The following is a 71,381-nucleotide window of genomic DNA, read 5'->3' on the forward strand; positions in this document are numbered from 1 at the left end:
TCATAGGTCTCATTGCTAAATGCCTTCCCCCTATGAAAACGGAACTTGGGATATTAGGGGTCTTTGACCTAATACTAAGCTGAGTAGCCTATAATAATAAAGCTTGAAAATCCTTGTCTTTTTTTTAAACATAATTTTAGTTCCCCATTAAACTCAAGAATGTGGGATAGGCTTAAATTACAAAGGATGTCTTCATGATTCAGCTACTGCTTTGTAAGGAAGGGGAGAATGAAGCTCAGTATTCAGGATGTGGAACCTCTGCTAATGACCCTTTTGATATGTCCATCCCTGTAAGCCATCATTGTGAAGGCAATTGTGACTACTGTAATAACCTTTCAGAAAGACTTTTCTCATACCTTGAGAAAAATCTCAGATACTGCATTCTAGCTGAAACACACACACACACACACACACACACACACACACACACACACACACACACACACACACACACACACACACACATAACTTTTTTTCACTCTCTTACCTAGCAGGTTAGGTGGTATCGAAGAGGATTTCTTAGGATTTTGAATCAGACTGAATTATACCATGAGTAGGACATATGCAAAGCTGGGAGACACTGATTTATTTGTGATACATGTTGAATTCACAGCTCAGAGAATCCAGGAGTAAAATGCTTAAGATAAAGTGAATTCTGTCAGATATGGGTGAGCCTCCCTCTTCAGGCATTAATACCAATATAATCTTGGGCAGGTTGTTTTAATCTTTCTGAGATGCTTAAACTCTCTAAGTTACATGGCCAAATTTATATTATGAGATCACTCTAGCAACTGTGAAGAATGGATTGAAGGGGACTAGAGAGCAGCTAAGAAAGTAGAGCTTATACAAGAATTTTTCTTTGCAATAATTTTAGATGTACAGAAAAGCTGAAAAATAGTAGAGTTTCATGTGTATCATTCAATCAGGCTCCTCTAACAATATCTCACATACTGATGATGCAATTGTCAAAATTAAAAATTGGTACACCATTATTAGTTCAACTACAACTTTATATTTCAACAGTTTTTTTTTTTTCCTCACTAGTTTCCTTTTTTTTTTTTTTTTTTCTGATCTAAGATCCAACTCAGGATATCATATTGCATTTAATAACACTGCTTTTACTTTTAAAATTTTATTTTCTTCCATATACCAGCCTAGACTTGGTGGTAGCAGTGAAGATTGAAATAAGTAGATGTGAAATATATGCTGAAGATAGAAACAATGGGTGAAGTTACTAACAGATATAAATCATGAGCAAAGGAAAGAATCAAAGATGTTTTATACCTTCTGGCTAGAAGAACTGAGTAGATGGTGGTGACTTTTACTGAGACAGGGGACTAGAGGGAAGAAGGGATTGAAAACATGTCTAGAATGAAAATCATGAGTTTCATGTTAGACTTGTTAAGATATATTAGCAATAATGTACATAAAACTTTTAGATCAATGGCTGTCCCACAGTATGTGTCCAGTAAATGATGGCTACTACACAATTTTGATGATGATCACCACTATCATCATTATCATTACTGTCATCAGAAAGTAGTTTTGATATTGCTTCAGACTGCAAAGAAATTTTCTATCAGATGCCAGTTAGAGGCGTTCCTGTTTGGTTCTATACTTTTCTCTGTAGAGTGTATTCAGATACCTATCCAAGGTAAGTGTAATCTCAAAATGCCAGGCCTTGTTCATTGCCACAGAAGGATATGCATATTAACATTCCCTAATTAAGGACCCTATAGTACAAGGGCTCCACTGTAAAATCCCAAGTTGAGAGTAACTGCACAACTTGAACAAAGCCACAGGGGTATAAAAGGGAACAAAATGTTATGATAACTGAAGAGTTTTGGTGAGTTGAAAGGAATAAAGATGAAACTGGTAAGGCAGACTGGGGAAATACTGAGAAGGGCTTAAATGCAAACTAAGGAGTGTGGAATTTATGGTGCCCGATCACTGGGTCAGGAAGATCCCCTGGAGAAGGCAGTGGCAACCCACTCCAATCTTCTTTGCCTGGGAAATTCCATGAATAGAGGAGCCTGGTGGACTACAGTCCATGGGGTTGCAAACAGTCAGATATGACCGAGTGACTAACACTTTCATTTTCAGAGGGGAGAGAATATAATTTTTTAATATAAATATCCTTCTCCATGGGAAAACTACTACATCAATGTAATAACGGAATTCAAAGTGAAAAAAAAAATCCTTATAAGGAACATGATTTCCTGTATTCAGTCCAACCTAGATAACATATTGAAAAGCAGAGACATTACTTTGCCAACAAAGGTCCGTCAAGGCCATGGTTTTTCCAGTGGTCATGTATGGATGTGAGAGTTGGACTGTGAAAAAAGCTGAGTGCCAAAGAATTGATGCTTTTGAACTGTGGTGTTGAAGAAGACTCTTGAGAGTCCCTTGGACTGCAAGGAGGTCCAACAAGTCCATTCTAAAGGAGATCAGCCCTGGGTGTCCTTTGGAAGGAATGATACTGAAACTGAAACTCCAGTACTTTGGCCACCTCATGCGAAGAGTTGACTCACTGGAAAAGACTCTGATGCTGGGAGGGATTAGGGGCAGGAGGAGAAGGGGTCGACAGAGGATGAGATGGCTGGATGGCATCACTGACTCGATGGATGTGAGTTTGAGTGAACTCTGGGAGTTGGTGATGGACAGGGAGGCCTGGCATGCTGTGATTCATGGGGTCACAAAGAGTCAGACACGACTGAGCGACTGAACTGAACTGAACTGAAGGAGTTTGGAATTTATCGTGTCTCAGATGGTAAAGAATCTGCCTACAGTGCAGGAGACCCGATCCCTGGATCAGGAAGATCCCCTGGAGAAGGCAGTGGCAACCCACTCCAACATTCTTTGTCTGGGAAATCCCATGAATAGAGGAGCCTGGTGGGCTACAGTCCATGGGGTTGCAAACAGTCAGATATGACCGAGTGACTAACACTTTCACTTTCAGAGGGGAGAGTATATAATTTTTTAATATCAATATCCTTCTCAGTGGGAAAACTACTACATCAATGTAATAATGGAATTCAAAGTGAAAAAAAAATCCTTATAAGGAACATGATTTCCTGTATTCAGTCCATCACTAATCATATAGTGCTTTTCAGAGCAGTAAGAAAGGATATTTTGAGGATAAGAATGGTGTATTTAGCCAAAGGAGTCACATCTGATTTTGATAGAAATATTTAGTAGATTCCTACACTGTAAAAAGCCCAGGGCTGCTGGAAATGTTCAATTATGATGTTCCTTTCCTCTGTCCATCTGAAATCATTCTCAAGTCAGAGAGTGAGAAGACTAATGTGCCAAAAATGAGGGATTGCTCTTAATCTTCTCTGAAGGAAGGTAAAATATTTTAAATCCTGGCATAAGTTTTATCCAGTGTCAAGAAGTAAATTCTGGCTGAGCCAAGAAATGAGTCATCTCCAGGGTAAGAAAGGGCAGTATGTCTTCATGATGCTATAGGATACTTCCTTTGTGCTGTGCATAACCAAAATACCCAGAATTTGCTGACTACCTGATTTTAAAAGCATCATGTACCTAGACTCCATGCTAATTATAATGTAGTCTTATTGGAATTGTATGTTATATTTAATCTTGTGGCAAGTGCATTATACATGTGACTTGAACACTGAAGAGGGACAAAAGGGTAGCCTCAAAATACTACTGAATGTTAAAATAGGAAATGAGTTGTATACATACTAAACTACTAACAATTAAGAGTTATTCTACCATTCATTAGATGGAAGGTGGGCACATGTAAGTTGGTAGAATTAAAAAGCAAAGGAGCAAAGATTGCTTCTTAACTATGAATAATCTTTCAAACTCTAGTCATATTTCCCCTGTGCTGGCATTATTGGGCATCAGAAACATTTCCTAGAATTATTTTATTGTGTTGACATAGGTCCTGAGACTCAGATTCTTCAGTGTGAACAGTACAGAAAGGACTGGAGCTGAACTTCACTTATCCTTCCACTTATCCTTTTGCTCTGTTTATCCTTCTGTTTATAGCTTATGTTTGTACTTTTCTATCTGTTTATATTTTATTCTCTGAGCACACATACATGCTAAACAGTAGAGAATAATAAGGTTTAAAGCATTCACAAACAAGGGAATGTTATTAAGAAAATGAATATTTTTACTTAGAGTTAGCATGGTAGAATCCAGGCCATGAATCCCATTAGTTGATTTAGTCTTTTAATGCAGCCCGTGGGGATAGATAAAATGCCAAAAAAGATTGACTTCACATACATATATGAAGGATGAGAGTGTGAATGTTTAAAAACATTCCCACTTCTTCCTCATCCAAAGGGTTATTTAATCTTACTGGTGTTTCAGGAATAATGGTCTCAACTCTCTCCTTTGCTTTTCCTATGCAGACACAGCCACTATAGTGCTGAGCGGAGAACCTGTTTTCATAATTTAAGTATTGTTAGAATGAAAATAGGAGATGAGCCTTCAATAATGCACGTACTATTTTAAAATATCTTTGAAGGTTCTCTAAATGATATTTTATAGGTTTCTTTCTTAAAGTAAGAGATGTCATTTTTAAAGGCTTAATTCTGAATGACTTTATCATTGCTGTCTGTGATACTGGTTTCTGATCTTAGTTTCACTTAGTCCAGTTTCTGAACCAGTAATCCTCCCCTCTATCTTGTTTTGAGTGAAGAATTTAATTATATCAGTTTAAATTTTAAACCTGCCATAAAACAGGCAACAGTGGCAGGGGTTTTGTGACTAAAATATACAACATGATGCTTCTTAAATGATGTTTAAAAATGTGACTTTCAAGTATCTTAGGAACAATGCAAAGTTACTTATCAAGAAGTATGTGAGGTACTGACAAGGATATATAGCTCCATAATAGGGCTACTGAACATCTGCTTGAAGGCAAGTCACTATGAATACAAAACTGTATCTCAAGGAAATGACTGACTAGTTTTTGGAGAAGTCATCTACACATGCAAAATTATTTAAAGGTTTAAAAACTACTGCTATAGATAAAACAGTATAGGAAATAAGAAAGAGTTAATTACTATTTGATACTGTTTGATACCTTGATATTTAATCTAATGTCCAACACCAAGGTCAGCCCTTGGCAAGAACCTTTTGAAATTTAAAGAATATAGCCATAGCTCCCTGTTCACAGCTCGTTTTTGTTTCAGTTTGTATTAGCTTGAATCAACTATTAAGTGTATAAAACGCAAAGTCTGTAAATTATTTGAAGGAAAAAATTAACCATGGCTTGACGCTTATAAGCCCTGAGGTGCAAGTCACTTAATGATACAGTTATAATTATTCAAACTACTAGATATTATTAAAGTGTTCTAAATAGATTTAGAAAAATGCTGACTTGTTCAAACAACTGCATCTGAAATCATTACACTCCTTTTGCAAGAAAAAAAAAAAGAATCTCATATCATCATGTTTTAAAATATTCATTTAAGCATATTTTATGGAAATAAACTCCAGCTCCCTGAATTTTGGTTGTCTTGCCATCTTTATCTCTGAACTGATTCATAATCATTGTGTCCATGCAGCCTTCAGTGAATGGTAGAAAAGGACTCAGAGTGCTATGAAAGAATGGCTGAAGTTACAGTGGTTGTACAGTTGGGAATCAGGTCAGGTTTTTCCAAAATCTTCTAGGTTGCCATGACTGCACTCACCACTATGCACATTTCAAGAAATAATTATTGATCTATGCAATAAATCTATAGGAGTCAGCAATATTCTACTCCTTAGAACTTAAAAAGAGGCTCTTAAAGTAAAAATCATAAGCATAATGGAATCATTCATAATGAAAAATGTTATCCATCTGCAGAATAACTTAGGCAGTTATTTCTGTTGTGAGTTTCTTATATAATCATATTTGGTCAGAATGATTTAAGTGTAGTCTCAGGAATCCATGGCAGGAAAAAAACAGCCTATTGATTTTTATATCCTCAATATTTCTGGAATTGTTTTCATCTACCACTAGAAAACCATTCTTTAAGCCATCATAATTTATTCCTAAACTAAGCAATAGCTGATTATTTCTAACAGTTTTCACTCTTGACCCTACCCAGATAAATACTTGATAGCAGTAGCAGTCAAACTGATAATTTTAAAATGCAATTCTAACTAGTTTCTTCCTTGTTTAAAAACTCTTCAACAACTTCTTAGAAAGTCCAAAATCTGTAATACATTTAGGAATGCCCTGCTTGGTCTCCACTTCCCAAATCCTCACCTCTGCCCTTCATTATTAATCACTCTTTCTTTCATTCACTAAGCTTCCGTATGTCTACTCTCTGTTAATTACTTAAAATAGCCAAGTTATTTTCCACCTGGGGACCTTGCTCTGTGTCCCCACTGCCTAAAAGTCTCTTCCTCTACTTCTTTGTTATTTCCATGCTATAAAACCTAAAATGAAAGTCACTCAGTCGTGTCAGACTTTTTGTCACCCCACAGACTGTGTTCATGGAATTCTCCAGGCCAGAATACTGGAGTTGGTACCTTTCCCTTCTCCAGGGGATCTTCCCAACCCAGGGATCAAACCCAGGTCTCCTGCAGTGCAGGCAGATTCTTTACCAGCTGAGCCACAAGGGAAGCCTACCTTAAAAATCTCTTCCACAGGAAAGTCTCCTCTGACTTCCCACAGAAAACTGGGTCCTCTGTTTCACAACCTCTCAACACCACTCACTTTTTCTTCAGAGTAATGAAGGCAGCTGTAAATCATTTTCTTGTGCTTACTTCTTTAGTAACTGACTCCATCACTAAACTGTAAGTTCAGTTAGGACAGAAACTATGTCTGTCTTGTTAATATGGTGTCATCATGATTTACTCAGTGCTTAGCACATAGTCTGTGTTGAATAAATATCTTTACATGAATTAGTCAATGAATAAATGGAAACAAAAACCTAATCAAGTTAGAGGAATAACTACTAAAACCAAATACTAACTAAAACAAGTCAGTGAATAAGAACTTAACCACTACTTCACTGACACTGTGTCAGGAATGTAGGTGCCTCCTGAGGAAACACCAAGGTTAAGTGTCCTGCTGTGGATAAGAATGAATTATCCATTAAGATTATCCAGCTACTATTCTTGCTTGATCCTATGCCCATCAAACAACACTCTTTTCAATTTTTTCTTACCTTGCTATTTTTTTCAGAAAGAAATGCCGCTGTGAGACATGGAAATATCCTGATTTCTATGACACAGTTCTCACTGTAAATAAAATATATTAATATTTAATTTATACATGATTCCTTATAATTGATTAATATGACTCAGTCTCTCAAATCCAGATACTTTTCCCCTCATGGACAGAATGGAGGAGAGCTAAGAAGACAAGATTTTGAAGGAAGCAACCTCACTCACAGCTGAAAGTGAAAGTGAAAGTGAAGTCGCTCAGTCTTGTCCGACTCTTTGTGACCCCGTGAACTGTAGCCCACCAGGCTCCTCTGTCCATGGGACTCACCAGGCAAGAATACTGGAGAGGGTTGCCATTTCCTTCTCCAGGGGATCTTCCCAACCCAGCGATTGAACCCAGGTCTCCTGCATTGCAGGCAGACGTTTTAACCTGAGTCACCAGGGAAGCCCACTCACAGCTGAAGTGGGCCTTAAATCAAAGGCATACGCACAATCTGTGCCAGTAAAACAAAAAGAAAAAGTTAAATGTCTAGAAGGGACTTCAAATATATAGAATAGAAACTATTACAAATGCAGGATATGGAGCTAAGAATTCAACAGTCAAAGCAATAAAAATGAGAGGAGGTTGAGTAAAACTAGAGTGGTCTGGGAAATTTGTATGCCAAAAACACCGTTCTTCATAGCAGAATAACAGAAGTACTACGTTGTGGCTGCTTGGTCATCTGCATTTAAAGAACAGCACACTTGAGCGACACTGAAGACTGGACATAAATGAAGCAACACAAATGCAGTATCACAGGATAGGATCACAAGAAATCTAAAAGTACGCCAGTTGAAAACCAGTCAATCTCTCTAGGGAGGCAGGAGGTGGAGTCACAGGATGCTTGAGTAAGAGATGGGATCTAGAGTTAGAATGCCTAGTACTGAGTCCCAGACCTCCACTAACAGCTATGTGGCCTTCAACAAGTGACTTTACATTGTTAAACATTAGTTTCTTATTTTATAAAATGGTGATAATAATAATGATAGTGTCAACTTGTGAAAATTTGATGGAAGTTTATGTATACACTGCTTTTTAGCATGGTTCATGGGACAAAATAATGTTTGTAATTGTAATGGTTCCCTAAATAAAATAACCTACTATCTTCAGAACACTGTAATAACCATTCACAGGAGGAGGTAACGGAGGGTGAAGGAAGATAAATTTGGAGATAAATAAGACTGGGCTCCTATCATATATTTACAATTTAATAAGAGACTATCTGGTTAAAATGAAACAAGAGCTTGTCCTGTCACTGTTTGACCAGGACAAATTCTTTTAGCAGATGGACTTAGTTATACAAGAAGGAGAAAAGATGAAGTACAGAGATTAACTTGTTAGATTTATTTAACCTTTTGGTATAACTGAATTAATAACACTTAGTAGAAGACAATTAGCAAAGTCATCTAGGGACATGAAAATTTAAATTTCTGTCTAAACAGAAATACTATTTCATACTAAAATTAAGCCTGGATGCAAAAGCTCACTTAAATAACAGTAGTGTGTTTTTTGACTTATTAATGTGTATAATTACACAATAACAAATAAAAATGATGCTGACCTCCTTTGAAAAATTCTGAGCAATATTTATGGGCTGTTTATGTAATAGGGGCTTCCCTGGTGGCTCAGATGGTAAAAGCATCTGCCTGCAATGCTGGAGATCCAGGTTCGATCCCAGGGTCAGGAAGATCCCCTGGAGAAGAAAATGGCAACCCACTCCAGTACTCTTGCCTGGAAAAGTCCATGGATGGAGGAGCCTGGTGGGCTACAATCCATGGGGCCACAGAGTCAGACACGACTGAGCAGCTTCACTTTCTCTTTCTTTTACGTAATAGAGAAATTGAAGATTTCAAAAACTAGACACAGCATCAGAGGAAAGAGAAGGAACACTATGAAGAAAATAAGAAAATTGTTTGGTTCGGATGCTCTTACACATATATTTTAGGTAGGTGGTCAACCATTTGGGACAAACTATATCAGTATCTACTGAAATAGTAAATCATAAGAGGAAGGTTATCAAGTTAGTATTTTACAAGTAAAGCATAAAATAATGGCTTGGTAATAGGAAGAAATCTTGAGCGCTTTAAAAATACTTTGAAATAGCAAGTGTTACAGGCAAAGCTGGATTTAGAAAAGGCAGAGGAATCAGATCAAATTGCCAACATTCACTGGATCATAGAAAAAGCAAGACAGTTCCAGAAAAACATTGATTTCTGCTTTATTGATTACACTAAAGCCTCTGAATATTTGGATCATAACAAACTGTGGAAAATTCTAAAAGACATGGGAATATCAGATCACCTTAGCTGTCTCCTGCAGAACCTGTATGAAGGTCAGGAAGCAACAGTTAGAACCGGACATGGAACAACAGACTGGCTCAAAATTGGGAAAGGAGTACGTCAAGACTGTATATTGTCATCCTGCTTATTTAACTTACATGCAGAGGACATCATGTGAAATGCTGGCCTGGATGAGCACAAGCTGGAACCAAGACTTTCGGGAAAAAAAAAAAAAAAAAAAAAAAAAAACCAGTAACATTAAACTCTGATATGCAGATGACACCACCCTTATGGCAGAAAGCAGAGTAACTAAAGAGCCTCTTGATGAAAGTAAAAGAGGAGAGTGAAAAAGTTGGCTTAAAACTCAACATTAAAAAGCTAAGATTATGGTATCTGGTCCCATCACTTCGTGGCAAATAGATGGAGAAACAATGGAAACAGTGAGAGACTTTATTTTTTTGTGCTCCAAAATCACTGCAGATGGTGACTACAGCCATGAAATTAAAAGATTCATGCTCCTTGGAAGAAAAGCTGTGAAAAACCTAGACAGCAAATTAAAAAGCAGAGATATCATTTTGCTGACAAAGTTCCATATAGTCAAAGCTATGGTTTTTCCAGTAGTCATGTATGGATGTTAGAGTTGTACCGTAAAGAAGGCTGAGCGCTGAATAGCTGATGCTTTTGAACTATGGTGTTGGAGAAAACTCGTGAGAGTCTCTTGAACAGCAAGGAAATCAAACTAGTCAGTCCTAAAGGAAATCAACCCTGAATATTCATTGGAAGGTCTGATGCTGAAGCTGAAGTTCCAACACTTGGCCATCTCATATGAAGAGCCAACTCATTGGAAAAGACTCTGATGCTGGAAAAGATTGAGGGCAGGAGGAGAAGCGGGTGACGGTGGACAGTGAATGAGATGGCTGGATGGCATCATTGACTCAATGGACCTGAGTTTGAGAGAACTTTGGGAGACAGTGAAAGACAAGGAATCCTGATGTGCTGCAGTCCACAAGGTTGCAAGGAGTCGGACACAACTTCGGGACTGAACAGCAACAAGCAATGCAGTAAGTCATCATGGTATGAAGCATGTATAAGCGAGCCAAACATTGGTTTTCAGTTTTTGGTTGAAACCACCTACTGATGACTCAATAACAGGACTGAAAAGTAAGAATGATAAAGTATAAAAGAATACGCCTGCAGGTTAGGAAAGTGTGTGTGTGTGTGTGTGTGTGTGTGTGTGTGCGTGTGTGTGCGTGTGTGTGTGAAATAAAAAAGCATATATGACTGAAAATTCAACTGTCTAATAAGAATAAACCAAGGATAGACAAAATAAAAAATGATGTAAGGAACATGGCCTTGACCACATAAAGTGACACGACAAGTCTGATAAGTTTTCCACTTCCCAAACCTGCTACAAATAATAGATTATTTACCTCATTTACCAAGGGATCTCATTTACCAAGATCCAAGACTTAGAATATAGCATGAATTTCAATTTAGCAAAACTAAACAGACCTAGCAGCAAATTTACCGATTAAAGAAATGCCGAACAGTGCCTACGCGTTACCAGTTATTCATGTGTTTTGATCAAGATGTTATAAGTTCAAAACATAGTCCCTTAAACTATATATAGAGTCCTTGAGAAGTAAAATTCTCTTACTTCTGAGCACCTTTCTATATTCTGAGCAGTAGTTCATGGTAATAATGAAATCTGTTTGAGTGATAGGTGTTTGTATGTGTGAGAATACTGGTACCAAGTTCAAACTACAACATTTGAATTCCACATAATTATTCTGCTCTAAATTTGTCTAAGGGATTACCTTAATATATTTGCCTTTTTGTCAAAAGCATTTATTTTGCTTAATATTTTTAAACTTGTGAATCATTATGGTACATTTTATCAACTGAGGTTTTATCTTCCAAGCTTTCTATAGATGTATGTGTTTAAAATTTTTTTTAAATACGGACTCATTATGTTTTTAATTTCATTTTTTAGTTTATTATAGGTTGCACTGAAACCTCTACAAAGTTTCATTTTATTTGTTTTTAATGTAACTTGCCTTTAAACACTTATTTCAAATGAATAATAGAAGGCAATTCCATTTACCCCAAACAAGCACTAAGTCAAATAAAGTCTTTTTTTCCAAGAAAAATCTATGGCAAAATTAGATGCTGGAGAAGAGACAGATACCCTGTGTATGAAAGCAAAGACCCATTCTAGTAAGACAGCAACAAGTAAAGATTTTGCCTTTCACAAAAAACAATTTTAATACCATTTTCAGAAGGTCATATTCAGCAATCAGTTTCACAGAATTCTGCTCTTATTATTTAAAATGGGATTTCAGAAGTTCATGGGAGAGCAAAATCTACCCCTTAAGATATATGCTCATCAATGTTTCATTGAAGGAAAAAAAATACAAAATGTAGTTCTGACAAAACCTATTTATACAAATAACCTTTTACATGATTCGGAATGTTCTGAACTTTCAAAAAGAATTGTTTTTCTTAAAGTCAAGATTTTTAAGAAACTGACCCTAATTATTCAGCCTTAGTAGAAAAGAGCTTCAAAACTATGGCTTCTTAAAACTGTGTTTTATCATCTTAGCCATTTATGAAATATTATGTTATGGGTTAGAAAGGGAGATATGGAATCATGAATTCTTTGAAAACATGTGTCCTACTTGTTTTAAGATTGAAATACACATGGTATGATCATTTTATGTATAATTTTAAAGCACAGAGAGATGAATACTGTTCTCCATCTAAGAAATTTCTCCTAAGGGGTAGAAAAGGTAGTGGGAAAGTATATTTATTTGTACTTGTCTTTAATACTTCATCACTAAACATGTTAGTATGTTATCCATGTGTTTAAAGGGGAAACTTCTATTTTTATACAAGTGCCTAATATAGATTCAGGAAATCTGCTAACAGTGCACTGTCTGGATATAAAAAGAAAATTTATATCAGCACATTTTTATTCCTAAACTAAATGAAAAGTATATGAACTACTATTCTCTAGCATAACTAAAGAGAGCAAAAATTTATAAAAGTGATTCACTCTGGTACTCAAGAAAAGGGTAGTACACCCTGTATAAGGCTGGATTTTGAGGGTTCATATTGGTGGGCTTGCTATGTTAAGCCTCAGAATATATCCTAACTAGCTGGGCTGGTCTTGTTTTTACAAATGTGCTATACAGATTGAATGCTATTATCTTTCCCAAACTCATATATATTAAATCTTAATGCCCAATGTGATGGTATTAGGTGATGGGTCCTTTGGAGAGTGATTAGATTATAAGGGTAGAACCCTCATGAATGGGATTTGTGCCCTCAGAAAGGGAACCCAGAGAGCTCCCTTGCTCTTTCTACCTTTTGAGAACTCAGAGAAAAGACTATGGTCTAAGAGTTAGAAAATGGGATCTTACCAGACATGAATCTGTCAGTGCCATGATTTTGGACTTCCCAGCATTCAGAACTGTAAGAAATAAACTTCCATTTTTTATAGGCTACTTAGTCTATAATATTTTCATAGCAACCCAAATGGACTACAACAGAATGACTAGGATTGATATGAAATATGCATATTTTGTATCATTCCATTAAATAATGATTTAATAATTTCTGCTTGAGCCAGGCTTCAGGAATGAGAAGAAAGTCCAGAAGAACAGACCAAAAATAGATTATCAGGCTATATAGGGTTGTATGTGTCAGTCTTAACAGACTAAGGTTTTCCTAAAAGTGAAAAAACACAGTCTGGATGTCCTTTTCTGTCTCCATCTATTTCTTGCTGTTTTGTCAAGGTTTGCTTGCAACTTTCAGAGCTTACACAGATAAGGATAAGACATCACTGACTCGATGTCCATCAGGAGAAGCCTGGCGTGCTACAGTCCATGGGGTAGCCAAGAATCAGACATGATTGAGGACTGAACTGAAGACATTACAGACTTTAATATTCCTGGGAAATTACCATTTTGGTGGGACAATTTATCTCCATTGGCTGTAAAATTCATGTTACTTTTTTACCACCATAAAGATTGTGAGAATGTATGATTATAAAGTGTTTTTTTTTTTTTTTTCAGGGTTGCATATAAGGTAAGACACATGTGAACTTAGTTGGTTTTTTCTTTTTTCAGTTGGGTAGGATTCCAGAGATTTGGACAGGTTAAACTAAGGTTTAGAAGATGCTGGGATATGACAATAAGCTTTTGTTAGACCAGAGACAGGAAGAGCTTTCCCCAGACCATAAAAAAAGATATTATATTAGCAGGATTAGACTAAAGTGAAAATCAGAATTGAGAGTGTTTAAAATAATGCCTGAATGGGATGAGATAACTGATAATCTCAAAGGAGAACTGAGATGAGATAGGACTTTAGAATTGGGTAGTTATTCTTTTTGTAGGTTATTTCCATAAATTGATGCTTAAATGTTAGTGATTGGGATAAGAGAAAGATTGGAGTTAACCTATATCATGCTTTCTGTTTCAACCCTTAAGTCTTTAAATCTGTATTCATGATAGTGTAATAGTCTGTAAACATATGTCACATCATAAATTTGTGTTGGAATGCAACAGGATAAATACTTTACTTGAAAATACATTATTTGAATTTAATGCACTTCTTTCAATTTCAGGGAGTAGAAATTGACATATTACTGTCAATTCATTATAAAATTTTTTAGCACTAAAAGTTACTAAAAGCCATTTAAACTCACTAATTGGACTCTAACTTTTCAAGCATCCACTGATGGTATAATAGATGATTTATATTATTTCATACCTAAAAACAGAGGCATAAGTGTTCTAGGTTAGAAGGAGGTAGGTTACATTCCAGATTATAATGTAAACATCATAACACCCAGTCACAAAGAAATAAACTCTTATAGTCAGTGCCTGAGGTTAGTAAAGGTACAAGCACACCTTCACTAAACATGTGCTGTGAATAATTTTGAAAGACATAAAACAAGAAGAAGGGACGCATTCCAAAGGTTTTAGAGAGAAATGGATTGCGAATTGTTTTAAAAAACTGAGTATAAAATTGGAGTTATTGATATGCCTGCTCTAAACCAGGCATAGATATGCCAGATCTAAATTCTAGGAAGGAATCAGTGGGGAAAATCAGAAGTGAAATGGTCCTTGTAGTTCAGGTGTCCCAAATAGGGCCTGCATTCTATCTCCTTCAACTTGAGCTAAAAAAAATTCTCCTATTAAAATAATACCTTTTCCCACTTGACTGTAACTTCTTCCTAGTCAGAGGCTGTGCACATCTTTGTACCTAGCAGAGTTTCTGGTATATAACACACTGAAAAAATGGTGTGTTCTTGTTATTCCCAGTAGCAATTTTCTATAAAGGTTATGGGAACACTGAGTTAGTAAATATTGAACTTTTGCTTCTAGGAGAAATACATATATATGTATGCATACATGCATACAATGCACACACATATCATGTATAGAGTATAATACTAAATCCTAAAAACAATTCATTCTGGTAAATTCTAGTTTATTTTGCAAAAAAGAAAATGATGTTGAGAAATCACTCAACAAAGTCATTTTCCTGAGGCTGCCCCATTAATACGTGCCAGAGTCCATATCCAGATCTCACCCAGCTGGCCCCAAGTCTAGAGCATTTTGCAGTATACTGCACTGCACTCTACTCTCTCTGTCTCCTGGTCATCTCTGAACAAAAATTGAATCTAGGCAGTGTGCTGCCATGTTCGATCTCAGCTGAATATATGTACGTTTGTAGGTGCTCTAAGCGTGTCCAGCAATTACCCTAGAAACTGCCTCAAGTATTACCCTTGAGGTTACAAATAAATTTCAGTAAGAAGGTGAATTCACTAACAGAACTCATGAATAACAAGGATATGCTATGATTGAATTGATAACATATCATTGTTATTTTATCTTTTCCTCTGCTTTTAAGTACACTAATCCTATCAAGAGAAGTCCCTTCCTCATGACCTCATCTAAATGTCATTTTCTCTCAAAGCCTCTACCTCTAAATACACCATTGGAGGGGTTAGAGCTTTCAAGATATGAATTTGGAGAGGAGGTATAGTCAACAACATATTCTAAATAGTATTTGCATTCCGACTATTTTCATTAATTAGAGAAATAGTAAAAATTTAATCTTCAAGGTGAAATGCAATTTTTAATGGGTTATACATAAGATGATTACAGAGATAAAGTGCCATGTTTATCAAGCATATACATACTCAACATGATTTATGACCGTTGATATTTAACTTGATCCCTTGGCTGAAGTACTGTAAGGTTTCTCTACTGTAAAATTACTGTTTATTTCTTCCTTTCCATACTGTACATTTTGTGCAGCATACTCCTTTAGGGCAAATTTCTGTATAATTTATTTGAAATTCTTCTACATGAGGGATTTATCTTTTCCTCCAAGTGTTAACTTAGTCAATCATTTCAGTATGGAATCATATGTATTTATTTTAAACTTCTGGTTATAATTCAATACTAACTTATTTTCAATCTTTCACTTAACTCCTTTGTCCCTTTAATACATTTCAGTTCAATTCAGTTCAGTCGCTCAGTCGTGTCTGACTCATTGTGACCCCATGAATCGCAGCACACCAGGCCTCCCTGTCCATCACCAACTCCCAGAGTTCACTCAAACTCATGTCCATCGAGTCGGTGATGCCATCCAGGCATGTCATCCTCGGTCGTCCCCTTCTCCTCCTGCCCTCAATCCCTCCCACCATCAGCGTGTTTCCCTTTGAGTCACCTCTTCGCATGAGGTGGCCAAAGTATTGGGATTTCAGCTATAACATCAGTCTTTCCAATGAACACCCAGGACTGATCTCCCCTAGAATGGACTGGTTGGATCTCCTTGCAAGGGACTCTCAAGAGTCTCAAGTCTCTTCACAGTCCAACTCTCACATCCATACGTGACCACTGGAAAAACCATAGCCTTGACTAGACGGACCTTTGTTGGAAAAGTAATGTCTCTGCTTTTCAACGTGCTATCTAGGTTGGTCATAACTTTCCTTCCAAGGAGTATGCGTCTTTTAATTTCATGGCTGCAGTCACCATCTGCATTGATTTTGGAGCCCAGAAAAATAAAATCTGACACTGTTTCCACTGTTTCCCCATCTATTTCCCATGAAGTGATGGGACCAGATGCCATGATCTTCGTTTTCTGAATGTTGAGCTTTAAGCCAACTTTTTCACTCTCCTCTTTCACTTTCATCAAGAGGCTTTTTAGTTCCTATTCACTTTCTGCCATAAGGGTGGTGTCATCTGCATATCTGAGGTTATTGATATTTCTCCTGGCCATCTTGATTCCAGCTTGTGTTTCTTCCAGCCCAGCGTTTCTCATGATGTACTCTGCATGTAAGTTAAATAAGCAGGGTGACAGTATACAGCCTTGATGTTCTCCTTTTCCTATTTGAAACCAGTCTGTTGTTCCAGAATTTGGCATAGTCAATAAAGCACAAATAGATGTTTTTCTGGAACTCTCTTGCTTTCGATGATCGAGTGGATGTTGGCAATTTGATCTCTGGTTCCTTTAACTCAGTGAAAGTAAGCCATGCCCTATGGGGCCACCCAAGATGGGCGGGTCATAGTGGGGAGGTCTGACAGAATGTGGTCCACTGGAAAAGGGACTGGCAAACCACTTCAGTATTCTTGCCTTGAGAACCCTATGAACTGTATTGATACATTTATGTCCCCATTAATGTGATATTTTAGCACTTCCTTAACTTTCTAAGATGCTCTTGCTTGAGGCTCATCTTAATTATATCCTGTCACAATCATTTCTAAAAGAAACCCTGTTTCCTTTTAGTGGTGAATGATATCATAAACCAAGATCTAGGTTCCAGTCATGCTCATTACTAGTGGGATGCCTTTACTTTAAAACCCTCTCAAATGATAAAGAAAATAAATGTATCTTTATACACGAATGTATATATGCACACCTATGAATATTTCTGTATTTAACCATCAGTGAACTCAGTTAAACATGAGTTCTGATTACTCTTCAGTTTCGTTCAGTTGCTCAGTTGTGTCTGACTCTTTGTGACCCCATGAACCGCAGCACCCCAGGCCTCCCTGTCCATCTCCATCTCCCGGAGTTCAGCCAAATCCATGTCCATTGTGTTGGTGATGCCATCAAACCATCTCATCCTCTGTGGTCCCCTTCTCCTACCTGCAATATTTCCCAGCATCAGAGTCTTTTCCAATGAGTCAGCTCTTTGCATCAAGTAGCCAAAGTATTGGAGTTTCAGCTTCAACATCAGTCCTTCCAATGAACACCCAGGACTGATCTCCTTTAGGATGGACTGGTTGGATCTCCTTGCAATCCAAGGGACTCTCCAAAAAGGGAAGTCCAAGAGTCTTCTCCAATACCACAGTTCAAAAGCATCTATTCTTCAGCGCTCAGCTTTCTTTATAGTCCAACTCTCACATCCATACATGACCACTGGAAAAACCATAGCCTTGACTAGATGGACCTTGGTTGGTGAAGTAATGTCTCTGCTTTTTAATATGCTGTCTAAGTTGTTTATAACTTTTCTTCCAAGGAGTAAGTATCTTTTAATTTCATGGCTGCAAGCACCATCTGCAGTGATTTTGGAGCCCAGAAAAATAAAGTCAGCCACTGTTTCCACTGTTTCTCCATCTATTTGCCATGAAGTGATGGGACCAGATGCCATGATCTTAGTTTTCTGAATGCTAATTACTCTTACCCCATGAATAATCTTAGTGTCTTTCCTCTTGATAATTTGTAAATTCCCACTTCAATAGTAATAAACCTTGCTCCCATCAATCACCATGCACTTATTTATTGGATTCTAGAATCATGTACAGCAGTTTCAGATAGATAACCTGTACTCCTGTGGGAAAAAATAAATCATCAACCAGAGTACAGTGTTTACGGGCAGGTCCTTTCACATTTAATTTTACAGATTTCATTCATTTCCAAAGTTACTTAGGTCAGTACCTCCACCCTATGACCCCCCCATGAGATTTTTTTACACATTTGTAATTCAATTAGATTCCCTTGTCACAGTGTTCATTCTTCCCTAGGAGCAGCTGATTTCCTAAATTATTATTTAAAATTGCATACTTATGTCTCACTCTGTGTTGTAAAGTTTCATGGGTTTTTGAAAATATGTAATATCGTATCCACCCATTATTTATTTAATTGTGTCACAGTCCGAAAATACATGATTGAGTTCTACCCACCCCCCAACCTAGTACCTCGAAATGTGATCTTATTTGAGAATGAGCCTTACAGAGATGATACATAAAATAAGGTCACTGAGATGAGCCTTAACCCAATAAAGCCATCATCCTTATAAAAAGAGTAAACTTAGATACAGGGACACACACAGAGAGATGCCACGTTAAGGTGAAGAGTAGGGATCATAGAGATGCATTACAAGCTAAAGGATGCAAAATCTTCCAGCAAACCGCCAGAAGCTGGGAGAGAGTCATGAAACAGATTCTCCCTCATAGCCCTCCAAAGGAACTAACCATGTCAATACCATGTTGATTTCAGAGTTCTAGCCTCCAGGACCATCCTAAGCCGCCCAGTTTTTGTTGATTTGTTAAGCAGGTTCAGGAATCTATCACATCCACTATTGTATATAGAATAGTTTCTCTGCTTAAAAATGTCCTGCGTGTCACTTATTCACCTCTCACTCCTTCCTCCTGAGTCCCTCACCAACACTGATATGTTCAATGTTTCTACTGTTTTGCCTGTGGAATGTAATTTTTAAGTAGGACTTTATAGATAATCATGGGCAACTAAAAAAGGAAAGAGAAAAGAGAGAAGAAAAACACTTGACTTTCAACTGTTACATCTAGGTATTTGTCGAAAGTTTCAGGAATAATTAACTGTGGAGACTAAGTAGTACAAAAAGAATTGTCAGAACAAAGAACCCTTCCATTTTTATGAGACTACATGTGGAGTAAGGTAAAATAACAGGTCTTGCTGGAAAATAGTAAAATCTTAAGTACAAAATATTGTCAGTTATAAAACTTACTACAAAGGTCAAATAAAGCAGAGTAATCATCCTATCAAAGCAATGATAAATTAATTGGATTAATGGAGTGTATAGTAAAATATTTTTATTGCCTTTGCTGCATCAGCCAGGGCCATGCATTTATATTTAAGTTTATTAACAAAGTATATAATGTGCAAAACCTAAAATATATAATGCTCATTTACAGATGCAAACTTGTGTTAAACAAAAAATGTCAAATTTTATCAATAACTTCTCTTAAAATGTACATATAAATGAAAGAAAATAAAGATTACACTCTTTCAATGGGCAGAAATAACTTTTAATGAATATTAACTAAATGTTCAATCCTTTACTCTCTCTTTTTCATCTAAAATGCATTGCTGCATGGAGAGCCACACCAAAAGTTTAGGCATCAATTGATCACTTACTAGAGGTGAACACTGCCTCTAGTCACTTTTAGGGAAAACTGAATCAAGATAAGAGTGAGCTATGGTTTGGTTTTAGTAATTCCATCCAACTCATCTGGTTTTCATACACAATTGATTATTTTTTTGAGAAGTGAGCATATTATTTTGCTACCACAGACAGGGTTTTGACACTATAGCATGAAATCTACTATGCTACACCACAACCAGTCGTTTATGTGTGTAGGAGTGTGGGTGTGTCATCTGTCTCCTCTACTACACAGTGGGATTTGAAAATGGCAGGGATTATACTTTATTTATCTTAAACTACCAAATACTTTAAACTTGGAATACAGTACACATTCAGTAAACACATCATTTTCTCCTTCTTAGTCCAAGGTTATTTAAAAAGTTGAAATACAGAAAAATATAAAGCAAAATATTTAAATACCAGTTAAGATTACTAAGGGCTTCCCTAGTGACTCAGATGGTAAAGCGTTTGTCTGCAATGCAGGAGACCCGAGTTCAATCCCTGGGTTGGGAAGATCCCCTGGAGAAGGAAATGGCAACCCACTCCAGTATTCTTGCCTGGTGAATCCCATGGACAGAGGAGCCTGGTGGGCTACAGTCCACGGGGTTGCAAAGAGTTGGACAAGACTGAGCAACTTCACTTTCGACTTCACTTTAAGATTACAAACCAAAATTACTTACATTTTGGTATATATCCTTCTTTTTAAAACTGCACATGTACTTACATATCTATATGTAGACATCACTTGAATCAGATAATAAATTCTGCTTCCTCCTGCTGCTGCTGCTGCTGCTGCTGCTGCTAAGTTGCTTCAGTCGTGTCCGACTCTGTGTGACCCCATAGATGGCAGCCCATCAGGCTCCACCAGCCCTGGGATTCTCCAGGCAAGAACACTGGAGCGGGTTGCTATTTCTTTCCTCAGTGCATGAAAGTGAAAAGTGAAAGTGAAGTCGCTTAGTCCTGTCCAACTCTTAGCGACCCCATGGACTGCAGCCTACCAGGCTCCTCCGTCCATGGGATTTTCCAGGGAGCCTCCGTATTTTGTTTATGAGTATACATGCTATTTTAATAATATCATTAATCATTTAAATATATCCTTAATGGCTGTGTAATATACACTGATTTATTTAACCATTCTCATGTTGACTAATGTTTTAAATTAAAATTTATACTATATACAATTTCATAATGAAACAATATGGTGAGTCTATGAGTACATAACATTATAATGGCTTAGCAGGTGTTTTTTTTTTTTATTGAAGTATAGTTGATTTACAATGTTGTGCTAAATATTGCTGTGCAGCAAAGTGACTGTTATACATACACACATACACACACACACATACATACATATATATATTTAAACACATTCTTTTTCAAATTCTTTCCCATTATGTTTTAATCACAGGCAACTTCCCTGGTGGCTCAGAAGTTAAAGCGTCTGCCTGCAATGCAGGAGACCTGGGTTCGACCCCTGGGTTGGGAAGATCTCCTGGAGAAGGAAATGGCAACCCATTCCAGTATTCGTGCCTGGAGAATCCCATGGATGGAGGAGCTTGGTGGGCTACAGTCCATGGGGTCGCAAAGAGTCGGACCCAACTGAGCGACTTCACTTCACTATTGAAGATAGTTCCCTGTGCTATATATTACAACCTGTTGTTTATTCCGTTCTATGTATTCCAGTTTGTATCTGCTAATCCCAAAGTCTTAATTGATTCTTCTCTCATCTCCCTATCCCTTGAGACCATCAATCTACTCTCTATGCCAATGATTCTGTTTCTGTTTTATAGATAAGCTCATTTGATTTGTATTTTAGGCTCCATATACAAGTGATACCATATTTATCTCTCTCATTTTTACTTACTTCAGTTAGTTTGATAATCTCTAGTTGCATCCATGTTGTTGAAAGTGGCATTATTTCATTTTTTTATGGCTGAGTAGCATCTCACTCTATATATGTATCACATTTTATTTATCTATTCCTCTGTTGATGGACATTTAGGTTGCTTCCATGTCCAGCCTATTGTAAATAGTGTTGCTATGACCAGAGGGGTACATATGTATTTTTGGGTTAGAGTTTTGTCTGAATATATGTCCAGGAGTGGAATTGTTGGATCATAAGATAATTCTATTTTCAGTTTTCTGAGGAAGCTCCATACTGCTTTTCACAGTGTCTGTAACAGCTTACATTCCCACTAACATATAGCAAGGTTTCCTTTTCTCCACACTCTCTCTTTAGCATTTGTTATTTGTAGACTTTTCAATGATGGCCATTCTGACCAAGGTGAGGTGGTATCTCATTGCAGTTTTGATTTGCATTTCTCTAATAATCAGTGATGTTGAGTATCTTTTCATGTGCCTATTGGCAATCTGTACTTCTTCTCTGGAGAAATGTCTCTTTAGGTCTTTTGCCCATTTTTTAATAGGGTTGTTTGATTTCTGCTGTTGTTGTTGAGTTGTATGAGCTGTTTGTATATTTTAGAAATTAAGCCTCTGTCAATCAGATCATTTACAAATGTTTTCTCCCATTCTGCAAGTTCTTTTGTTTTGTGTATGGTTTCCTTTGCTGCGCAAAAGTTTGATAAGTTTGATTACATCTCACTTGTTTATTTTTGCTTTCATTTTTATTTGTCTATTTATTTTTGGCTGTGCTAAGTATTCGTTGCTTTGCATGGACTTTCTCTAGTTGCAGTTCTGTAGTTGAGGGGCACAGATTTCTCACTGTGCTGGCTTTTTTTGTTGCAGATCACTGGCTCTAGGTGTGTGGGCTTAGTAATTGTGGCATGCAGGCTCTAGGGCATGTGAACTTCAATAGTTGTGGTTTGTGGACCCTACAGCATGTGGATTTCAGTAGTTAGGGCTCTTGGGCTTAGGTGCTCTGTGGCATGTTGATTCTTCCTGAACTGTGGTCAATTCCATGCCCCCTGCATTGGCAAGTTGATATTTATTCACTGTACCACAGAAGAAGTCCTATTTTGTTCTTATTTGTATTGCTTTGGGAGACTTACCTAAGGAAACATTGATATGATTCATGTCATAAAATGTTTTATGTTATTTTTTATGAGTTTTATGATATCATGTCTTATGTTTAGGTCTTTAAGCCATTTTGAGTTTATTTTTGTGTATGGTGAGGGTGTCGCCTAACTTCATTGATTTACATGCAGTTGTCCAACTTTTTAAACACCAGTTGCTGAAGAGATTGTCTTTGTCCTCCTTTGTTGAAGCCTAATTGGCTCTAGGTGTGTGGGTCTATTTCCAGGCTCTATTCTGTTCCATTGATCCATATGTTTATTTTTATGTCAATACTATGCTGTTTTGATTACTGCAGATTCACAGTATTGTCTGAAGTATGGGATGGTTATGCCTCTTATTTTATTCTTTTTTTTTTCCCTCAGAATTACTTGGGCAATCCTGGGTCTTTTACAGTTCCATATGAATTTTAGGATTATTTGTTTTAGTTCTGTGAAAAATGTCATAGGTAATTTGATAGGGATAGAGTTAAATCTGTAGATTGCTTTTGGTAATGTGGCTATTTTAACAATATTAATTTTTCCAATCCAAGAGCATGGGATATCTTTACATTTCTTTCAATCATCTCCAATATCCTTTATTAATGTTTTATAGTTCTCAACAAATAAGTTTTATTAATGTTTTATAGTTCTCAACAAATAAGTCTTTCATTTCCTTGGTGAAGTTTATTCCTAAGTGTCTTATTGTTTGGGTGGCATAGCAAGTTGTCTTAATTTTATGGTGCATTAATTTTTATAAGATATTTAGACTATATTATCAAATTTGATAAATGGTGTGGCTATGGTGAGACAAGCAAAGTGCCTAAAGCAAAAATTTAAGGAGATACTCTTCTGTGCAAATGCTGACCCTGCACCTAAATGAACCAAGAGTCAGTACATCCTTAAATTTTGTACTAGTTCCTTTGTTTGCCTCCGTCTAGTCAAGGCTATGGTTTTTCCTGTGGCCATGTATGGATGTGAGAGTTGGACTGTGAAGAAGGCTCAGAGCCGAAGAATTGATGCTTTTGAACTGTGTCCCACAAATGTCTAGTCAAAGCTATGGTTTTTCTAGTAGTCATGTATGGATATGAGAGTTGGACCATAAAGAAGGCTGAGTGCCAAAGAATTGATGCTTTTGAACGGTGGTGTTGGAGAAGACTCTTGAGAGTCCCTTGGACTGCAAGGAGATCCAACAAGTCCATTCTGAAGGAGATCAGCCCTGGAATTTCTTTGGAAGGAATGATGTTAAAGCTGAAACTCCCGCACTTTGGCCACCTCATGCGAAGAGTTGACTCATTGGAAAAGACTCTGATGCTGGGAGGGATTGGGGGCAGGAGGAGAAGGGGACGACAGAGGATGAAATGGCTGGATGGCATCACTGACTCGATAGACATGAGTCTGAGTGAACTCCGGGAGATGGTGATGGACAGGGAGGTCTGGCGTGCTGCGATTCATGGGGTCGCAAAGAGTCGGACATGACTGAGCGACTGAACTGAACTGAACTGAATTATTCTTTTGCTCAGTCACTCAGTTGTGTCTGACTCTTTGCAAGTCCATGGATTACAGCATGCAGAGCTGCCCTGTCCTTCATCATCTCCCAAAGCTTGCTCAAACTCATGTCCATTGAGATAGTGATGTCATCAGTCATCTCGTCCTCTGTCATCTGCTTTTCCTCCAGCCTTTGATCTTTCTCAGCATCAGGGTCTTTTTTCCAATGAGTTGGCTCTTTGCATCAGGTGGTCAAAATATTGGAGCTTCAGCTTTGGCATCAGTTTTTCCAATGAATATTCAGGACTGATTTCCTTTAGGATGGACTGGTTTGATATCCTTGCAGTCCAAGGGACTCTCAAGAGTCTTCTCCAACACCACCGTTCAAAAGCATCAATTCTTTGGCACTCAGCCTTCTTTATGGTCCAACTCTCATATCCATACATGACTACTAGAAAAACCATAGCTTTGACTAGACATTTGTGGGCAAAGTAATGTTTCTGTTTTTTAATATGAGGTCTAGGTTAGTCATAACTTTTCTTCCAAAGAGTAAGCATCTTTTAATTTCATGGCTGCAGTCACCATCTGCAGTGATTTTGGAGCCCAGGAAAATGAAATCTATCTCTATTTCCATTGCTTCCCATCTATTTGCCATGAAGTGATGGGGCCGGATGCCATGACCTTAGTTTTTTGAATGTTGAGTTTTAAGCCAGCTTTTCACTCTCCTCTTTCACCTTCGTCAAGAGGCTCTTTAGTTCCTCTTTGCTTTCTGCCATAAGGGTGGTGTCATCTGCGTATCTAGGATTATTGATATGCTCTTGGAAAAGAACAGAGAAATCACTTAACAAGAAATAAAGACTCTGAGTCAAAACAGAAACAATGTCCAGTTGTGGATGTGAATGTATCATCTGGTGGTGAAAGTAGAGTTCGATGCTTTAAAGAACAATATTACATAGGAATCTGGAATGTTAGTTCCACGAATCAAGGTAAATAAATTGTAAGTGGTCAAACTGGAGAAGGCAAGAGTGAATATCAACATTTTTGGAATCAGTGCACTAACATGTACAGAATGGGTGAATTTAATTCAAATAACCATTGTATCTACTACTATGGGCAAGAAATCCTTAGACAAAATGGAGTATCCGTCATAGTCAACAAAACAGTCCGAAATTCAGTACTCTAGTGCAATCTAAAAGACAATAGAATGATCCCGGTTCATTTCAAAGGCAACCACTCAATATCACAGTAACCCAAGTCTATGCCCCAACCACTAATGCCAAAGAAGTGGAAGTTGAACAGTTTTATGAAGACCTACCTACAAGACTTTCTAGAACAAGCAGCAAAAACTGATGCTCTCATCACAGGGAACTGAATTGTGAAGTTAGAAAGAGAAAGATAAATACAGTATTCTAACTCATATATATGGAATTTAGAAAAATGGTACTGAAGAATTTATTCACATGGCAACATGGAGAAACAGACAGAGAATAAACTTATGGATATGGGAAGAGGGGAGGGAGGGTGAGATGTATGGAAGGAGTAACATGGAAACTTACATTACCATATGTAAAATAGATAGCCAATGGGAATTTGCTGTATGGCTCAGGAAACTCAAACAGGGGCTCTGTATCAACCTAGAGGGGTGGAATGGGGAGGGAGATGGGACAGAGGTTCAAAAAGAAGGGGATATATGTGTACCTATGGCTGATTCATGTTGAGGTTTGACAGAAAACAGCAAAATTCTGTAAAGCAATTATCCTTCAATAAAAAATAAATTAATTTAAAAAAGTACAAAGTAAAGAGATACCTATAGTAACAGGCAAGTTTGTCCTTAGAGTACAAAATGAAGCAGGACAAAGGTTAATAGAGTTTTTCCAAGAGAATGCACTGGTCATAGCAAACCCTCTTTTCCAACAACACAAAAGGCGACTCTACACATGGACGTCACCAGATGGTCAATACTGAAATCAGATTGATTATATTCTTTGCAGCTGAAGATGGAGAAGTTCTATACACTCAGCCAAAACAAGACTGGGAGCTGCCTGTGACTCAGATCATGAACTACTTATTCCAAACTTAGTTAGGTGCCTGACTAAGTGTTCATCTTAATTTTTGTAGCATCCTAAAAATATACCATGTGAGAAGTATTGGGCTGTTCTGTTCCTGAAACCTAACCTCTAATTTCACATTTGGAAGAAATCTTTTAAATCATTATCTTTTCATTTGGAGTTCATCAATATATATTATTACTTCTAAGTTAGGAAATTTTCCTGTTATGTTATTATGGATAAAGTTCAACTTAATTGTATTGTGCTGGAGAGGTTGATAGGACTTTCATAAGGGAAGATCAAGTAACACAGTTCTGGAAAATGTAGTGGGAGTTAAGAATTTGGCAGTGATCAGCACAGAGCTAGTTAGTCAGGTTTATTTTTTAAAGATATCCCCTAAAAATATTATAAGAAAAAATAATCAAAAATCATAGAATTCTAGAAATGTAATTGCTTGGTAGAAAATGAAAATCCTGAAACTGAAAAGCACTTGGTGGTTGATAATGACAAGAGCTTTGAAAGCAAATGTGATGACAGAGAAAGTGTCATTTGATTTAGCATTTACGAGGCATTTAGTGTTAGACTTTTGAGATCAGGGAAGGAATGTGAATAGATAACCAGTGCAAAAATGTAATGATAATGTGTAAGAAGCTGAAGCACCAAATGACAGTGTAATAAGCTCAAGAAATTTGGCAGTATGTAAGTTTAAATGGGATCTGAAATAGGAAGATTTTGTCATTAATTATTAAAAATGTGAACCTGCTTATAGATCTCTTAATAGTGGCTTGACATCTGACTGTTGACAATAAAAGGAATTATTGGTACAGTTGAAAGTTTTTCTGAAATTACATGACTTCTTAGGGGATTCAATCAGTGGTTAGGTGACTCTTCTGTATTGCTTAGAATTGTGGGACTTAGTAGATGAGGGGCGGGACATGAATTCAGTGAACCTAGTGGAGAAAATGAATCCAGTGTAGTACCAACGAATGTGCTAACCATCGGACAACTGCATTCATTTCCCATGCTAGTAAGGTCATGCTTAAAATCTTGCATGCTAGGTTTCAGCATTATGCAAGCCAAGAACTTCCAGCTGTCCAAGCTGGGTTTAGAAAAGGAAGAGGAATTAGTGATCAAATTGCCAACATTTGCTGGATTATAGAGAAAGCAAGAAAATTTCAGAAAAACATCTATCTCTGTCTCATTGGCTACACTAAAGCCTTTGACTATGTGGATCATGACAAACTGTGGAAAGCTCTTAGAGAGATGGGAATACCAGACCATCTATCTGTCTCCTGAGAAACCTGTATGTGGGTCAAGAAGCAACAGTTAGAACCCTGTAAGGAGCAAGTGACTGGTTCAAGATCGAGAAGGGAGTACCACAGAACTTTCTGCTGTCACCCTGTTTGTCTAACCTAAATGTTGAGCACATCTCACAGGCTGGAATCAAGATAGGTGGGAGAAACATCAACAACCTCAGATATGCAGATGTTACCACTCTAATGGCAGAAAGCAAAGAGAAACTAAAGAGCCTCTTGATGAGGGTGAAGGAGGAGAGTGAAAGAGCTGGCATTAGGCATGGCAAATAGAAAGGTGGAAGTAGTGACAGGTTTTCCCTTCTTGGGCTCCAAAATCACTGCAAACAGTGAATACAACCATGAAATCATAAGATGATAGCTTCTTGACAGGAAAGCAATGACAAACCTAGATAGTGTGTTGAAAAGCAGAGGCGTTACTCTGCTGACAAAGATCCATATAGTCAAAGCTATGGTCTTCCCAGTGGTCACATGGTTGTGAAAGCTGGACCATAAAGAAGGCAGAACACCAAAGAATTGATGCCTTTGAACTGTGACACTGGAGAAGACTCCTGAAAGTCTCTTGGAGTGCAAGGAGATCAAAACAGTCAATCTTAAGGGAGCTCAATCCTGAATATTCTCTGGAAGGACTGATGCTGAAGCACCAGTATCTTGGTCATCTAATGAGAATAGATGATTCATTGGTAAAGTTCTTGATGCTGGAAAAAATTGAGGGCAGAATGAGAAGAGGGTGTCAGAGGATGAGATGGCTGGATAGCAGCCATTACCAATGCAATGAACATGAACTTGGGCAAACTCCAGGAGATGGTGAGGGACATGGAATCCTGGGGTGCTGCAGGTTATGGGTTTGCAAAGAGTTGAACACAACTGGGTGACTGAACAACACGAGGAGAAGGAATGGTGGGAATATGAAAGTGGCAGGGAAATATTCTAAGTTTAATATCATGGAAGTAGAGCAGTTCTAATTGATAATCAGGCCAAAGAGTCAACTGTGCATGTGAGTGGTAACTGTTTGGCATAGAGGATTTGCCAAAGTGAACTATAAAGTGAAGGTGCAGGAAAAGGCACCAAGGTGAAGCAATGTGGTATATATAACTGGGTATGGCTGTGATAAAGCAGAATGAAGCATTCTTTTAGTGATGGAATTTGATCCTTGGTATTTTACCACAAACAACTAAATTACAAATAAGTGAATCTGAGTCATAAAATCATAAAGCTTTAAAACAGAAATGAATATCTAAGATGGACTTACTGAATTGCCATCATTTTACAATTGAGGAAGTGGTGAAAATATGAGTTGTCAGAGGTCACACTTCTAGTGAGTAAGAAACTTAAGGCTACACAAAAGCTTAGTACTTCATGGACGAATTTAAATATTATCATACTAAGTGAAGTAAGTCAGACAGAGAAATACAAATATCATCTGAAATACAAATACAATCTATATCATCTATATGTGGAATCTAATAAAAATGAGACAAATGAACCTTTTTACAAAACAGAGGCAGACTGATAGATCTCAAAATCAAATCTATGGTTACTGAAGGAGAAATATGGTGAGACATGATAAATTAGGAGATTGGGATTAACATATATAAAATAAATAACTAACAAAGATCTGCCATTAGCACAGGGAATGCTACTCAGTATTCTATAATAACCTATGTGGGAAAAGAATTTGAAAAAGATTGTGTGTGTACAGTATGTGTGTATATATATACACACACACACATATTTGTATATAACTGTTTTACTTTTCTGTACACTTGAAATTAATGCATTATAAATTAACTATACTGTAATTTAAAAAAAAAAAAAAAACACAGCACTTGGCTACATGTACAGGCCTACCTCAGATATTAAAAGTTTGATTCCAGAGCACCACGATAAAGTGAATATAGCAATACAGTGACCCACATAATTTTTTTTGATTCCCAGTCCATATAAATGTAATTTACACTGCACTGTAGTCTTAATAACATTATGTCTAAAAAATGTACATATCTAAAAATATCTTACTGGTAAAAAAATACTGTCATCTGAAACTATAGCAAGTTGTTGTTGTTGTTGTTGTTTTTGAAATGTTGTGAGAATTACCAAAATGTGACCCAGAAACAGTAAATGAGCAAATGTTGGAAAAATGGCGCTGATAGACATACTCAATGAAGGGTTGCCATCCATCACTTTGTCAAAAATGCATTATATGTGAAGTACAATAAAACAAGGTATGACTATAATTTAAATGGATCATACCTTACTGATACTGAAGAGTATTTTCTATAACATCATGTGAAAAATATATGATTTGTCTTTTCTACAGAGTTGCTTTGTTTGTTGTATTTATTGGATTGATAATGGTCCATTAATTGATACAAACTGTTTGTTTTTTTAAGATAAGAGACATAGTTACACAGAACAGGCAAGCTTTGATTGGTTCTAACAGGTTCTATCACTTTTAAATAATTTATGTTTTATTTATAACTTAAACTGATTGAAAATGTATTCTCAAATATTTTCACTGGTTAGTGCTGAATAATGTTTGAATCATACTGTGATTTGCTCAACTAAATCTGAGTAAGTTTCTTTTAATTTCACTAAACTCAACAGAAAAAAAATTGATTTATCTTTGTATGTATGATGACTTAGTAGAACTACCGAATGAATTACATTGCTAGGAAAATTCATTGAAAGATTAACCAATCCACCTCATTTTTTTAGATGAGCACAACAGATATCAGAAAAGTTTAAATGATTATTTCACCTGACTTGCACTACATGACTAGGTTTCTTAGATTTCTTAATCCCATTAGCACTTCCCAAGCTTCTCCTATCCCAGGAATTTAAGTACTCGGTGGCAATAGTTGTGGACTAATGGAGTTTCTGAGCCTTAATCTCCACTACAATTCATTTCAGTGCCTCTCGCTTCCCTGGTGGCTCAGAGGTTAAAGCATCTGCCTGCAATGTGGGAGACCTGGGTTCGATCCCTGGGTTGGGAAGATCCCCTGGAGAAGGAAATGGCAACCCACTCCAGTATTCTTGCCTGGTGAATCCCATGGATGGAGGAGCCTGGTGGGCTACAGTCCACAGGATGGCAAAGAGTCGGACACGACTGAGCGACTTCACTTCTCAGTATAACACCTTATTTAACCTTACTTTACATATTGATATTCAGATCCTACATACCACATGGATATAAGCAATTTATTATATTTTTGGTTGATTTAAAAAAATCCCTAGAAAGGAAGACAAAAATACTTTTATATAATAACCACTCTACTACAAAAAAACAAACAAAACTATAGTCCAAAGCCAACCATAATAGCAAAAGCAGAGTAGGAAGGAGAGACTTCTGCCCTCACCAGTATGTACTAAAGTGTCTCTACATCCCTATTGAGATTGCTGTAGTAGAGATCACATGGGGAGTCTGGACTTGAACCCTCTCTGGGTAGTAACCAGATGCCCCGCCCTTTCCCCCTCTAGCAAGGTGTTAAAGGAGGCTTAATGGAGTCGGGACTTTCACCATCACCTGATACAAATAAGGTCACCCTCCAATGCAGCATTTGTAGATACTTGGGGAGCCAGAAGCTCCACCCTCATGCAGTAAAATGAGAGTCCTTCCCCTCATGTGTCAATGCAGATCAAGTAGGGAAAACTGGACTTCTACCTCAATCTAGTAGTAATAAGAAGGTACTTTTATTTTCCCCAATGAAGCAAGAAGTATCAAATAAAGCCAATTAAAACAGAAGATTTAAGTAAGATGTAAGCTCTCACAACATAATACTAAATATTCAGGTTTCAATCACAAACCATTCATTATCCAACTACCAGGAAGATTTCTAACTAAATGAAAAGAGACAATCAATAGATGCCAACACTGAGATGTTGACTCACAACTGTCTCACAAAGATTGTCAAGCAGCCATGATAAAAGTATTTCAACAAGCATTTAAGATCAATCTTGAAAAATTTTTAAAAATTTTAGAAAGATTTAGAAAATAAATAGAAAGTTCTGGTAAAGAAACAAAGCATGAAAAGAACCACCAAATGAAAATTTTAGAAGAAAGATGCAAAAGAAAGAATCAGTGATGACGGAAGACAGAACAATAAAAATTGTCCATCTGAACTAATTAAAAATAGAATGGGAAAAATCCAAAACCTCAGACACCTTTTGGACTATAATAAAGATCTGTTATTTTTGTCGTCATAGTTGTGGATGGAGAGAAACCAGGGCAGTGCTGAAAAAATACTTGAAGAAATAACAACCGAAGATTTTAAAGTATGATGAGAGATATGAACCTATGGACTCCAGAAATTATAACCACAAGCAGGAGAAACCTAAGGGAATCCACATCAGGATACCATAATTAAGATGAAAGCTGAAAACAAAGAAAATATCCTGAAATCAGTCAGAGAAAAATGATGCAATATCTGTAAGGTAAAAACAATTCAAATGACAGACTATTGCCTATCAGAAACCCCAGAAGACAAAAGAAATGGGCACAACAGGAAGGAACTGTTACTCGGCATCTTATACCCAACAAAAATATTCTTCAGAAATGAAAGGGAAATGAAAACACTCTCCAATGAGGAAAAACTAAGAGACTTTGTCATCAAAAGATCTCCCCTAAAATGCTAGCTAAAGGAAGTTTCTTTAAGCAGAAAGGAAATGATAAAATAAGGAACCTTGAAACAACAGGTAGGAAAAAAGAACATGGATGGTAAGCAAAATATGGGTAAATGGAACAAATTTCCCCTCTACTCCTGAATATTTTAAGTTTGAAGATTAAAGCAAATATCATAAGACTATCCTATGTGGTTCCAAATGCATGTAAAAAAGTATTTAAAATAGTTACAAATAGAAGATAAAGGATATACAGAGAAATGAGTGTTCTATACTTCACAAAATTTTATAAAAGAATGACTCCAATTGACTGTGATAATGCATATGTATATATAATGCAATATAACAATTAATAAATCAATTAAGAAAAACTATACAAAGATATGCTCAAAATAACTACAAAGATACATTCAGAAGAAACAACACAAATAGGAGAAAAAGGCAAGCTTAAGCCTTAACATATTAAATATGCTGTAAGTGATATAAATAAACCAATTAAAACACAAAGACAGATTCAGTTAAAAACTATGGCCCAACTATATGGCCCAACAATAAGAAAATCATTTCATATATAAAAAGCTGGAAGTATAAGAATGGAAAAATATGTATCATATAAACACTATATAAAGGAAAGCGAGACTTGTGATGTAAATAAAATAAATCAACTTCAGAGAAAATAAAACTAACAAGGACAGAGAGGGACATTATATATTAAGGTTGAGTCAAAAAGAAAATACAGCAATTCCAGCGATCCTAAATAAATATGCATCAAAAAAGAAGCTGCAAAATATATGAAGCAAAAGTAAGTAAAACTAAAAGTAGAAATAGAAAAACCTACAATTATAGCTATTTCACCCATCTTTCCTCAACAATTGATAGAACAACTAGACAAAAAAATCAGTAAGGGTATATCAACTCTGTACCACACCAACTAGATCTAATTAAAATTTATATAAGACTTCACTGAACAACAGCAGTATATATTCTTTTCATGCCCGTCTTCAGAATATACAGCAAGATAGGCCATATTCTGGGAAATAAACAAATACAAAGAGCAGAAATCATGAGTGCATTTTCTGACCACAATGAAGTAAAACCAGAAATCAATAGTAGAAAGATACCAGATAAATCTCCAAAGTCTTGGAAACTAAAAAACGCAATTCTAAATAATCCATGTGCCAAGGAGAAAGTCTCAAGGAAATTTCTTATTTTTAATGAACTGAATGAAAATGCAAATACAACATATCAAATTTAAGGGACAAACCGAAAGCAATGAAGAGAGGAAAGCTTATAGCACTAAATGCATATATTCAGTTCAGTTCAGTTCAGTCGCTCAGACTCTTAGAAAAGAAATATCACAAATAAATTACCTAAGTCTAATCTTAAAAAAAATAGGAAAAGAAGACAAATATAAACCAAAGCAAGCAGAAGGATGGATATAGTAAAAATAAGAGCAGATTTAAATTTATTTGAAAACAGAAGACAATATAGAAGTATCAACGAAGAGAGAAGAGAGAGCTAGTTTCTTGAAAAGATATTAAAATTGGACAAACCTCTAGCAAAACTGGAAAAAAAAAACAAAAAAGATGCAAATTACTAATATCAAGAATAAAATAGAGAATATCACAATAGACACTTCAGGCATCAAAATAATAACAAGGAAATACTATGAACAACTTTACACAAGTGGATTTGACACAAGGAAGAAATGAAGCAATTAAAGAAAGAAAGAAGAAGCACGAGCTCTCAAAATTCATTTAATATGAAATAGGTAATTTAAGTTAGCCCTATGAATAGCAAAGAAACTAAGTTCACAATTTTGAACATCCCAAAAAAGAAATACCCAGGTCCAAAGGGTTTCACTGGAGAATTCTACCAAAAAAGAATGAACACAAACTCAAAAAATATAAAAGATTATAAAAATTTCCAATTCATTTTATGAAACTAGTACTACTTAAATATCAAAATAAGGCAAAAAGTCAGTACTCCCAAAAAAGGAAACTACAAACATACATTCCTCACGTATACAGAGGCTGAGATCCTTAACAGATTATTAGCAAGTAGAATCTGACAATAGTTAAAAGAATTAGAAATGATTAAGTATAGTTTATTCCATATACGCAAAGCTTGGTCAGTATTTGAACATAAATCAGTGTAATCCACCATATCAACAGATTATAGAAGTTAAAATTCATATTGATTCTGGCAGTGAAAAGATGGAAGAAGGACCTTGGTTCTTGTTGTCTTTGAAGACAGAATTCAGTGGAGAAACCAAAACTGTGAAAAAGATAAAAGTGTTTATTGGGAGCAAAGTACCAGTGAAAGAACACAGGTGGGTTCTGAATGACTTACATGTTATGAAGGTGACTTAGGGTCCTTACATGGGACAGTTTTCCAGGTTGTCTCTGGCCAATCATCTCCATATTTGGTCCTGTAGTGTGCATGTATCTCAGCCAATATGAATTACACATGGCATCTTCTTCCTCCATTTGTCCTTCCCCTAGACTGAGGAGAACATGCCTTCTCTGTGCATGTGTCCAGCTGGGAAATCCGCAAGAATGCACCCAGGCCAGGGCTCAATGCTCTCATTAGTATCCCATCTCAAAGAATTAGCATTTGCAGCTGTTCCATCTGGGGCCTATCAACTCCTTACCTCAACATGCTTATATCGATATATACAGCAAAAGCTTTTGGCAAATTTTAACATCCATATATGATAAAAATAAGAATAAGCTTGATGAAAAGCATCTACAACAAAAATATATGGATAGCTAACATTATATTTAATAGCTAAAGAGTAAATGCTTAAATCTACAAAGAACAAGATAAGGGTATCTACTCTCACCACTCATTCAACATAGCACTGGAAGTACCAGCAACAAAGAAGTGTTTAGAATGTATAAAGAAGTCTCAAAACTCAATGATAATAATAATAATAATAAAAACAAATAATCCAATTAGAAAATGGGCAGAAGAGACTTTTCAGTAATGAGGACATACAGATGGCAAAGAAATGTAAATTAAAACCACAACGAGATATTAGTTACCAGAATGCCTAAAATAAAATAATAGTGACAGCACCAAATACTGGTAAGGATTCACAGAAACTGGATCACTCGTACACTGCTGATGAGAATGTAAAATGGTACAGTCACTTCAAAAAGTTTTTCAGTTTTTATGAAACTAAACATTCAACTACCATACTGCTCAGAAATTGCACTCTTGGACATTTATCCTAAAGAAATGAACATGTATGTTCACAACAAAACTTGTATATAAATATTTTATATCAGCTTTATTAGTAATAGCCTAAACACTGGAAATGACCCAGATGTTTAACTGGTGAACAGTTAAAGTAGTTGTGTAGTAGCTATACCATGCAAAATTACTCAGAAATAAAAAAGAACTACTAATGCAAACAACTTAGATAAATCTCCAGAGAAATATGCTGAGTGAAAAGAGCCAACCCTAAAAGGTAAGTTGCTCTATAATTTCATTTATGTTAACATTCTTGAAATGATGAAATTATACATAAATGGAAAACAGAGGAGTTGTTTCTGGGATTTAGAAGAAGATAGCTACTTGGAGCAAATTGGGTATGGCTGCAAAAGAACACAGGGCTTCCCAGGTGATGCAATGGTAAAGAATCTGCCTGTCAGTGCAGGAGAAGCAGGAGATGCGGGTTCAATTCCTGGGTCTGGAAGATCTCCTAGAAGAGGAAATGGTAACCCACTCCAGTATTCTTGCCAGTAAAAATCCCATGGACAGAGGAGCCTGACAGGTATAGTCCATGGGATCATGAAGAGTTGGGCATGACAGCCCAGCACAGCACTAAAAGAACAACAAACAGGATCCCTGTAGCTATGGAAATGTTCTGCATCTTGACTGTATCAATATAAATATCTCGGTTGTGATATTGCACCATAATTTTTTTCAAAATGTTACCATGAGGGAAACCAGGTAAAGAATACATGAGGTATTTCTATATTATTCCTTACAACTTACATGTGAATCTACAGAACCGGTGTCTCCTGCATTGCAGGCAGATTCTTTACCAACTGAGCTATCAGGGAAGCCCAATCTAAAACTAAAAAGTGTCAATAAACAATAAATCCCTAACTCTCTCCTTCCCTTCCCTGGACACTCAGTTCACCACCAAAAGTTTCTTCTTTCAAGTGAAGCAAAGAAATCATTCCCACTATATTAAAAAGAAAAAAGCAATTGCAACACATAAATTATTATAAATGGTTGCATTGTATGGGAGAATGAAAAGAATCATATGACACCAAATAATACATAATCTGATAAAATGTTTCATCTTATATAAAGATGTGATCACTTTTGATAAATAAGAAAGTCATATATTTTCCTTATAAGACTATCAGAAATTTTAAAATAAATGGTAATCATTAAACCATTCAAAACAGTAAAAAAAAAAAAAATCCGATTACGTGTTTTCAACCTTCCTCCCAGGGACTGAATGCACCTAATTCATAAAACAGCAATGTATTAATAGAGGGAACACAGCCTTAATCTGAAAAAGGCTGTGTTTGACTCTATGCATCCTGGTCTCTGCTGATTTCTGGGGATTTTGTGAATGTTGTGATTGAGAAGAAAGCCCAAAGAAAGCTAACATATTTCACTCTCTTTAAAGTTGAGGCTCAAGTATACTTGATTTGTTTAACATCATCAATAAAGAAGAGAACAAAAGCACACAAGAAGAGAAGGTGGTAATGGGACACAGTTAACTTGAGAACTGGTGCCAGGCAAGAGAAGGAAACACATAAACAAATTGTTGTTTCTTTCCTGCTGCCTTTTCCATTTACAAAAATCTCTATCTACATCCCTACCTCCAGGATCCACTTCTCACCACCTTCATCACTACTGTCCTGGGACACATCACCAAATGATGCTCAATCCTCTCAACAAACTTCTCCACTTCTATAAGCAATACCTACATAACAGCCGGGGGCCTCATTAAAGCAAAGTTAGTGGATAGTGTTACTTCTCTGCTCAAAACTGAGTGGCCCTCACTTGGCTCAAGGAAAAGCCGAAATCCCATAATTGTCTACTAGGCCCCACAGGCCAAGCCCCACATTCACCTGACTTGTGCAGCTCTAGCTATCTCACAGGCTTCCTCAGAGGAGGAGGCCAGGCCCTGAGGAGCCGGGAGCCAGCATCTCGCCTTCCAGTCTTCAGCTCTGTCCTCACCGCAGGGATGATGCATGGACCTCAGGCCTACCTCCAACTCCCCAGTCTCTTTCCTCCACAACTGCCGGGTCTCACTCACCTCAACAGCAGCACTAGGTCGGCAGGGAAGGAGGCTCCCCAGGTCCTGGAAGCGGAGGCGGGAACTCAGGGGGCCCCCAGGTACTCAGATAGAGTTCCAAGGTGATGGGACCCCGGGGCTGGCACCTGTTCTTCTCCTGGCTCTGGCCCATCTAGGGAGGGAGGCGAGAGCAGAGCCTGGCTAGCAACCATGGAGGGCAGAGCCCCCAGGCCCATGCTGCCTCTTGGCAGAACTCTCGTGCTCTGGTCATCCCTCCCACACTGGGTCAGTGTCCCTGCTCATGATGTCTGTCACCTCTTGCCCTGCTGCCCACCATATTTGCTTCAATTTGCCTGTGGTTCAATTCCTTTCTGCCTTGAGGTGTTACCTAGATGACCTGTTCTCACAGATGCATCATCTGACCAGGATATTTCGTTATGCAACCCTTATCCCCACCTTTGTGATCTATGCCACTTTATTTACTTTTTTCTTTGTTCAATGCACTGCTCACTTTCTAAGATAGGTATTTTTACTTTTTTGTTTTCCTTAGCACTCTGCTAGAAGTCAACTTCATGGCAAGAAAAAAATATTCTTCAACCATACCGGCTTCAGCTTTTTAGGTCACAGAAAGGACTTTGTCTTCTACTTTAGATCTGGCACTTTTCTTCATGCTCACAGTTACTATCTAGATCCAAGCAAACATCCTTCTCTTAAAATGCCACCATAACCTTCTGTTGCATACTATTCAGTGTATCTCCCTTGCATGCATTTAGACGGTTTTCTAAAATTCAAATGTGACTATGTTACTCCCCTGTCTGAAACCATTTAATGTTTACTCATTGCGTTTAGGATTATGTAGTATTTGAGTGAGAAAGCTCATTTGACATAGAATGATGGAGCATCCTTACAGATAGCTCATTTTGGAGATCAGAGAATTATTCCCATTACAGTGAGACTTCTGAATATGGCCTCAGGGAGAGGGAGTGGGTGTGACGTATTGAGAGCAATGTGCCTAACTTTATGTGTCACCCTAGATTCAGCCCTTCAGATGAACCTCTCTAGAAGTCATGCTTTCCCAGTTTAGACACATTTAGGCAGTCAATGAGATTCTCTCAGAATTTCTGATTTGCCAATAGTTTAAAAGTACTGAGAAAACTGGAAGTTTATAAACATGAAAGGAAGACTGTGAGGATTAGAGGAGAAGTGAAACAAAGCAGGATGAGAGCAATTGTTTAGAGAGATTTATAACATTCCTTGGTATTTAGCAGAGAACGTATCTTCTGATGACAGGAGGGGAGATGGTGAGGTTTCTATTGATCAGTAGCCTGATCTCCAGATGTTGAGGTCAGGGATTTGAGACCATGTAGAATCACTGACACATAAAAAGATAAAGCTAGATGATATCTCAGTAAAATCTTAATATATTACTTAGTAAAATCTTAGTGTATACTTAGTAATATCTTTATAGCTCCTTCATTCTAGGTTAATTCTGTGAATGTTTAGCTATTTTAAAACACCTCTATCACAAGATGGAATGTGACCAAGAGTGTTGTATCATTATGTAAATAATGTCATAGTCTTGTTAATCTGATAGACTAATTTCTATCAAAACATGGATCATATCTGTCTTATTTTTTATTCCTGGGTCCTAGAGCAATGCTTGGGAGCATGCTTTTTTGAATAAATGAATTATAATTTTTTAGACTTACATTGTTTTTGTTTCATATAATATTGCCATTATTTGTATAAAAGTTTATGAAAATGATTACTTGAATGAGAATATTGCAACATTATTATTTATAAAACCCTGCGAAAAATAACTTATGAAAGACACTTTGAAAGATGATTGTTCATGGAGGATTATCTAGAAGTTAGAAAATGAATTAGGATGTTTTTTAACTTAGGTTATATAATAGGTTGTAGGTCGGTAGTCCTTATTGTGAAATAGTTCAGTTCAGTTCAGTTCAGTTCAGTCGCTCAGTCGTGTCCGACTCTTTGTGACCCCATGAATCGCAGCACGCCAGGCCTCCCTGTCCATCACCATCTCCCAGAGTTCACTCAGACTCACGTCCACCGAGTCAGTGATGCCATGCAGCCATCTCATCCTCTGTCGTCCCCTTCTCCTCCTGCCCCCAATCCCTCCCAGCGTCAGAGTCTTTTCCAGTGAGTCAACTCTTCTCATGAGGTGGCCGAAGTACTGAAGTTTCAGCTTTAGCATCATTCCTTCCAAAGAAATCCCGGGGCTGATCTCCTTCAGAATGGACTGGTTGGATCTCCTTGCAGTCCAAGGGACTCTCAAGAGTCTTCTCCAACACCACAGTTCAAAAGCATCAATTCTTTGGCACTCAGCTTTCTTCACAGTCCAACTCTCACATCCATACATGACCACAGGAAAAACCATAGCCTTGACTAGATGGACCTTTGCTTTTCAATATGGTATCTAGGTTGGTCATAACTTTTCTTCCAAGGAGTATGTGTCTTTTAATTTCATGGCTGCAGTCACCATCTGCAGTGATTTTGGAGCCCAGAAAAATAAAGTCTGACACTGTTTCCACTGTTTCCCTATCTATTTGCCATGAAGTGATGAGACCAGATGCCATGATCTTCGTTTTCTGAATGTTGAGCTTTAAGCCAACTTTTTCACTCTCCTCTTTCACTTTCATCAAGAGGCTTTTTAGTTCCTCTTCACTTTCTGCCAAAAGAGTGGTGTCATCTGCATATCTGAGGTTATTGATATTTCTCCCGGCAATCTTGATTCCAGCTTGTGCTTCTTCCAGCCCAGCTTTTGTCATGATGTGCTCTGCATATAAGTTAAATAAGCAGGGTGACAATATACAGCCTTGATGTTCTCCTTTTCCTGTTTGGAACCAGTCTGTTTTTCCATGTCCAGTTCTAACTGTTGCTTCCTGATCTGCATATAGGTCTCTCAAGAGGCAGGTCAGGTGGTCTGGTATTCCCATCTCTTTCAGAATTTTCCACAATTTGCTGCTGCTGCTAAGTCGCTTCAGTCGTGTCCGACTCTGTGCGACCCCATTGATGGCAGCCCACCAGAAGCCCCCGTCCCTGGGATTCTCCAGGCAAGAACACTGGAGTGGGCTGCCATTTCCTTCTCCACTGCATGAAAGTGAAAAGTGAAAGTGAAGTTCTTATTCATCTCAAGAAAATAGTAAAGCCTGCGGCATGAGATTCAGAAGAAAAGTTTATATTTGAAGATAACTGAAATAGCCACTTTTGAATAGTTGAATGGTATATTTTCAAGGACACAAAAATATTTTTCAGTTTAAGTTTAATACTAAATTTTGGAACTTAAGTCATTCATTACCTACTTATTGAGGACTTACATTTTACAGGATGTGGAGTCAAAACAAAGTCCCTATCAATACATTCACACACAGGCACATTCATTACCCTCTGCATACTTATATGCCTACTGTACATATACACATACCTATATGATTATTTTATCTACTCACATATACTTGTATACCTATTGCATATATACACATACCTACCTACTACTTATATTGTACATATATATATTTATTTTTTCTGAGACTTAAGAGAGTATCAAAATTAAAACTGGTGACTAAAACCACTGTGAATGAGAAAGTAAATTTATAATTTTAATAAAATATAAGCGTGATAAGAAAAGTCTGTAATTTCATGAAATGACATTGTCTATGAAATGACAGCTTTATTATGTAAGTTTCTTCAGAATTATGTCTTAGATATGTGGAAGCATTCATACTGGAGTATGTACTCAATTTTTAATTTGTACTTTGTCATAATTTTAATTGTATCTCCCAAGATTTTTCTGTTATCTCTGAAGGATTCACCTTGCTAAGATGATTATTCAATTTTAAAATCTTCTGTTTTCAAAATGTTTTGAAAGAAAAACCATATTAACAAATTATTTAGTATTATTAAAAAAAATGGCACTGCGTAAATGTTGTACTAGATCTTCTTTGTGCTTCCTGGAAACCTCTCTTTATAAGACACATTGACTCTTTCAGGCAATCAAGGTACAGTTTAATAAATGGCTTCACAGAGCATCGATTTCCATGAAACCAAGTGCTGCGTGTTCTTCTTTATCAGCCATTCTCAAAAGTATTTGTCTTTTAAAGGCAAGAACAAATTGAATAAATGAAATATTTATCTTTCCCTTGCAAAGTCTGACAGACTTATATTCCAAGAGTATTTGTATTCTAAATCTTGGGTTTTACTTAATGTATATTCCTCTTAAGAGCATGTGTTTTCAACCACGTGCAGAAAAACTGACCCTGAAATTGTGTGTGCTATCTTATAATTTTTATGAATGATTATCATAGGATTTTTGTAGTGGACGAAGATAAGTTCAAAACAAGTAGCTGCTGCCGCTGCTGCTGCTGCTAAATCGCGTCAGTTGTGTCCGACTCTGTGCGACCCCATGGATGGCAGCCCGCCAGGCTCCCCCGTCCCTGGGATTCTCCAGGCAAGAACACTGGAGTGGGTTGCCATTTCCTTCTCCAATGCATGAAAGTGAAAAGTGAAAGTGAAGTCACTCAGTCGTGTCTGACTCAAGTAGAGGTAAATGCAATTACAATACAGCTTGTTGTTAAGTGGAATCCACTTTATGTCAAATCGTGTCTTCCAAAATATTTAAAGTACATAACTATAAAAACTTGATAAACTGTTCACCTGAAGAGAAAGCAATCATATATGGATTAATAAATGCAAGAAAGAAGAAAGTGTGAAGTAGAATGAAAAGTCAGGAGTCAGGGAGAGAGAAGAAAGACAACAATGGTAGGCAGGAAGCAAAATAGTATGTAAAATAGATAAAGAATAAAAAAAATTCAAAAAAATGGTGTATTGTTACTCCTTAGTTGTCTGCTCTCTTTTCCCCAGTTTCAAAAACATTAATATTTGTGATCACATTAAAATTTTAAAATTCTATATCACTGTTCTTACATATGTATTAATAAGACCCCTTCTTTCCTTATATCTTCCTTACCACCAGTTTTGCCAGCCAGGAAATACTCTTAGAAAACTACTTCTATGTGTGGATAGATGGAGAGAAGGAAGAGAGAGAAGGAGGAATAATATATATATATACACACATGTATATATGAATCAGGCACCCATGCGGCTCCTAAGGACAGGCTGAACATGGAGTGTGTGCCTTCAGTCAAAGCTTTAGATGGAAGATCACAGGTTTCAACGCCACGTGTTAACAAAATGTTTGATGCTCCACCAGCTTTACCAAAAACTGCCAGAAAGACTTTGGAAACTGTCAGCAGAACTACAGAAAAATCAGTTAAGACGAATGGACCACTCAGACAGAAACAGACAACTTTCTTTACCAAAGAGATTGCTGAGAAGACTGTTTAAGCAAAAAGTTATGTTCCTGCCTCAGATCACGCCTATTCAGAAATAGAAAAATTATTTCCTTTCAACCCATTAGATTTTGAGAGTATTAACCTGCCTGAGGAGCACCAGATTGCACACCTCCCCTTGAATGGAGTGCCTCTCATGATCCATGATGAGGAGAGGGAGCTTGAACAGCTGTTATACGTGGGCCCCCTTTCTCCTCTGAAGATGTCTCCTCCGCTGTGGGAGTCTAATCTGTTGCAGTCTCCCTCAAGCATTCTGTCAACTCTGGATGTTGAATTGCCACCTGTTTGCTATGACTTAGATATTTGAATTTCTTAGCACTTCATAGTTTGGGTATGTATTAATAGTATAGTGAATACAGTGAAGTCGCTCAGTCGTGTCCGACTATTTGCGACCCCATGGACTGTAGCCTACCAGGCTCCTCTGTCCATGGGATTTTCCAGGCAATTGTCCTAGAGTGGATTGCCATTTCCTTCTACAATGTATTAATAGTTTGTATTAATAAAGCAATTCTTCATTTAACAGACTCTTCCTAAAAAAGAAAAATAAAAAAAGGCTTATTAGGCTTCCCTAATAGGAATATATATATTTTTTGTGAAATTTGCTCAATTGTGTCTGACTCTGTGTGATCCCTATATACCTCATGGGATATCTAGTCCATGTATGCATATATACATGTATATATATGTATACACACACACACACACACACACACACACACAGAGCTTCTCTGGTGGCTCAGACAGTAAAGAATTTGCCTGCAATGCAGGAGGCCCAGGTTCAATCTCTGGGTCAGAAAGATACCCTAGAGAAGGGAAAGGCTAGCCACTCCAGTATTCTTACCTTGAGAACTCCATGGACAGAGGAGCCTGGCAGGCTGCAGTCCGTGGGGTTGCAAAGAGTTACACATGACTGAGTGACTGAGCACCACTAGCACCAGTGAAATTATAAAGTCCTTTTTGGTTTTTGCTCATGTTTTGTTTCAAGATATTAAATTGCTTTCTAAAGTGTTTGAAGCTTTTTCTTTGTTTTTGAGCAAAGTACATAACCTTATTGCCTTTATACCCAGGAGGATGACATTGGAAGTGCCAATGCCATATTTTTCTTTCCTTTCACTCCATTACCTGATGTAATGAACCAAAGTAGGAGATCTTTAGCCTTTTATTGTATTTATTCTTTTTTTGAATTCTTGATTAGGATGTCGTCAGTGCATACCCTAATATTTGGAATTCTGGAAAGCAGAAGTCGGTAAAACTGTGGACCTTTCACCGAGTAATAGAAACTAAAGCTGAAAGAATTTTGCTTGAAAAACTGAGTAGAAAAATAATCATTAATCAGGACTGGGGAAACAAAAATTATGTTCTTCAAATGTGCAAATTCTAGGAACCATGTCATAAAATTGTTAAACATACAGATTTTATAGGTCCTAAAATCTATGTGTGGACCCTGAACAGGCCTTTTTATGACCACATATGTCTGGTGAATACTGAAACAGTATTAATGTTCAGCTTCCCTGGTGGCTCAGAGGTTAAAGCGTCTGCCTCCAATACGGGAGACCTGGGTTCGATCCCTGGGTTGGGAAGATCCCCTGTAGAAGGAAATGGCAATCCACTCCAGTATTCTTGCCTGGAGAATCCCATGGATTGAAAAGCATAGTAGGTTACAGTCCACGGGGTTGCAAAGAGTCAGACACGACTGAGCAACTTTCCCTTCACCTTAGTTTGATGAAGGCATGTTTCTAAAAGTCTTCACAAATGAATCTGGAAGGAGTTCATGACCCTGGCTACCGTATATGGGTGAGTCTTAGATTCTTATTCACAGTATGTCTACAATCCCTATAAACTTTTAAAATGCAGCTTTTTAAGAGGAAATTTATATGTGGTAAAAGGTACCCATTTTAAGTAAACATTTGAATAAGTTTTGTCTATGCAATTACAGTGATTAAATACTTGGTACATATTAATATTGTGAGGAAATATCTTTTACTCTTTGCCAATTGAAATTAATTTTCCCATTGATTTTTCTTGAACCTCGATAGCAGAAAGCCTCAGAGAATAGCTTGGGACACCTGCTTTTATCAACTATCTTCTGATAGCTTGGCTATTGTAATAGTATGAATGTCTTCAGATCTGGTTGCTTACGTCTCTCTGTGAGCAAATTAATTTTCATGATACTCTTACATGGCCTTCTTTAAGTCTTCATTTGAAGTTCCACACTTGAAGACATTATCCTTTAAGGCATAACATCTAATAACTACATTTGAGTTTTGTCTATTAAAAAAAAAAATGACAGTCCCAACAGTTTTGACAAAGGAAATGGAGAATACTGTGGAAAGCATCTTTATAAGTCATAATCAGAATGCTTTTTATCTTACTTTTAGGCATGTTTGATGAAACCACAGAATTCCATGTATATTGCCTGGTTATTTCTGTAAATATGTAACTCCTGCACTTTACAGTTATTTAGGATATTCAAGACATACTTATTCTAGAAGTTGTGGACTGAATATGTGATAGAGGGTAAATTTTATGAAGCATCATAAAATTCAGATCTTTACCCAGCAAGCCTATACAAAATCAAAACACAGTGCTAGCAACCCTTTAATTTATGGTTTTATTTCATTTATATTTGCATAAAAAATGAAAGTAAATTTGATAATGTCCTTGATTCAATAAGTACATGCTCTTGATCTGTGTTTTATCATTAATTATCGCATAGGTTCAGTGATTAAAAACATGTTCTAACTCAGTGACCAAGAATACCCAGAGATCTTGAAATGTTTTTTTTCAAATACTTGTTTCTAAATTCTGGGTAGAGCTTGGAAGTAAGGAATGTATTATGGTTATTTACCTGGTCCTTAAACAAGCATTTATTAACCACCTTGTAGTGCTGTTTATTTCATTTCATAGTCTTTTACTTAAAACACCTTTTACCTGAATGGAAAGAATTCTTTCTGTAGTTCACTATAGTGTACTATCTGGGCTTCCCTAGTGGCTCAGTTGGTAAAGAATTTGCCTGCAATGCAGGGAGATCCAGGTTCAGCCCCTGGGTGAGGAAGAGCCCCTGGAGAAGAAAATGCAACCCATTCCAGTATTCTTGTCTGGAAAATCCCATGGACAGAGGTACCTGTATAGTCCATGGGGTCGCAAAGAGTCAGACATGACAGAACAACTAATGAATTAAAAAAAAGAAAAATAGTGTACTAAGACTTTTTTCTGCTCTTATCTTTAATAATAATGTTCAATTATAGTTTTTTTGTGTATCAATTAGGCTTTCAAACTTTTATTTTATTTTTGCAATTATGGGCATATGGCACTGTCATCTACTCCCTTTAGCTTTCTCTCTTTATTCAAATGAGTTTCCATAATTTGACATTGATTTCTGACTGTTGTTTATGTATGTGGAAATATATCTTTTAGATAGTAAGGATGAAGTGTAACTCATCCTGATAAAATAAATTTACTAATTGAATGTGATGGTAGTGGGAAAAATGTCATAACCAAAGGAAACATTTAAACAACAAAACTATCTGATAGCCTTAAATTTGACTTTGGCATTGGATATGTTTTACATTGATGCTCTAAATATGAGTTCTTCAAGATAACTGTTTGTATTAATTAGTGTACAGTTTCTTAGCCAGATTGACTATGACTTGTCAGGATTCTACAGCCAGAATCATGTTTATTATATAGGACTTATTGTACTGTTTTAATTTGAGAAAAGCAAATATCAAAATTATTTCCAATATTCCAAAACAAGTTGAATTTAAAGAATGTGTAGAAAGGGACATATGCTGTTAACCAAAGCTAAAATATATTCAAGTTATTAATACTAATTTCCAGCCTGTGTTGTGCCATTTATGTTTAGTTATCCTGAAACTTACCTTCAAATCCTTCTCTCTTACAAAAATCCAATACAAAAATAAATCCTGCATATTTTAATTTTTAAATTATTTTACTAAATGATATTTCTTTTCAGAGATAGAAAATATGTCAGAAATTAATAATATGATGTTTCAAGCTTTCACTGCTTTTAAGTCAGTTAAATGTTAATAAGAAACTCTGAAGTCAATATATTGTAAATACTTAAAGTATGTAAGAATCTTCTTAGTTATATAATTGGAACTGTAATATTCATGCTAATCTAGAGCAATTTAAGAAAATTTATGTGTGTCCTTATCTTTTCATATTTCTATCAAGGACATTTTGTTTGAAAATATGCTCTACAATGTTGTGAATTTTTTGTTGTTTAGTCACTAAGTTGTGTCTGACTCTTTTGTGAGCCCACGGACTGTAGCCCAGTAGACTCCTCTGTTACAGGATTTCCCAGGCCGCAGTACTGAAGTGGGTTGCCATTTCTTCCTCCAGGGGATCGTCCCGACCCAGGAATTGAGCCTGGGTTTCCTGCTTGGCAGACAGATTCTTTACCAGTGAGCCACCTGGGTAGCCAATGTTGTGAACAGGTTAAAATTAATCAGACAAGAGATGTAGACTTTTCTGTCTGTCACTATCCTACATTTCTGAATAAATCATTTAAACTTTCTGAGCCTCATTGTTTTTATTGGCACCACTAGGAGATAGATATTATCCTTGATATCAGTTGTGAAAATTAAGTGTAAATGGTTTAAGTCACTTTTCAAGGACCCAAAACCAAGAAATAACAAAGCAAATGCTTAGACTTAGGTTTGTAGCCTCAAAACCCCTGACTTGACTTACTAGGACTCACTGACTTTTATTAAAATAAGGTTTAAACAAAGATTAAAAATCAGTATGTCCTAGTAAGTCAAATCAGAGGTTTTGAGGCTACTACGACACACTGACTTTTATTAAAATAAGGTTTTTTAATCTTTGCTTTATATTTGAGGTAAACTAAGACAAAGAGGTTCGAGTACTTACCCAAGATTATATGGTTAGGAAATGTCAAAGCTGAGACTTGTATTCAGAGCTACTAATTCTAATTCTAGTTCTTTCCTCTGGACCAAGCAACCTTCCAAGATGAATGCCTCATAAAGTTCAGCAGGAGTAAAAAGGAAAAGACTCTAGAAATAATACCTGGTGTGTGCATATGGGTGGGTATGTATAGTACATATATGTACCATATATAACATAAGTATAAATATATATATGGTTTTAAGTAGAATGCTATTTTTTCAGATTGCAATATATGTTCATGCTTCATATTATGCACACTATTTTGATTCTTGCTTTTTCCCCCTCTTATAAATCCTGACATATGAGTCCAATTTTAGAGAAAAGGTGAGGTAAAGATGCAACATATGGTTTTTCTCCAAATGACTACCCTCTTTTTCTAACACTGTTTATGGAATAATCTTTTATTTCTCCATAGATGTGAAGCAAATATTAAGGTCCAGAATTTTTAACAGTATTTCATAAACTGTTTAAAGAGCTATCTGCCCTCTGTTAACCAAATTATTAAGCACATATCAGAGACATACTGTAATGATTTCTGAGCCCTTGAGTTACCTTAGAATCAGTAAGGTACTGATTTCACCATATTCAGTTGAGTTAAATGTTGTTTTTTTTTAGTGCAGTTTCCATAAGCAAGATTTAGGTAATGATTCAAGTTAAAGAGAAAGGGTAGTCAGCAAAGGGAAGAGCTGTCTATGAAAAATCTTGAATGCTACAGTTTTGAATGTCACAATGGTACACTTTTGGTCATTTATTTGGAAGAATTAACCATTAAAGTAAATATTATAGCTGCTATTTGGTATCCATGGAAAATAAATGGAGAAACAATGTAAACAGTAACAGACTTTATTTTTTTAGGTTCCAAAATCACTGCAGATGGTGACTGCAGCCATGAAATTAAAAGACACTTGCTCCTTGGAAGAAAAGCTATGACCTAGACAGCATATTAAAGAGCAGAGACATTACTTGGCCACAAAAGTCTGTCTAGTCAAAGCTATGGTTTTTCCAGTAATCATGTATGGATGTGAGAGTTGGACTATAAAGAAAGCTGAGAGCTGAAGAATTGATGTTTTTGAACTGTGGTGTTGAAGAAGACTCTTGAGAGTCCCTTGGACTGCAAGGAGATCCAACCAGTCCATCCTAAGGGAAATCAGTCCTGAATATTCACTGGAAGGATTGATGTTGAAGCTGAAACTCCAATACTTGGGCCACCTGATGCAAATAACTGACTCATTTGAAAAGACCCTGATCCTGGGAAAGATTAAAGGCAGGAGGAGAAGGGGATGACAGAGGATGAGATGGATGGTATCACCGACAATATAAATGAGTTTGAGCAAGCTCCAGGAGCTGGTGATGGACAGGGAAGCCTGGTGTACTGCAGTCCATGGGGTCTACAAAAGTCAGACAGGACTGAGTGACTGAACTGAACTGAACTGATTTGGTATCACAAACTTATCTATATATGGATTATTTTAGAATTTCTGGAGATGGTTAAGGAGTCTTAGATACACTTAAGATTGTACAGACGCCCCTGGATATGGAACAATTTTTATCTTTTATGTGCATTTTTCATTATCTACTTAATTCAAAAAATTTTACCACCTTTCCACATTTCCAGTCTCCATGGTTAAGAGAAAAACAAAGTATCCTTGGCAAAGCGCCTCACTGGAAACTAGACACTGCTGCAAGACGTGATTCCTGCATGTACACTCTCACTATCAAGTTAATATCCTTATAAATAAAAATGACCTGATGAACTCTGGGACTTCACCCTGGTGATTCAGATAGTGCTGAGGAGCTTATTCATGACTATATTGGGCATAAATTGTTATTTACTGTTTAAAATATATGATAGGCTAAACTCCATATATTTATGCTTTCATGCAAAGAACATGGCCTTTGGAGATAGAAATCTCTAGCTCTTTCACGGACTGTCATTGAACCTTGCCTTCCACACCTGTAACTCTAGAGCAGTGTTCATTTTTCAGGGGGAGGGGGTAAAACAAAATAATGAGATAAGAGTAGCACAGTGTTTTATACCAAGACTTAGTATATGTGAACTCCCTTCATTTTCTCTTCTTTACTGGAAACTATTTTTATTCCATAATGCCAGCTGTTTTATCTTACTTCAACAATTTGGTCCAATAACTCTTCTAGGATGTTATTATAATATTAAAGTATGTATTTTGAGGTCATTGTTTGTGGGAACTAGTTTTTAAATAGAAATTCTTTTTTCCTTAAGATCAAGGTAACTAGAACACAATCTGAAATATTAAAAATATTTCAAGTAATGAATTTTATTTCAATCAGTAAATTATTTTTTTATAAAATGCAACTTAGATTTACATAACATTGTATATTTTCATTGTATCATTTATTAAATGATTTTTATGATCATATTTCTCTTTTTTGAATGCTATTTTTTCTCTGTTACATGACTTTTAGCCATTTTCCTTTGCAGATTTATCTTCTTTTGGTGATTTTTCAAAAGTTGTTTTTTCTGTTATTGGCCTTGAAAGAGAAAGGTAGGCTTATGACATTTCAAAAGCAATTCACTTGGGCTTGTTGGCACTAACTTGAATGTTGATGTTGTTGCTAGAGTAGGACAGATATTCTTCAAACAAGTAACATGTACTCTCCCCATTTATTGCATAAAGTGACCAACAGAATACTCAAAATATAATCTAATCTGATTTAATCTCAAACTCTTTATTTCTTGCTGATTGTAGGAAATAAATTTAGATGTTAATTACTATAACAAAACACATATAAAATGAGATTATTTAAATTTATACCTCCATACATCCAACTTTATTTTTTGTTTCTTTTCTTTCATTTGTTTATGTCCTACAGCTGACCTTGAAACCAAGAAAATTATGATTTAAGGAAGTAAATACAATAGTTTTGGATAATGGGTTTCCATTCTTGATTTCTGGAATTATACTTTAGGGACAAGAGGTAGTTCTGTGTGATTAAAAATCTGTCATTATTGCTGCAAGGGGAAGACCAGAGGCTGACACCAAAATACTTCAATTAGCTTTAGCAGAAGAGAAATGGAGAAGCTATAGAACATTAAGGATGAATTCAGGAAGACCCGAGACCATGGGGAACTTGCCTGCTCTCTACACTGTTTTCCAAGGAGAGGTTGCTAAGTCACAGACTATGGAGCCGTTATCAAAATTCCAGGCTGTAGGAAGCAAGGTCTGGTTGGAACTCACATGTCATCCTATCGCGTGGATAAGCCCTCTGAGATAGTAGATGTTGGAGACAAAGTGTGGATGAAGCTTACTGGCCGAGAGACAAAAAATGATAGGATAAAATTATCCTTCTCCATGAAGGTTATGAACTAAGGGACTGGGAAGGACCTTGATCCCAACAACATTATCACTGAGCAAGAAGAGAGGCGGAGGCAGTCCTTCCAGGATTACACTGAACAGAAGATCACCCTTGAGGCTGTCCTGAACACTATCTCTAAGAAGTGTTGCTGTAAGGGCCACTTTGCAAAGGATTGTTTCATGCAACCAGGTGGGACCAAGTACTCTCCTATGATGAAGAGAAGGAAAAGACAGAGTCAACAGAGTTTGAAAAGCCAGACCCCATGAGAAATTCTTCTAGAAAAAGAAAGGATAAAAGCAAACATAGAGACAGGAAGTCATCTGACTCTAACAACTCAGACTCTGAGAGTGATACAGGCAAGAGGACAAGGCACACATCAAAGGACAGCAGGTTAGCAAAGAAGAAGACAAAGAAGAAGAAGCACAAGGAGTGAGAGTGGAGAGTAGAGGGGGTGGTTGAGAGAAGGAACCAGGAGTTTGTGGCTTGAAGCCTTGGCTCCTAGAAAGACTCAGTAGTGAGAATATGGCCTCCCACCCTCTTCTCTTCCATGGGAGATGGCATTCCTCATGCCACAGGCAAGTTTAGGAGTTAGGTATCAAAAGCAACTGCCTGAATGAGTTGTTTCCTTATCACTCTTGGTCCCTTTGCAAGTGACCCCTGCAGCTCACCCATTCATTCATCCAATTTCATGCAGCAGGAGGTCTTATTATCCTCTCCAGCTGCCACTTCCAGATTCCTGTACAGGAGTCCAGGCTAGAACCACAGGAACTGCTATAGGGGTGAGTCTGGCTGTAGTTGAACAGAGTGATTGGCCCCTCCCTGTTGGCCTACCTACCCGGGCCTGATTGGTGTATGGTCTCTGCTACATCCAGCACACAGGCAGAGGGAGACTGGCAATATGAGGGAGAACATGGTAAGAAGTGGTGCTCACTTTTTCCACTCCCCTAAAATGATTCATGGAAAAAGCAAGAGAGTTCCAGAAAAACATCTATTTCTGCTTTATTGACTATGCCAAAGCGTTTGACTGTGTGGATCAAAATAAACTGTGGAAAATTCTGAAAGAGATGGGAATACCAGACCACCTGACTTGCCTCTTGAGAAATCTGTATGCAGGTCAGGAAGCAGCAGTTAGAACTAGACATGGAACAACAGACTGGTTCCAAATAGGAAAAGGAGTATGTCAAGGCTGTATACTGTCACCCTGCTTATTTAACTTATATGCAGAGTACATCATGAGAAACACTGGGCTGGACGAAGCACAAGCTGGAATCAAGATTACTAGGAGAAATATCAATACCCTCAGATATGCAAATGACACCACCCTTATGGCAGAAAGTGAAGAGGAACTCAAAAGCCTCTTGATGAAAGTGAAAGAGGAGAGTGAAAAAGTTGGCTTAAAGCTCAACATTCAGAAAATGAAGATCATGGCCTCCGGTCCCATCACTTCATGGCAAATAGATGGGGAAACAGTGGAAACAGTGTCAGACTTTATTTTGGGGGGCACCAAAATCACTGCAGATGGTGATTGCAGCCATGAAATTAAAAGACACTTACTCCTTGGAAGAAAGTTATGACCAACCTAGATAGCATATTGAAAAGCAGAGACATTACTTTTCCAACAAAGGTCCGTCTAGTCAAGGCTATGGTTTTTCCTGTGGTCATGTATGGATGTGAGAGTTGGACTGTGAAGAAGGCTGAGTGCTGAAGAATTGATGCTTTTGAACTATGGTGTTGGAGAAGACTCTTGAGAGTTCCTTGGACTGCAAGGAGATCCAACCAGTCCATTCTGAAGGAGATCAACCCTGGGATTTCTTTGGGAGGAATGATGCTAAAGCTGAAACTCCAGTACTTCGGCCCCTCATGCGAAGAGTTGACTCATTGGAAAATACTCTGACGCTGGGAGGGATTGGGGGCAGGAGGAGAAGGGGATGACAGAGGATGAGATGTCTGGATGGCATCACTGACTCGATGGACATGAGTCTGAGTGAACTCCGGGAGTTGGTGATGGACAGGGAGGCCTGGCGTGCTGCGATTCATGGGGTTGCAAAGAGTTGGACATGACTGAGCAACTGAACTGAACTGAACTGAAAATGATTCTGATATGTTAGAAGTGACAGCTGGTGGTCACAGCCAGGAAACCATTGTTTGCAGTGACAGCTTGTTGTGACAGTCCATCAGACCACTGAACCAGACTTCTCAAGCCAAAATCAATGGTTTATTAGCCATCCGTATGTCTTCTTTGGAGAAATGTCTATTTAGTTCTTTGGCCCAATTGTTGATTGGGTCGTTTATTTTTCTGGAATTGAGCTGCAGAAGTTGTTTGTATATTTTTGAGATTAGTTGTTTGTCAGTTGCTTCATTTGCTATTATTTTCTCCCATTCAGAAGGCTGTCTTTTCACCTTGCTTATAGTTTCCTTTGTTGTGCAGAAGCTTTTCATTTTAATTAGATCCCATTTGTTTATTTTTGCTTTTATTTCCAGAATTCTGGGAGGTGGATCATAGAGGATCCTGCTGTGATTTATGTCTGAGAGTGTTTTGCCTATGTTCTCCTCTAGGAGTTTTATAGTTTCTGGTCTTACATTTAGATCTTTAATCCATTTTGAGTTTATTTTTGTGTGCGGTGTTAGAAAGTGATCTAGTTTCATTCTTTTACAAGTGGTTGACCAGTTTTCCCAGCAGAGAAATGCAAATCAAAACCACAATGAGGTACCACTTCACACCAGTCAGAATGGCTGCCATCCAAAAATCTGCAAGCAATAAATGCTGGAGAGGGTGTGGAGAAAAGGGAACCCTCCTACACTGTTGGTGGGAATGCAAACTAGTACAGCCACTATGGAGAACAGTGTGGAGATTCCTTAAAAAATTGCAAATAGAACTATCTTATGACCCAGCAATCCCACTTCTGGGCATACACACCGAGGAAACCAGAATTGAAAGAGACACATGTACCCCAATGTTCATTGCAGCACTGTTTATAATAGCTAGGACATGGAAACAACCTAGATGTCCATCAGCAGATGAATGGATAAGAAAGCTGTGGTACATATACACAATGGAGTATTACTCAGCCGTAAAAAAGAATTCATTTGAATCAGTTCTGATGAGATGGATGAAACTGGAGCCGATTATACAGAGTGAAGTAAGCCAGAAAGAAAAACACCAATACAGTATACTAACACATATATATGGAATTTAGGAAGATGGCAATGACGACCCTGTATGCAAGACAGGGAAAGAGACACAGATGTGTATAATGGACTTTTGGACTCAGAGGGAGGGAGAGGGTGGGATGATTTGGGAGAATGACATTCTAACATGTATACTATCATGTAAGAATTGAATCGCCAGTCTATGTCTGATGCAGGATACAGCATGCTTGGAGCTGGTGCATGGGGATGACCCAGAGAGATGTTATGGGGAGGGAGGTGGGAGGGGGGTTCATGTTTGGGAATGCATGTAAGAATTAAAGATTTTAACAATTTAAAAAATAAATAAATAAATAAAATTAAAAAAAAAGAAAACCTACAGAAAAAAAATAAAATAAAATAAAATAAAATTCTTTGTCATCGAAAAAAAGAAAAAATCAATGGTTTACTTTGTATTTACTTCAGTGTGAGTCAATTGGTTCCATTTCAGGTTTCTGTTTAAATTTCTAGTACTGGAAAACAAAAAAAAGCCTCTCATTATTTGGTCCATGTCAATAGATTTGACTGCTAATATCTCTCCTCAGTATAAGCTGTGCATGCAGTTCTTATTTCTGTTATCCCAGTCATATCTGACTGATATCAGTAGTCTTTCTAATCTATAAAATGCTCAAATAGTAATCCTCTTATTCAATGTCTGCTCCCTTTGTACATTTCAGTTACTCTAACAGCAACATTTAATATAATTAGTAGACATAAGTGGGCATAATAGCAGTAGAATGATAGAACTGAGGTAAAGAAAAGGGGTTAGTGATTCAGAAAGTACATAAGCATCTTTATAAAGAACAGAGATATAGAAACAAACCCTAAAAAAAAAAAAAAGAAAGAAACAAACCCTTTTGTCTTGTTGGAGGACTGCTGAGACCCACAGAATGCCAGTAAGACTCTTGGATTCCACTCATAAAGAGCATATGTACACTAGCACCCCAGGAAAGGTAGAGACAGGTCACTGTCCAATCACACACCTTAGCCTAAGCCAAGTTAATGCTCAGACCCTGCTTACTCCACATCACAGCATGGCACTGTATCTAGGGTAGCCATAATTGGGGCAGAGACTCAACAGTGAACCACAGAGGTAATCCAATGGTAAGACAAAGACTAGGTGGGGTGGCAGAGGGCACAGAGGATCCATGCTACCTCACTGAAATCCTCAGCCCATATATGCACCTGCTGGTACAGGCAGAGTCTGGGTGCTGAATCCTGGGCTTCAGAGGACTAGGGTTGGCTGCACAGAAACAACCTGAAGTGGCTGGAGTGTGGTATGGTCCATAAGGGGTTAGATGGGGCATGGTGGGGAGGTGTACATGGAGGAAGTACAACCCCATCACAAAAGCAAAGTGTCCTCACTAGGGCATGCAAGGAGGGAGGGCCAGGGCCCACCATAGCAGCCTCACTTTTGACATGCTCACAGTATAGCGGGCATGTACTGCCATTGAAATCCCACTATTAATGCACAAGTGCTAGATCTACCATAGCCGCCTCTTTCTTATTGCTGCCTCTACAAGCTCTGCCAGCAAGACAACAGGTACTCCAGTGGCTGGGACAGGTCCAGCCTCAGCATCTGTGGGCTCTGCGGGAACATGCACACAGAAGCAGGGCCAGGGTCTGGGTTGCTTCGATTGCTCCTGCAGCAGGTCCAGGTACTGTGTTCTGGGTTCCTGACTTCTTCAACGGATTGGCACCCAAGGATCCATGCTGGCAGCTTTGTGAACACAGCAACCTGAGAGACCCCAGGGCAAATTGCCTGCATTTCTGCAGTGGAGGTGGGGCCAGAGGCAGTGCCAACAACAGTGTACTTTGTGAGCGCAAACAATCAACACCACAGAGAACACTCCCAAATGGACAGCTCTGGGAAAGAAATACTCAGAGGCTCCTCTGCCGGTGGGAGTGCTCCAGTCCCACCTATCTCACACTGCAGCTCAGAATGGATCTGAGGGCTGCTATGCTAACAACTAGGAGGCAAATCCTGACCCCTGATACTGTGGTGATAACTACAGAGCAAAGAGAATTGCTCAGTATCCAGTTCAGTCTCTCAATACAAGTCACACCTGCTATCAACCACATAACAATCAGCACACGTTGAGTAAAGACTGTAGTAGATAATCGTTTATCCTAAATCCAGGGAGTAAAAGAAATATAAGTAAAATGAAGAAGAAGAGGAAACACTCCCAATTAAAATATCAAGGTAATTCCCCTAAAAGAGCAAACAATAGAAGGGGGATTTGGGGGAGAAGGGATACATGTATCAGTTCAGTTCAGTTGCTCAGTTCTGTCCGGCTCTTTGCAACCGCATGAATCGCAGCACGCCAGGCCTCCCTGTCTATCACCAACTCCCGGAGTTCACTCAAACTCATGTCCATAGAGTCGGTGATGCCATCAATCCATCTCATCCTCTGTCATCCCCTTCTCCTCCTGCCCCCAATCCTTTCCAGAATCAGAATCTTTTCCAATGAGTCAACTCTTTGCATGAGGTGGCCAAAGAATTGCAGTTTCAGCTTTAGCATCAGTCCTTCCAATGAACACCCAGGATTGATCTCCTTTAGAATGGACTGATTGGATCTCCTTGCAATCTAAGGGACTCTCAAGAGTCTTCTCCAACACCACAGTTCAAAAGCATCACGTCTTTGATGCTCAGCTTTCTTCACAGTCCAACTCTCACATCCATACATGACCACAGGAAAAACCATAGCCTTGACTAGATGGACCTTAGTTGGCAAAGTAATGTCTCTGCTTTTGAATATGCTATCTAGGTTGGTCATAACTTTCCTTCCAAGGAGTAAGTGTCTTTTAATTTCATGGCTTCAGTCATCATCTGCAATGATTTTGGAGCCCCAAAAAATAAAGTCTGACACTGTTTCCACTGTTTCCCCATCTATTTGCCATGAAGTGATGGGACCAGTTACCATGATCTTCATTTTCTGAATGTTGAGCGTTAAGCCAACTTTTTCACTCTCCTCTTTCACTTTCATCAAGAGGCTTTTGAGTTCCTCTTCACTTTCTGCCATAAGGGTGGTGTCATCTGCATATCTGAGGGTATTGATATTTCTCCTGGCAATCTTGATTCCAGCTTGTTTTTCTTCCAGCCCAGCATTTCTCATGATGTACTCTGCATATAAGTTAAATAAGCAGGGTGACAATATACAGCCTTGACGTACTCCTTTTTCCCCTTTGGAACCAGTCTGTTGTTCCATGTCTAGTTCTAACTGTTGCTTCCTGACCTGCATATAGGTTTCACAAGAGGCAAGTCAGGTGGTCTGGTATTCTCATCTCTTTCAAGATTTTCCACAGTTTATTTTGATCCACACAGTCAAAGGCTTTGGCATAGTCAATAAACCTAGATGTTTTTCTGGAATTCTCTTGCTTTTTCAATAATCCAGCGGATGTTGGCAATTTTTTCTCTGATTCCTCTGCCTTTTCTAAAACCAGCTTGAACATCTGGAAGTTCACAGTTCAGGTATTGCAAAAGTCTGGCTTGGAGAATTTTGAGCATTACTTGACTAGCGTGTGAGATGAGTACAGTAGTTTGAGCATTCTTTGGCTTTGCCTTTCTTTGGGATTGGAATGAATGCTGAGTTTTTCCAGTCCTGTGGCCACTGCTGAGTTTTCCAAACTTGCTGGCATATTGAGTGGAGCAGTTTCACAGCATCATCTTTCACAATTTGAAATAGCTCAACTGGAATATCATCACCTCCACTAGCTTTGTTCATAGTGATGCTTTCTAAGGCCCACTTGACTTCACATTCCAGGATGTCTGGCTCTACCTGAGTGATCACACCATCGTTATTATCTTGGTCATGAAGATCTTTTTTTGTACAGTTCTTCTGTGTATTCTTGCTACCTCTTCTTAATATCTTCTGCTTCTGATAGGTCCATGCCATTTCTGGCCTTTATTGAGCCTATCCTCGCATAAAATGCTCCCTTGGAATCTCTAATTTTCTTGAAGAGATCCCTAGTCTTTCCCTTTCTGCTGTTTTCCTCTATTTCTTTGCACTGATCGCTGAGGAAGGCTTTCTTATTTCTCCTTGCTATTCTTTGGAACTCTTCATTCAGATGCTTATATCTTTCCTTTTCTCCTTTGTTTTTCACTTCTCTTCTTTTCACAGCTATTTGTAAGGCCTCCCCAGATAGTCATTTTTCTTTTATGCACTTATCTTCCATGGGGATGGTCTTGATCCCTGTCTCTTTGTACAATGTCACGAACCTCATTCCATAGTTCGTCAGGCACTCTATCTATCATCATCTATCTTAAACCTATTTCTCACTTCCACTGTATAATCATAAGGGATTTGATTTAGGTTAAACCTGAATTGTCTAGTGGTTTTCCCTACTTCCTTTAATTTAAGTCTGAATTTGGCAATAATGAGTTCATGACCTGAGCCATAGTCAGCTCCTGGTCTTGTTTTTGCTGACTGTATAGAGCTACTCCATCTTTGGCTGCAAAAAATATAATCAATCTGATTTCGGTGTTGACCATCTGGTGATGGCCATGTGTAGCCTTCTCTTGTGTTGTTGGAAGAGGGTGTTTGCGATGACCAGTGTGTTCTTGGCAAAACTCTGTTAGCCTTTGCCCTGCTTCATTCCGTACTCCAAGGCCAAATTTGCCTGTTACTCCAGGTGTTTCTTGACCTCCTACTTTTGCATCCAGTCTCCTGTAATGAAAAGGACTCTTTTTTGGCTGTTAGTTCTAAAAGGTCTTGTAGGTTTTCATAAAACCGTTCAACTTCAGCTTCTTCAGCATTACTGGTTGGGACATAGACTTGGATTACTGTGATATTGAATGGTTTGCCTTGGAAATGAGCAGAGATCATTCTGTCTTTTTTGAGATTGGATCCAAGTACTGCATTTCGGACTCTTTTGTTGACCATGATGGCTACTCCATTTCTTCTGAGAGATTCCTGCCCACAGTAGTAGATATAATGGTCATCTGAGTTAAATTCACCCATTCCAGTCCATTTTAGTTCGCTGATTCCTAGAATGTCGATGTTCCCTCTTGCCATCTCCTGTTTGACCACTTCCAATTTGCCTTGATTCATGGACCTGACATTCCAGGTTCCTATGCAATATTGCTCATTACAGCATCGGACCTTGCTTCTATCACCAGTCACATCCACAACTGGGTATTGTTTTTGCTTTGGCTCCATCTCTTCATTCTTTCTGGAGTTATTTCTCCACTGATCTCCAGTAGCATATTGGGCCCCTACCCACCTGGGAAGTTCCTCTTTCAGTATTCTATCATTTTGCCTTTTCATACTGTTCATGGGGTTCTCAAGGCAAGAATACTGAAGTGGTTTGCCATTGCCTTCTCCAATGGACCACATTCTGTCATACCTCTCTACCACGACCCACCCATCTTGGGTGGCCCCACATGACTTGGCTTAGTTTCACTGAGTTAGACAAAGTTCTGGTCTATGTGATCATATTGACTGGTTTTCTGTGATTATGGTTTCAGTGTGTCTGCCCTCTGATGCCCTCTCTCACACCTACTGTCTTACTTGGGTTTCTCTTACCTTGGATGTGGGGTAGCTCCAGCAAAGCACAGCTGCTGCTCCTTACATTGGACAAGGGGTATCCCCTCATGGCTGCTCCTCCTGACCTTGAACATGGCTTAGCTCCTCTGGACCCTCCCGTGCCCATGCAGCTGCCGCTCCTTGGATGTGGGGTTGCTCCTCTAGGCCACCGCCCCTGACCTCAAACTGCACTGAGAGGAGCTACCCCACATCTGAGGTCAGAGGTGGTGGCCGAGAGGATACATGTATATGCATGGCTAACTCTCTTCACTGTATACCTGAAACTGCCAGAACATTGTTAATCGGTTATATCTTAATGCAAAATTAAAAATTAAAAATTTGAAAAAAAGACAAATCAATCCTGACTCTTTATAACTTTCAAAAGAATAAAGAAACAGAACTCTTTAGTCTAATAGATACCAAGTTCAAAAAAGAAATAATGAAAATAAGGAAAGAATTAAGAAAAGCTATTGATAGAAATGAAAGTTACTGTTTGTTTAAATGAACTAGAAATTATAAAGAGGAATCAAGAAATGTTAGAAAACTCACTCACTAATTCAAAAGCTGAGCTAAAGGCAGTGAATAGTAGAATGAATCATGCAGAAAAACAAATAAGTCATCTAAATGATAGAATAATGGAAATCACTCAATCAGGACAAGAGACAGAACGCCAAATTAAAAAAAAAAAATGGAAGCAATATAAGCTACTTATGAGATAATAGAAAGCACACCAATCTACACATAATAGGAATCCTGGAAGGAAAAGAAAGAGAACAGGGGACTGAAAGTGTGTTTGAAGAAATTATGAATGGAAACTTCCCAAAGCTAAAGAAGGCAACAGATATCTAGGTACAGGAATCATTCAGGGTCCCAAACAAGATATCTGATACCAGAACCAGACAAAGAAACTACTAAAAAAAAATCACAGTCCAAAATATTTGATGAATATAGAAGCAAAAAAAAATTATCAACAAGATATTAGCAAACCAAAGCCAGTGATACATAAAAAAGATCATGACCAGGTTAGATTCATCCCAGTATCACAAGGATGGTTCAGCATAGGCAAATCAATCAATGTGATATACCACATCAACAAAAGAAAAGACAGAAACCACATGATTAGCTCAAGAGAAGAAGGAAAAGCATTTGATAAAATTCAACATCCATTCATGATGAAAGTGAAAGTGAAAGTCGCTCAGTCTTCCCTGACTCTTTGTGACCCCAGGGACTATACAATCCATGAAACTCTATAAGCCAGAACACTGGAGTGAGTAGCCTTACCCTTCTTCAAGGGATCTTCCTAACCCAGGAATTGAACCAAGACTCCTGCATTGCAGGTGTATTCTTTACCAGCTAAGCCATCAGGGAAGCCACCATTCATGATTTAAAAAAAAAAAAAAAAAGCCGCTTAATAGAATGGGAACAGTGACAGACTCTTCTGGCGGGCTCCAAAATCACTGCAGATAGTGACTGCAGCCACGAAATTAAAAGACGCTTGCTCCTTGGAAGAAAACTTATGCCCAACCTAGATAGTATATTAAAAAAGCAGAGACATTACTTTGCCAACAAAGATCCATCTAGTCAAAGCTATGGTTTTTCCTTACACATCATGTATGGATGTGATAGATGGACTATAAAGAAAGCTGAGCACTGAAGAATTGATGCTTTTGAACTGTGGTGTTGGAGAAGACTCTTGAGAGTCCCTTGGACTGCAAGAAGATCCAACCAGTCCATCCTAAAGGAAATTAGTCCGGAATATTCATTGGAAGGACTGATGTTGAATCTGAAACTCCAATACTTTGGCCACCTGATGTGAAAAACTGACTCATTTGAAAATACTCTGATGCTGGGAAAGATTGAGAGTGGGAGGACAAAGGGACAACAGAGGATGAGATGGTTGGATGGCATCACTGACTCAATGGACATGAATTTGAGTAAACTCCAGAAGTTGGTGATGGACAGGGAGGCCTGGCATTCTGTAGTCCATGCAGTCACAGAGTTGGACACAACTGAGCTACTGAACAGAACTGAATGGAAGTGGGTATAGAGGGAAAATATTTCAGCATAAGAAAAGTCATTTATTGTCCATCAACACAGGAATTGATAAAGAAGATGTGGTACATATATACAGTGGGATATTACTCATCCATTAAAGAATAATGAAATAATGCCATTTGCATCAACATGGATAGGCCTAGAGATTGTTATACTAAGTGAAGTAAGTCAGAGAAGGAGAAATATCATATGATAGCCTTTACATGCATGAACTAAAAAGAAATATAAATGAACTTGTTTACAGAAACAGTCTCACAGACTTAGAGAACTAACTTATGGTTGCTAGGGGGAAAGGATAGGCAGAAGGGATAGATAGGGAGTTTTGGATAAGCATGTACACATTGCTATACTTAAAATGGATAGCCAACAAGGTTGTGTAGCATAGGGAACTCTACTCAATGTTATGTGGCAGCCTGGATGAGAGGGGACTTTGTAGGAGAATGGATACATGTATACTTGTTACTGAGTCCCTTTGCTGTCCACCTGAAACTATTACATTGTTAATCAACTGTGCTCCAACACAAAATTAAAAGTTTAAAAAAAGCGGGGGAGGGGGGGTACTTAAAAAATGGCCCATATTAAAAAGAATCTTTTAAAACGAGCCTGTAAATAGGTACAATATCCCTTGTCTTTGGCTTTCAGGGGTATTCTCATATGAGCCACATTCAACCTCTAGCAATTCAGTACAAATTTTAGCTGAATTTTCCTTACTGGCTTGTGCGACATTGGTGTCCATGTAATTTGGTTAAGCAAATGTGTTCTGTGTCTCCTTGCACTCTTCTAACTTCAGTTTCAAGTTATTAATCTTACCTGTTACCAATGAATTCAAGAAAAGTTGTGGTTTTTCAGGTTAACTGATTTTTGTTGTTTTAAAATTGATATCATTATGATCATTCCAGATTTCTATATTCCAGGCAGAAGTCCACATTCTGAAGTATAAATAAACTTTTTTTTGAGAAATCATATTGTTAAAATTGACCTGTCATAAAATAGAATTCCTTAGAAACTCAGTGTTCATGAAAGAAGCTGATAAAGTATGTCTTGGTATGGCTATCCAAGGCATTACATATTTTGAGTCATTTTCCTGTGCTTCTTGGGAAAGAGCAGAACAGTTAATCAGATATGTATATTATAGGTAAAATACAACACATGTATTTTTCTTGGATTAGAATTTCTGTTAATATAATTTAAGTAATGTAATTCAAACCTAAAATTAACCCCAACTATTAGTTTGAATTTATATTGTAGGTATAGATTCTCAGACATTCTGGGGGAAATAATTACAGTATTTGTAATATAAGCTTGTTTTATATATTCTGAAAACATCAGAGAAGTTTGCTAATAATATAAATGTTTTAACTCTGATTTGTTTTCTCTTTTTAATTAGACAATTTTCCTATTGTGTCATAAACAGTTTCATAACTTAAGACTTTTGTACCTAGTGCAAAGTCTCACATACTTTATGAGGCAGTGAGCATAGAAATGGGAATACCATTCATCACTTTATTCTCCTTAATGCAAAGCTGGCATATGGTAATGTATCAGTGGATTAGAATGGTCATAAAAATCTCAGAATTTAGTGAATGTAAGTATTAGAGCTGGGCAGAATTTCTTAGTTCAATGGTTGCTCATTGTCTTGGAAAACTTATGAGTTAAATGAGCTTTGAGTCTATATTTTCTTCTTAAAAAACTTATGTTTCATGAAACTATTTCTGATATGGGTGAATACTAAAATGAATATTGGAAAATATCTGATGCAATTTTAACTGAAAGTGTAGAATGGTTACATCTTGGAGATGCTCACTCATAGGGGCTACTTCATTACTTTCAAATAATTTATATTTAAATTTATTTAAAATTTCCTATTAGTAATTGCCAGCTAATATATTCCAGCTAATAAATATTACATTATGGGTGAAGAAATAAGAAACTGTTTAGTCCATGTGTCATGGAAAACTTACTGTCATTGTTGAAACCTCCACAGAATTAGACATAGAGTTCTATGCAACTTTACTGATTATTCTTAATGTGGAAATTACTTCAGAAAGATTTAGAAAGTTGGATCCTAAGAAGGCTTCAGTGTTCTTATTTTATTTGCCAAAGAAAAATGACTTTAAGTCTCTAGTAAATATTTATTTAAAGTGAGTAAGTTTTTCAGTGCTAAGGGGATCAGATTCATCTTAGAGCATCCTCTAGTCACTTTATTTTTCTTTTTCTTTACTGTTACGCATGAAACTTCTATTTCAGGAATATATACATTAGTAGCCATTTGAAATAAATCATAGTCTGTTTACTTAAATATGAATGAATATTCCATCATCAAAAAGTACTTTTTCCTACCAAAGATTGCCTAGAATCAAAATATGGAAATAGGATCAAAAAAGCTATTAATAAGTTGGAAACTTTAGGCCAGTTTTCATAATACAAAAACTATTTTGATATTTATATAGTTTCAATGATATTTGCCATAAATACAATAATAATTAGATTACTCTCAGGCATTCATTTTTATTAGTTGTTCCAGTTTTATGTCAACTGCATAGACTGGTATTACACAGACAAAATATATTTTACATCATATGATTAGAACTTAATTGATAATAAACTATCATGTCAATTTTTTCCAGTGATGATTGACATTTTTTAAAATTTATTTTTAATTTTTTTTGGCTAGTCTGGATCTTTGTGGCTATGCATTGGCTTTCTCTTATTGCGGTGAGTGTGGATACTCTGTTGTAGTGTGGAGGATCCTCGTTAGGGTGGCCTCTCTTGTGTGTAGCACGGGCTCTACCTGTGCAGGTTTCAGTAGTTGCAGCACACTGGCTCAGTAGTTGTAATTTGTGGAATCTAGAATTGTGGCACATGAGCTTAATTGCTCCACATGCTGTGGAATCTTCCTGGACCAGGGATCGAACCCAAGTCCCCTGCATTGCAGGGCAGATTCTTATCCACTGTACCACCAGAAAAGTCCTAAATGACTTATTTTGCAAATTACCTTACTAGTTCTTCAAGAACTTATATTCAAAATGACCCAGCCCTTCCCATCCAAATCATTCTTCACATTTCAAGAGTGCAAATTTGACAGAAATAAAATCTTTCCCCCCAAAATAGGAATGCAGCCACACAACTGAAGGCCAAAGGAGGTCACAGATAGTACACAAAATCCAACTAGCAATCTTTTGATTTATAGTGGATATTCTTAACATTTTATCATTAGAATTTATAATTCAGTAGCCAATGTCTATTCTTACCATATGTATTAGATGTATATAAAGTGCTCCAATAAAGATGCTCAAATCTTCAGCGATTTAAAGCAGACAAATTATTTTTTCCCATTTAACATTTTAGAGAAAATTTAATGATCCAGAGTAGATAGGTTCTTCTGGTCCACAAGGTGATCCAGGAGTTTAAATCTCTCCTAACTTCTTGTCTACTGGGGATACATGCTCAAAGCTGGCTTACAAGACCAATATATGTCTGGCTCATAGAAAGAATTAAATAGAGGATATGGGGGGAAGCAGTTTCTTCTTAAAAATCTAATGTGAAAGTTGCATGCATGAATTCTGGTCTCATCTCACTATTAATATAATTTAGTTACATCATTAATTTTAATGATTTAATTTTAATTTCTAATCTGAGAGATTAGAAAATGTAGTCTGTAGATAGATATGTGTGTACTTTATTAAATTTAGGGGACTCTGCCTTAAAAGAATAAAACAGGAAAAAGATAAACTGAAAAACTGACTCTGCTGCTGGTAAGACTGATAAACAGTGTTTTTAAGTAGGCCATATTGTTGCAAAAATTGACTTTTGAGTGTATTACCAGTGACGTTCCCCACCTCCATTTTATTCTTTCCACCTCCTGTACCAGGATTAAGATTCTTAATTACTGAATTCTCTTCACTCCTGGACATTATCCAATCTAGGCATAGTTCCTCCCTCTTCTCTGATTTCTTTTTAATGGCCATTTAATATAAGTCCAGACTTCCCAGATGGTGCTAGTGGGAAAGAAACCACCTGCCAGTACAGGAGATTAAGAGACATGGGTTCAATTCCCTGAAGAAGGGTATTGCAACCCACTCCAGGATTCTGGCCTGGAGAATCCCATAGACAGAGAAGCCTGGTGGGTTAGAGTCCATAGGGTCGCAAAGAGTTGAACATGACTCAAGCAATTCAGTACCCACAATATAAGTCCAGGTAACCTATATATATATATATATATTATATTGGGCCTTTCCCAGTGGCTCAGTGGTAAAGAATCTACCTTCAATGCAGGAGCCACAGGAAACATAGGTTCAATCCCTGTGTCTGGAAGAGTCCCTGGAGGAGGCCAATGGCAACCCACTCCAGTATTCTTGCCTGGAGAATCCCATGGAGAGAGGAGTCTAGCTGGATACAGTCCATAGAGTTGCAAAGAGTCTGACACGACTGAAGCGACTTAGCATGGCATGGCATACATTATATTATATCTTAATAAAAGTCACTTAATATAAGTCCGCTTAATGTAAGTCCCTTAATATAAAGCTTAATATAAGAATCTGCCTGTCAATTCAGGAGACCTGGGTTTAAACCCTGGGTCAATGGAATGAATAAGATTGAACATGCATGCACATACACAGTGCAAGTACAAATTCTATAATAAACACTGCCAACTTTGTCTGAGACACCCTGCCCTTCCTTGTTTGAATGCAGTCATGTTCCTGATGGTTTTTTGCTGGTGAACTTTGACAAGGGAGGACTGATATAGATATGCAATTTACAGTCAATGCTATATCTTGCTCCATAAAATGTGCACAGTGTTGTGAATTAAGTGAAAAAGTCATTGTCCTTGCTAAGTGTGCTCAGTCTCACCTGGGCAATATAATCTAGCATGCTGTGCGGTGTGTGCTTAGTCGTGTCAGACTCCTGTGACCCCATAGACTGTAGCCTGCCAGGCTTCGCTGTCCATGTGATCCTCCAGGCAAGAAAGCTATAGTGGGTGGCATTTTCCTTCTCCAGGGGATTTTCCTGACCCAGGATCAAACCTGGGTCTCCCGTATTGCAGGCAGACTCTTTACTGACTGAACTAGGAGGGAAGCCCCAAGGAAGCAGGGCTTACTGCTATCCTTAGGGTAAGGATAGTGGTAATATATAAGCTAAAGCAGTACTGTAACACAATTGTAAAATACATTGTTATGAAGGGGAATGGGGAGACATTAACTAATGTTCTTGAGGACAACTAGAAGAATTCAAATAGTCCCTTTGGTAGAAAAGTGATGTCAACTGATACTAGAAAGATAGATAGAGTTTGCATTGAAGAAGGGCAATCCAGATTCTGGACCAAATCATCACAGGTGTGAGAGTGAGAAAGTGGAAGAGCTTAACCGATAGTTACGGCAGGAGAGTGGGTTCACTGAGGATGTCAGATGAAATGGCAAACGCAAAATTTAGAGTGTAAATATAAAGTTAAGAAGTTTAGATCTCTATCTCCAGGCAGTAGGTGCTATTGGAATACTGCACTGGGATTAAAACAAGTTGCATTATTTGCTGGGGAGTGGTAGATGAATACTTTAGGGAAAGAAAGAGAAAATCAGACTAACTGGATTCTGGAAGAGAAGTTAAGCCCGACCTGGGAAGCCCCATTCATTTATATCTCTCTAAATATGTATATCTATTTCTATCTACCTGTATGTCTGTATTATAGTTTCATTGTCCAATCATTCATTGCTGTTTTATAGGAGCATGATTGACCTTTGTATATCAACCTTTTATCCTGTGATCTTGTTCCACTCACCTCTTGGTTCTAAAAGATTTCAGTTGGTTTAATGAGATTTTCCACTTAAATAATTATATGCTTTGTGAATTGAGAGGAAATTACTTTACTCTTATTTCTATATCACTGCTATTTATGTACTAGAAATTCTCCTTTATATCTCCCAAGGTCTTAAGAGTAATCCATGTGTATACTTCTTTTACTGTTTCTGTTTAAACTCATATTCAGGATGCCTCAAGAAACTAGTTACTCTACTCTGTGTGACCACTTTGTTTTAATATAAATTCCTTTGAAAATGTAGTGCCTTGACTACATGTAGAACTCGTACTAACCATTTCAGAGTCAAATTGTACTCTGTGGTAGCAGAGCTGTAATAATGATAATGGACTATGTGAGCACACATAATCCTTATAATGACCCTATGGGTAAGTGTTTTTATTTCTAATTTGTAGATACAGAGACTGAGGCTTGAAGAAAATTAACAAATGTGCCCAGAGTTTCTCAGACATATGTGTTATAGCTGGTATGTGTATGCAGGGCTCTTGTTTCAAGTCCTTTGTCCTTAAACATTATTTTAGCTTAAACCAATAGTGCAATAATTGATATCCTATATTTTTCCTGTTTGAAAAGTTAAGTATTTATGCAATAATTTTTGATAATAAAATCAGTGCTGTAAGTAATAAATAAAATGTTGATTTTATTTCTGTGCTACTTATTTATATATCTATACTTTTACACTTTATTCTTAGGGATTTTGTTAGTTCTTCAACTTTAAGTTTAATAACAAGACACAGGAGATTACTTATTTAATCATTGCCTTTTATGAAATATTATCTGCCAGTTGTCATTTCCTACAAGTGTTTTTCAAATCCTAGCTTACAAGTATGTTTCAACTTTCCAGTCAGAGTTTAAATTTTGCACAATGTATAAAACAGTAAATGAAACAGCATCTATATGGTAAAAGACATACAATTTTGAAAAGGGAAATAAACACTATAAATAAGTACTTTTATGTTCTTAGGCTACTTCATAGCTTCCAGAAATCAAAGACTATCTGAGAGCACAATTATTAATTAACCTAGATTCCCAGAGAGAGATTTACACAACAGTTTTCAGGGTTAAGTTTTTTTTATGATTGCACATTGAACAGAAGTTTATTAAATACTGATAAGCTGGTGAGAGTGCAATAAAACTTTATGAGTAGCTCAATTTATAGCTGAGCAGTTTTCCCTGATCATTACTTTGGCAGCCTTATTCAACTCTGGTACAGCAGAGCAGAAAGAACAGAGTATGAAATAAGGTAAGTTTACCTATCATATTTCTTTGTTACATTTGAGTTTTCAAGTAATTGTGTGTGTATTCCTTTAATTCATGTTAACAGTATTCCTGTCTATCTTCAATTGGTTAAAATAGCAATAACATATTTTCATTTTCCATATTAAATGTATAGCCCCTTGTACTAAAACAGGAAAAAAACACTTCTAAAATGTTTTAAAGACAGAAGAATATTTTCTTTGCCCAGCTATTCATTAAAATTGTCAGACCCACGTAGAATGATAGAAAGTTTAGTTGAATTGTTCTATATAGATGAAAATAAAGATAAAATATATTTTGAAATTTAGAGAAATACTGTAGGCATGTTAAATATATATTTAAAAAAATATATGCAGGATGGAATGCTACACTTATAAAACACTCAAATCTTTTCTAGCAAATTTCTTTAAAGACGAGTCATTAGTGATCTTTAAAATTAGTAGTAAGTATTACTCATTTTGAAAATAAATATACAGAGAAAGGGCATCAATATATAATTTCTCCAAAACTATTTTGCTTAAAATTACTGCAATCCAAAATACAATTACTGTAATTACCACCTACAGCTTATGAACAACTTTAGTACTAATCGTTTATAAGTACTCATGTAAATAATTTAATTTGGTACATTTTTGTTCTGATTTATTTAAATTAAAGAGGGTTAGCTTCATGACAATATGCTTTTTTTTTTTTTTGGATTTCCCTTAACAAAAGAAAAGAACAGTCATTTTTATTGGCTTCTTGATCTCAAAATGAAATTACTTTGTGTGAGAGTTAAACTTATTTCAAGTTAAACATTAAATTCATTTCTGTTGTTTCTCACATAACTTTGAGCAACCGGGATTCATTTTCTAAACAGCCTTTTAGATCATGTTGCTTTATTTAAATTTATCTTACATTCATTCAAGTTCTGAAGATTACTGATGCAATAAATAGCTTTCATATCTATAATAGAAAATCATAAGCTAAAACTGAGTGCTAATCTTTCAACTTTCAACCATAAGGTATATTTTTAAAATTGAGCTTAAACTAATTTGATGTTAGGATCTGAACTACTTTCATGATTCTTGCTATTAGGAATGTGACAGTACAATGGAGGAAATTAACACGTGCTTAAATGATTGCAATAGATATACTATATACTGTTGTAAAATGGGAAGAGAATAGATTTAACTCTGCTTCTGAAAGTAAGACAACTTTCACAGATGATATAGTATTTGAACTGGGTGTAAACTGGAACTAGAAGAGCTGGTGTGGAAGAATTGAAGAAAGATTAAACAGCATGTACTAACGCATGTTATCCAGAAAAAAATATTTCATTGTTGGAGATAAGGGTAAAATTCTGAAACTATTCCGGAAGTAGAATCAGCAAGACTTGTTGAGTGCTTTATTGTGGTAGAAAGATATGGAAGAGAGAAAAAAAGTTTTTAGATCGAGACAGCTCAGTATATGAACTGATATAGACAGAGGAGAAAGGGTGAGTATAAGAGTGCAAAAAGAAAAATTGATTTTATTTATTATTTATTTTTGATAATTGAGCTTCTTTATCTTATTCATTAATAAAATTTATGTGCTGCTTACTAGGTGTCAAGCATTGTTTTAAGTACTTTATAAATATTAACTCATTTAATTATTACTATTATTATTTTACATTTCAATATAAATTAATTTTTTTTTACTTTACAATGCTCTATTGGTTTTGCCATACATCAACATTAATCTGCCACAGATGTACATAAATTCCAACTCCTGAACCCCCCTCCCACCTCCCTCCCTATACCATCCCTCTGAGTTACCCCAGTGCACCAGCCCCCAGCATCCTGTATCCTGCATCGAACCTAAACTGGGGATTCATTTCTTATATAATATTACACATGTTTCAATGCCATTCTCCCAAATCATCCCACCCTCTCCCTCTCCAACAAAGTCAAAAAGTCTGTTCTGTACATCTGAGTCTCTTTTGCTGTCTCGCATACAGGATTATCGTTACCATCTTTCTAAATTCCATATATATGTGTTAGTATACTGTATTGGTGAAGTAAGCCAGAAAGAAAAACACCAAAAATTGATTTTAAAACCAGCAATTTATAAGAGAACTTACTGTGAAAATTCTTAATTTCTATCTAAGTATATTCTATCAAATTAAAACATATAGCAACATAAAATATAGAAAAATCGTGGAAGCTTAAAGACAAGGAGAGATAGATTATGATCAAAACTAAGTTAAACAAATAGGCTTTAAGATAATTACAAGAGAAGAGTTCTTCTCTACCTACATTTAGGCACCTCTGGA

At 37.1% G+C, this 71,381-nt stretch overlaps 2 pseudogenes; both read left to right on the forward strand.

Moving 5' to 3' along the window:
• On the forward strand, positions 37,572–43,279 carry LOC102191738 (annotated as a pseudogene).
• On the forward strand, positions 50,999–51,689 carry LOC102168392 (annotated as a pseudogene).

This window comes from Capra hircus, chromosome 1, assembly GCF_001704415.2.
Source record: "Capra hircus breed San Clemente chromosome 1, ASM170441v1, whole genome shotgun sequence".
Taxonomy (NCBI): Eukaryota; Metazoa; Chordata; class Mammalia; order Artiodactyla; family Bovidae; genus Capra; species Capra hircus.